Source organism: Musa acuminata, chromosome BXJ3-2 (genome assembly GCF_036884655.1).
Source record: "Musa acuminata AAA Group cultivar baxijiao chromosome BXJ3-2, Cavendish_Baxijiao_AAA, whole genome shotgun sequence".
Classification (NCBI taxonomy): Eukaryota; Viridiplantae; Streptophyta; class Magnoliopsida; order Zingiberales; family Musaceae; genus Musa; species Musa acuminata.
Window position 1 is genome coordinate 26,889,758 of NC_088350.1, and position 68,156 is coordinate 26,957,913.

Here is a 68,156-nt window from a genome sequence, read left to right on the forward strand (position 1 = left end):
GACTTAAGTATAATAAGTAAGGTCTTTTCCTTTATTTGAAGGATCCGTAGAAACCAACAAAGATCAACATAACTCGATGAACCCAATATCAAAGTCTGAGTCATTGTTGAGTTGATGCAGCATGATAGATTAAAGTTCAACTACTCAACAAGAATGATGAAGAGCAATTGGGAGCCAAGAGGTACATTACAACTAGGACAACAGATTGAAGATTCAACAAAGGCGAGGAGATACAACGTCTGCAAAGGCTTCGACGATGATGTCGAAGGAATAAATAAGGGAGAATGTCATAGATAAATTAATAAACATGACATTCAATATAATACTTACATGTGTTTGTTGTTTTTGGCTTTGTTTATACTTTGCACAACATGTAAAGGGTTTGTAGTAGGTTTGACAGCCCCATTTTAGTTGCCTTTTATGATCATTTCAGATTCGTAAATGTATGTTATGTACAGTCATCCCATAAAGATAAAACTATAAAAAATATGCTATCTAAACAGTCATTTTAGGGGGTTTTAAGCTCTACAAAATGGTGTAGAGTATAAGCCAACACAACATCCAAGAGTTACCCGAGTGACTCATGGTTGGATGGGCCTTCGGGATAGTGTCTAGGGTTGGTTCATTGTCTTATTCCGTAGCAGTATTATGTGGGGACTTTTGATTGTTGTAGACTACCTTGGACCCTTTATCGTGCGATCATTCACGGCTTGCAAAGTCTATGTTTGTAATTTACATTACCTATCAAGTTTTTGTTGAAATAATTACTTATGGAATCTCGAGTTAAATGCTTATTCTAACATATCTTCTCTTTTATATGTCCTTAAGGAACATAAAAGATTTTGGAGAGACTAAGTCTTTGCCAACGAACACATAAAAGGTGTCGCATGACTTAGACAAAACTAACTAAGTATATAATACTATGAATCGATCTATAAAAAAAGGAGAAAAATGATTAAAAATTTGATAAGTAGGTGAGAGTATTTAAGGCATTAGGGGAAAAAATTGTTTAGGACTTCTAAAAATAATAAAGGAAAAAATCTAATTTTTTTTAAGAATTCACTCTATTATATATATATATGAATTAATCATGTAATTATAAAATAAAAAAAGGAGAGTTTTTTCATCAAAATCAAAGGGTTATCTATATATATATATATATATATATATATAGGATTAATATCCATGTAATTATAAAAATAAAATAAATAAATAAAGGAGAGTGTTTGATGTCAATATTCCTCTCCGACATCCCAATATTGCAACAAACCGAAGCGTCCGAGGTCGAAGCGTCCCACATCTCACGTGTAATAATACAAGAGTAGGTGAGTGAGAGCCTTTCGCTTCAACCGACCACAGACTCCGCACCCTCTTCCATTTCTCCCCTTCCTCATCTCTCGAATCGGTCGGAAGAGGCAATCCGATCTCGAGAGCAACCTTCTTCCTTCGCCTTCTCTTCCTTCTCCTTCGCGTCTTTCTTTCATCACACACACCCTTTCCCAAGCCCCAGAAAGAAACAAGGGTGAGATATCGATCGCGACATGGCGAAGATCTTGCATGTCTTCTGCATTGGGACTGCCGATACCAAACTGGAGGAGCTCCGTTTCCTCGCGGACGTTCTGCGATCCCGTCTCGCCACCTTCTCCAACGATTCACCGACTTTCAAGGTACTCGGATACGTGGATCTTCCTGCTTTTGCGCCCGTTACCTTCTGATTCTTGATCGTTCTTGACCTCCTGGTTCAAGGTTCTCCGATCTGCGATGAGTGTGCGTTTTTCTGGTCTTCGGAGCGGGGAGTCGTCCGTATTTAGAATCTTGATCTCGCTCATCGATTTTGGTAGAATACCATCGTAGCAATGAGGTGATTCTAGTGGTTTACTTTCTTGCAAGAAAATCTTGCATATGGTAGCCTGGCACTCCTCTTTCTTGGGAAATTGTTCGGGGGTTTGAAGTGCTTGTCTTTGAAGCGGACAATCCTAATTGTGTTCTTGCTTATTGATTTTTTTCGTTACGGTCGTATCGAATGATGCGATTACAGTGGTTGACTTTCTTGAGAGAACATTGGGGATATGGTAGCTGGCGCTCCAATTTCTTGGAAGTTGTCCGATCGGGTACCTGGGTTTGACGAATAAGACATCTCTTCTCCTTAATTGAAGATCTGAATCTGATGGTTGATACCATTATCCACACGTTTCAGTCTTCTTGACGCGGGAAACTTTGTCCCATATGGTCAGTTGGACTCGAAGCTTCCATGTTGTTGAGTTAATTATACCTCAATGAGCTATGAGCATCAGTCTGAGATCTAGTACTTGCCGGACGACCCAAATGACTAGAAATTTTCTATGGGAAAGGAGACCTCTGCTTATGGGGATTCATTTTATTTGCTGGTATCATCTTCCGGTCCTATGGGAACTCAACTTCTTTGACTTGGTTGGTTTTAATATTCCTATATAAGTACGGTTCTATTGACCTAGGGACATCAAGATTAAACATATAAATGCACGGTTAAAATATGAGCAGTCTGAAGCTAAGAATGAAATGATTTGCCACTTAATAGTAGTTGTCCTTATAATCTTGATCAACCATGGGTATTTTGGTGCTAGCATTATATCATAACAGTGGGTCTCATATTGAATAGCGCATAACTGGTGAATGATGATTACCGGTTTTCATTCATTTTATTAGTTTAAAGCTCATAACCTGATTGTTGATATCAATATATGCCATTGTCATAGGTCTGAGATCTAGTACTTCATCTAGCACTTGCCAGACAACCCAAATGACTAGAAATTGTCTATGGGAAAGGAGACCTCTGCTTATGGGAATTCATTTTATTTGCTGGTATCATGTTCTGATCCTATGGGAACTCAACTTCTTTGACTTGCTTGGTTTTAATATTCCTATATAAGTATGGTTCCATTGGCCTTGGGACATCAAGGTTAAACATATAAATGCACGGTTAAAATATGAGCAGTCTGAAGCTAATAATGAAATGATTTGTCACTTAATAGTAGTTGTCGTTATAATCTTGATCGGCGATGGGTACTTTGGTGCTAGGAATGGAATTGATATGCCTCAAAGCAAGAAGCATATTTTTGTGAACATGGATGTTGTTGGCAGCGTCAGTAACATGACTGCTTTCATATGCACTAACAGCTCAAATGCTATGATATTAAACTGTTTTTTTTTATGATAATGTAGCTCATAAAATAGTTGTGATGCAAACCAATAATAGAGATAAAGATGAATGTAAATGATGAAAACACTGCATTTATAAGCCTGTCACTAGGAATATTCACCATTTGGCTCTTCTTAATAGGTATGTTTTTGTTGTACATATTTCTCTTGACTGTATGTGTGAAAGAGGCAATGATCCATTGTAGTCAATTTTCTTAGTGATTTACTATTCTACTAAATGTTCATTTTTGTTTCATGGAGTGGCAGATACAGGCTAGTCTGGTCGATGTTTCCACCAGTAATAAGAAAATAGAATGCTTGGAAGACATTCCTTTTATCTCTAGAGATGCTATCCTTTCTTGCTACATGGGTGTTGAAGAGCACCCATCCTATAAACTCCCTGATGACAGGGGTAAAGCAATTGCAGTTATGGGTAATGCTTTAGGATGTTTTCTTCAAAAAGCTTATGAAGATGGTGACCTTGTTGGAGCTATAGGCCTTGGAGGCAGTGGTGGAACTTCATTAATTGCTCCTGCATTGAGATCTCTCCCTCTAGGAGTGCCTAAGATCATAGTATCAACTGTGGCTAGTGGTCAAACAGATCCTTACATTGGAACATCCGATTTGATTTTATTTCCGTCTGTTGTTGACATATGTGGTATCAACAGTGTTAGCAGGCTTGTGTTATCTAATGCTGGGGCAGCTGCTGCTGGGATGATCATTGGAAAATTTTTGATCTCTGACATGTCCAGTCAAATGGCTAAGAAACCAACTATTGGCATGACTATGTTTGGAGTTACAACTCCATGTGTAAATTATGCGAAAGAAAGACTGGAGAAGGAAGGCTTTGAGACACTTGTATTTCATGCAACAGGCATTGGGGGCAAAGCTATGGAGGAACTTGTAAGAGCAGGTTTAATACAGGTACCTTGCCTTCAACACCAAATTTAGAAGTTAAGAGAAGAGTGTAGAAGATAATGCTTTCTAGGAACATTTACAATAAATTTTATATGATTATCAAATATCAGAGATTTCTTGTTTTCTACATAGTTCAGAACATTACATCACTTTTTTGCTATGCTACATACCCAATTCTTGGTATATATTTGCTAACTCTCAATCAACTTATATTTCAATTCAAAATATGCCCATGAGCTATATTTGCTTGTCAAAGTTGAAAGAAATTGGTCAATTTATCTTTTCTTTTTTTGAAAATTCTGGTTTGCTTAACTTTGTTTCTCTTGGATGGATGTAGGGTGTCTTGGACATCACAACAACAGAAGTTGCTGATTATATAGTTGGGGGAGTTATGGCCTGTGATAACACAAGATTTGATGCCATTATGGAGAAAAATGTTCCTTCAGTTCTCAGTGTGGGGGCCTTGGATATGGTTAACTTTGGAGCTAAACATACAGTACCTTCTTTATTTCAGCACAGAAATATTTATGTACATAACGACCAGGTTAGTTCTCAGTGATTAATCATCTTTATCACCTTAGCCACTCTTTGGTACCCAAGCTTCTTAACTGCTTGATTTGCACAAGTTTTATTCTTTAACATCTGTCAGTGCAGATGAAAAGAAACTTCAGGGGTAATTTTTTTGTTTTTTTAATCTGAAATTATCTGAGAAAGATATTTTTCTATGTCAATATTCTTTATAAGATGAATTGTCAAAATAACTGATCGTCTATTTTCCCTCTTCAAGCATTGCATGAGAGGAAAGGACAGATGAAGGCTTTCTTTTTCTTTCGTCGAGGAGCGTCTTATGATAACTGGTATTGTTTGTTTGTGTGTGAGATTTTATAAAAAATAAACAGAGAATAATATAACGAGTAAATTATGTTTGAAGTATTGAAAGGTTATCTTATTGTAAACATAAATTGTTTGAAATATTGAACATTTATCTTATTGAAACAAGTGTTTATTCTCTCTCCAGGCTTTTAATAAACAATGCTCATATAATAACAAACTAAACTGGTGTTAATGATGTATTATTTTTGTTAATTGTTTCATTTTTTTTTCCCTCTCTCCTTCCTGAACCTGAAGTCATGATGAATAGAGTAGAACAATTATGTTAAAAATTAAGTAACCTTGATGATTGTTGCTTGTGTTCGTTCTCATCATATTCTTTTTCTGTTATCAAAGATTTTAAATCATGAATTCTTATTTAGACGAGTGGTTGAAATGTCAACAACTTGCAGGTTTCAGTAATGCGAACAAATATGGATGAGAACAAGAAATTTGCTAAGTTTATAGCTGAGAAAATGAACAAGTCATCATCAAGCATCCGTATTTGCTTGCCACAGAAGGGAGTGTCTGCTCTAGATGCACTTGGGAAGCCATTTTATGATCCAGAGGCCACATCTGTTCTGATAAATGAATTAGATAAACTTATTGAGAAAAATGAAGATCGACAGGTACTACTGACTTGTAGAAAATTTTATAGTTCACTCACCCAATTATCACTTTTTGAATAACTTTTATGATAAATTATCAGAAATATAAAACTGCTTACTTTCTTCTAGGTGATGATATTCCCAAACCATATTAATGATCCTGAATTCGCAGAAGCATTGGTTGACTCATTTCTTGAGATATTTAAATTCTCTAGAAGTGGAACTCCTCAACAAACTGTTAGGACACCAGAAAGCCAAAGTTTGGTAAATGATATATTAAAAGGGAATTATTCAGATGGCACAGCCATTTGGCGGGCTCCAATTGATTTTCCTGATGCAAAACCAGGTTTCACGCTCTTTCTGTCAAATCAATAATACTGTCTGTTTTAGTACCTGATATTGCCATTTTGCCTCACAGTTTTGAACCTTGTAGCAAACCAGTTAGTATACTAGAGTATTTTGTTACACAGTTTTGAACCTCATTAACTGGGATCATCAATATACTTAAAGAAGTTTGCTCAATAATTAATCGCATCATTCTTATTATTGTTCATTGACTTCATTCAGTGATCTTCAAAATATTAGCGGATTATACAGATTGTGGTTTGCTGAAACCTTGAAAATGCTAATTGAGGTACTTCCATATAGCTTACGGAATAGATCAATTTATAACTTTTGCTTAAACAAATGCAGTTTTCCTTATTTCTTTGAGGACTAAAAATAATTTACAAGGAATAGTTTCAGAGTTTTCGTTCGAGCAAGAATTAGTGTCCACCTTATTCAATAGCAAGCATTAACACAGTTCCACAGCCTAAAAGATGCTTGGCTGCCGACTAGTGATCTTGTTCAACTTTTGTTGTCACGAACCCCAATCTGATGGGATATAACTGGTCTACTAACTTCATTAACCCTGAACCACTGGCATTTAAGTCGAAGTTAACAGTAGTAGATCCACAATCAATTTCAGTCTTCGTCCACTTCTGATGTTTGACTAAACTGGGGTATTACATTTGTTGTGATGATGATTACAGAAGTGTGATGATGTTACATGATTCTAATCAAGACTGATGCCTTTTGCTCCTGTATTCCTAGATATTTAGGGTGTTTTAGTTAGGGCTACACTACCCGAGCAAAGTATTTAGCTATATATAAATATATAACTGCAGACATACTCTAGGTATAGTTTGTGGAATATCAATAATTTCATCGTGTTTCTCTCTTTGATTGTGTAAAATACATGAATATTTAGAATAAAGTTTCATTAAAAATGGAAGTATACTATCTCCTATCTTTGTGGAATAAAATGATCTAGCTTAGATTTTTTTTATTGGTTGTGTTGATTATCATAAATGTTACACTTTGATTAGTCCCACATTAGAAGCAGGAGCATGACTGTGGTGGTATATAAAGCTAGATAGGCCTACTAATAATTTAGTAAGTAAAATATAATGCTCTCTATCAGGTAGCAAATACATATTTATTTAAGAAAACAAATAAGCTTGTGGAATCAAGAACATGCATTTGCATGGCTATTATTTGCTTGATGTAGTCATGCATTTGTGCTGCTTCAATTCTTAAATACAAAATCTGGATAGTTCTTCTAACCATGGTTTGCCGTACCGAACAGTACCGCCCGGTACGGGCGGTACGTACCGGTCTGACATACTTTCGGTACGCGGACCGCCTCTTACCGTTCCGGTACTGTACGCCGGTACGGTACGGTATGGCGAACCTTGCTTCTAACAGACATTGCCTGTGTATGTGACATAAGTTGTATATATCTCACTAAAACCAGAAATCTTTGTCACCAGATGAGAATGACAGGAGTCATTTAACATTAAGGAAAACATTTTGGTTATTGTCTTGCATATCTTGATTCATCTTACATATCAAGATGGTTTGCCATCTTGACCACCTTTGGATTGCATGTTGAAGTTGTGAAATGTCTTTGCATGTTCTGGTTTGCCTTAAATGCCTCAAAATATGGTTTCCTTCTGTAACATGCCTTTTGTGTATGTTAGCAATAATCTTTTTCTCATTAATATTACAGAAACGTTGCAAAGAACACGTAAAATACTGGACCATTTGAGGCAGCAGATAAATAAGGGTGTACCCATTATAGGGGCGGGTGCAGGGACAGGTATATCTGCAAAATTTGAAGAAGCTGGTGGCGTTGATTTAATAATCCTGTACAACTCGGGTCGATTTCGGATGGCAGGAAGGGGGTCATTGGCTGGATTGCTGCCATTTGCAGATGCAAATGCAGTTGTTCTTGACATGGCCAATGAAGTACTTCCAGTGAGTTATCTAGTACTTTGAGAAAGTTAATAACACAGATCACGGCTTCTGCTTGTTTAATGTATTTAGTGCATCTTTAGATCTGTTTAGTAGATTGTAATTTGGTCATGACTTGATAAGCAAAAAAAGGAAGAGTTCGGTTTTCTATGGAAAAGAAGTACTGTTGATTTTCATAGTTATCCTGTCATAATGTCATGACTGTTAGCATATGTAGGTGGTGAAAAGAGTACCAGTTCTTGCTGGAGTGTGTGCTACTGATCCATTTCGCAGAATGGATTATTTCATAAAGCAGGTGGAAGCAACTGGATTTTGTGGGGTTCAGAATTTTCCAACAGTTGGACTCTTTGATGGTAACTTCCGCCGAAACTTGGAAGAGACAGGAATGGGCTATGGGTATGTCTATAGATGCTTTGCAATTGGTTAACTTCTTCTATTCATGTTGTTTGACTAGTTTTAGTAGCCAGTCCTAGGAGATCACATGTCTCACCAATTCTGTCATGGAAGACATGATTTTGCCTATGATTAGCTTCTCCTGATCAGTTTTCAATTAATAATAGCAGATATATTGAAGACGGATCACATCTTTTTTCTTGTTTCCTTTGGTTATATAATATTTCTAATGGTATCACCCTATTGTTTCTCTAACATGAACCAACTTGTTGCTTTGCCAGGTTGGAGGTTGAGATGATTCATAAAGCTCATGAACTAGGATTATTAACGACTCCATATGCGTTCAATGAAGATGAAGCCATTGCTATGACTAAAGCTGGTGCCAGTATCATAGTGGCACATATGGGTCTAACAACATCAGGATCTATTGGTGCAAAGACAGCAGTAACTCTGGATGACAGTGTTGGCCGTGTTCAAGCGATTGCAGATGCAGCAGTTGGAATTAATCCTGAAGTTATCGTTCTCTGCCATGGAGGTACATTTGCATGAAATTAAAATAAAAAATCCATTATAGTAACATATCCCTGTTTACTCTTTGCAAATTATATGTTGTGGGAATTAGTTCTCTTCCAAAAATAGAAAAGAGGGTACATCATTCTAGTAAACCTTCCATCTTTACTCAAAACTTACTCAAAATCTCCCTTGAGAAACAAATTATGTTGCATTTGCTGACTTCCCATTTAGCAGCATCACAATGATGGATGGTAATTGGTGTTTGGTTTATTCTTAAGTGCATAGGCATCATAACATGTATATTGTTGGTATCATGAGCCTTAATTTTTGTAGAATTCCTATAAATTGTGTAGGAACTATCTTATATGGGACACTTTAAGCTGTTGTAGGAGACATATAATAGATATTTTTGCATAAACAATAAACATATAATAGATATTGGACAATGTCTTGGCCCTCGTGATCTTTGGCAAGCTAGTGTAGTGAGATCCGTAGATGAAGTATGTATTTATATATGTATATGTATATATATGTATATACACATGGGAGTATTGAGACCTCAACCTTTGTTTATTACAAGACAAGATGATTACAAAAAAATAAAAAGAAGTCGACTGTCAGAATACTAGATAGTTAAGAGAAGATAAATCTCGCACTGTACTCGGATGGTGTTGCAGTGATGACAATATCGAGAAGTTGCAGTGAGAGATAGGGGGACATCACCCTTCACAAATGCTCAAAGATGGAATAGGATTGGGTTCCACTGTTTGTTGCCGTTCTTGTAGGGTTGTTTTGTTATTGCAAGAAGTACACTACTAATACATTACACCGTTGTGTTAGGATTGTAAAAACTTTCTAAGAAAAAGTGTTTATGCAGGTCCTATTTCAGGTCCTCGAGAAACTGAGTACATTCTTAAGAGTACCAAGGGAGTTCATGGGTTTTATGGTGCATCGAGCTTGGAAAGGCTTCCAGTTGAACTGGCAATTACAAACACTGTAAAGGAATACAAAAGCATTTCCATAAAGAGAGATTAAAAATCCATCCCAAGCTTTCTTGAACGTGAATGTTGTAAATATCAGCTGAAAAACTTGCAAGAAGCATCCTATAACTATTTTTGTATTCGAGCAGAACATTTGTAAGTAGTTTTTATGTATTTGAAAATAGTTTAAGAAATTCTAAAATTAAAACTCATGAAGTTGTTTCAAATGGGAACCACCTCCAACACATGCCCTATGCATTTTAGATTTTCCACATGCTGCTGCAAAACAGAGGCAGCTTGGAATCAACAGCCGACAGATGAGCCAGCTTCATTTCAATTCCTGCTAACATATACCTAAGAACAACTAAGTTCTGCATACCTAAACTAATATGAACGAGGCATGAAGCAGAACAAGAAATCCACAGCTCCGACAATCCCGAAAATTAAATAAATAATAAAAGACGAGCATCACAGTAGTAGTACACCATCGACTTGTTGGTTTAAACATCCTTCTGTCTTCTTCCCCCTTTTTTTTTTACTTTCTAACTTACTACAGGCGACAAAGATATCTCACTACATTGCAAGAATTTCCAAATCTTCATGATAGAATGCTTAGTTGATTTTCTATGAACAAAAATGAACTCTCCTGGGATTCTCAGGTCCCTTGTCATATAGGACCATCACAACTTCCCAATAGAAGCTTATTGATACATCCGTCAATCCATTCTCAACTTGCATTGCCATTTCTATCACATTCATATTTTTGCTGGGTTTTCTATTGACTAAAACCTCAGATGGTAACGTTTTGGGGGCCTGATGTCATTTTTCTCTTACTTGATTCAAGAAGGTGGATGACATTTAGATAACATCCTCTGAGCACCTCTCACACAATCTTAGATTGCATCTAGAAATAACACGTGTCCATACCTATTCCAATAAGTACATAGCTCATTCAAGTTCTATAAATTTGCATCTCTTAATATCATCAGTGTTGACAAAATCATCATCCAATTGATTTCTGTTGCAAAGATTTTTAATATAATCTCTTCGTATAATACCTTATTCAAGTTCCATATATTTGCATCTCTTAATATCATCAGCATTAACAAAGTCACTGATCAAATGGTCACTTCCTTCCTATTGAACAATGCCCCTAATATATGTCCAACTCTATGCCAAATGTAAATAAAGATCTGAAATCATCAACTAAGATTTGAGATTAGCTTGAAGAAAAAGAATAGCTTGTATCCTGAAGTTCTCTCCCCATTGATTCGGTAGCATGTACTCTTTTCTGGCATTAAAATAAAGAAAATAGGATAAAGACAAGAAAAGTCTATAAAACAGTATAAATCTGAAAATAGATAATTTCCACTTTATCAGAAAATTTTGTTAGGTATCAACCATGCAGGCTTTGCTAACCTACATCAACACCCTGTTTGCCATCTGACCTAATATAAAAGTATATCTTTAACTTGTGCAGTTCACTGAAAACGTTAAACAGCTTGGCCTATTCATTTGTTCAGCTAAGAAAGATTTGTTCTTAAACCAGGTAATATAGTAGCAAAAGTTGAAATTATTTTGTATTTCCCCAACCCAAAAACTCCATTCCTTCTACTTCTAATGTATTTAATAAATTCAGAATGTTCATATCAATCGAGGCCCTATGTAATATTATTAACATGCAACTAGTACATGTTGCTTATACTTCAGCGCAAAACACATATGTGCATAAAATATAAGCATGATTTTTCACATATAATTTGTATGGAGTTGAGGATTTTGAGTACATACTTAGGCTAACAAGATAACATTACTAAACAGATGATCAAAAAAGATCTAACGACAAAAACAACAACAGCAACAGCAATAAGCCATAGATCTAACTATTTTCAGACAGGTACAAAATCCTTTCCTGCCTTGACCACTACTCTAATAGTCAAACTAAACAACATAAATCCTCTTTTACTGATATAGCATGCCATATGAACCTGTAATCTGCAGAGGAAAAGGGGGAGACAGACAGAAAAAGATAAAAAAAAGAAAAGCAGAGGAAAAGTATGTATCTTCAAGTTGGGATCGATTCTTATTTGATTGCCCCATGTGATTGATTCCCCCAGTTGAAGGCTTGATGTCATGAACTGGTGGACCATTCCAATTTTTTAAACTGATCTGATACGTTCTATATCGCTTCAAAGTTGTAATGACAGGTTTGTTAAGTCTAGAAATAAATAGACCAAAATTCAATATTTCTCATAGAAATAGATTGAGATTTAATAAGTTCAGACAGTTCACTCAAAAAGGAAGTAATTTCACTTGAAACCATACAAAACATCATGTGCACAAATCTCTGGATAACGCAAGCCATAGCTATCTTCATCTTATCTCTAATAAGAAATATTGTAAAATGTTCACAAATGCAAGCTTCTTTATTTTTTTTTCTTTTTTAGTAAACACATCGATTACAAAATTTCTTGTTTGAACAGCATTAACTTCTTCAATATATTGTTTCTTGGAGTTTCAATATTTAGATCCATAAAATATAGCACACTTTCCAACCATCTTATAAGAGTCATGGATTAAAATACCGCCCTTACCAATTGATCCTATCAATGCAGGCCACTATTTACCAGTTCGATTGCCAACCAGGACAAGGAACAAGCGATTTTGCACAGTTCAATCTAGTAGAGGAGGATGCACCACCTAGTAGCTGCCATAGCTATATTGTTTTTTTTACTTCTCTATTTCTCTCTTTCTATCTGCCTCTCCTCTTCCGCCTCTCCTCGTGGCGTCGCTGCCACCTATCCTTTCCTTCCCCCTCCCCCCAAACCCCATCCCCAATCTTCTCTCTCATGCGCCTCAGACTGACCAACAGCAAAAGTTAGTGTGTGATCCTGCACCAGTACTATACTGGTCCGGTTGCCGACCAGTATCAGTACATGATTGAGAATTTGCTTATTAATGAGAAAACCTTAATCTGGTTAAATCAGATGGTAGACGTAATGGACAATGGCAGAAGAATGATATCCTAAAGGAATCAGATTATTGGAAACAATATCAACAAACGTAATACTTAATGAACCATAATAAATAATGGGAATACAAAAAAAAAGAAACCCGTGTCAACATCTGGATTTAAGACTAACCCCGATCAGGAGATTCCATGTTGCTATGCTAAGAAACGTAAAGAACCATAAGATTGATGTAACACCAAGAACAATAAAATTTAGGTATGATGCGCCCTGGTATTTAGGATCAATGAAATTTCGGTGCCATTTCTGCGAAGCCAGAAATGGAAAGCGATCATGACGGAATTGCAAGAAAATTGCGTCTGGAAAGGAATTCTCTATGAATTAAAGATAAGGAAGGAAAGGAATGAAAGAATTCTTTTTCGAAAAAAAAAAAAGAAACCCGCCAAATCGTACATAAAATTAAAAGCAGAATCCCAGAATCACCCAGAATCTCGAAAAAAAAAGCAGAGCAAAAAAAAAATAAAAAAGGGAAACTGGATCAAGATTTTAATGACGCTAATCAAGACAGTTCGTTTCGTAGGATTAAACCCCAAAAAATCTGCAAAGACGTTCCAAATATCAATTAAGACAGGAAAAAGAATTTCGATTGATTGTTCTATTTTATTTTTGTTCTTGACAGATCCATCTAGTACAAACCTGAGATCCAGCGCAAGATGAGAGGCGGGAGACAACCCTTGGGGCGGGACTTGGGGATTCCGATCGCCATCCCACGACTAAGGCGCACGATCTCCTTTGCTTTGGCATCTACACCTTGTGGAAGAGATGAGAGGAGGAAGACAACCCTTGGGGCGGGGCTAGGGGATTCCGATCGCCATGCCACGACTGAGGCGAGAGAGAGAGAGAGAGAGATAGACGACCAAGGACGGCCAAGAATCGGGTAAGGAGAGACGGAGACCCATGCAACTACCTAAGCACCCCCTAGTCATGGCAGCACATAGCGTGCACGATGAGCTGGATTTCCCAATTTGGCGCCGCGTCCCTCGTGCAGGGCTTTTACATTTTAAGCGCGGCGGTATACAGGACAAATGTCGAATGAAAACACATACGTCAAGATCTCTCGGACGTGATTGGAGCCGGAATCGGCCTGTCACATGGGTCCCGCATGGGGCAGATCATTTTTTATTAGGCCTTCCTTCCCCATAGGAAATTAATCAAAAGAATTCTTATAAAAAAGGTGGTAGATATGTTCTTCGCTGGTTGGTTATCCCAATAGTCAAATCTGATAGGGCTCTGACACGAACGTGCCCTCCCTCCTTCCAGTGTTGGTCTGACGCATGCAATAATCTGTCCGTGGATCTGTCGAACCAATCACAACATCTAGTAATTGTTAAAGAGATAAAAAAAGCGATCTTACAATTTAGTAATGACCAGGAAACTGCCGGCATTGCATGAGGAGGAGGAGCACAAAATAGCTTGCAAAGATCAGGATAGCCGATAACAATAACTAGAAAGCTCATATAAAAATATCTCAAGGGCATTATTTATTCGCTTCTCAGACTGTCCATATTCATTCTCAAGTAAAGTCAACTTCGCTGTTTTTCTCAGCAGCTGGTATTATCGCGTCAATTCACATCAAGATCATGTTTCATCTTAGGAGCAGCAGAAAGAACAAGTTCGTTGTGGCAAGAGATTATGATAGCCAATAACCATACCTAGAAAGCTTACATAGAAAGGTCAAAGGTATTATTTACTTCTGGACTGTCCATCATCTTCGTTGTCAAATAAGTTATTTCACTGTCTTTGTCAGCAGCCGGTGCGTTTCCATCGATTGGCACCGAAATCATGCTTCATTGAGCAGCAAAAGCAACGAATTTGATGTTGTGAAAGCCATCTATGTGCCGTCTTGGTTCAAAAGCAAAATTTCTTTTTCTGCACAAGTGTAAAAGAGAAGTTTCGTCATCTGATCAAACAACATCATAATCAAAACTAAAGAAATAAATCATCTTAACTAACCCGCATCTTAGCCTCCTCTTGACGGTCGATATATGCAAGAAGTTCATCCTGCCTCATAAGAGCTTCATGCAAAGCCTACAACCAACATAAAAACCCATTTCATTGATGCATGAAAGGAGATGCATCACTAAACATAGATAAACTAAAAAATATTGCAGACGTGCAAAGATAAAGGTAAAGTATAGGCTAGCTAATTGCATGACTGCAAGTATTTTGGCAAAAAGAGCAGATACACTCACCAAGATATATTGGCAATGAGGACCTCTAATTTATGAATCGAAAGATTTACGACAGATTGAGAACAGTTTAATTTTATCAAAGAATCCATATGTTGACAAAACAATGTTTTCGCTTAACATAATAACTCCATTTAACTGCCGCTTCCTAAAGCATACTCATTTGAATTATAAAAAATTAAGATTTGTAGAATAGATAGATAGGACACAAAGCACACCTTTTTGGTAGCAATAAGCTCAGCCTCCAATGCATCCACACGGCAAACAGCTGCATTGAGCAATTCATCTTTCTCTGAAGGCATTTCAGATGGTTTTGCTTGAAGTATGTTCACCTTTTCTTCCAGCTCTCCCAACCTTATTAGAAGGCGTGAAAGAAGGTCAGCCTCGGTAAATGCAGGAGCAGGTGAAGGATGACAGTATTCCTCCTTGACCATGGGGTCCACAGAAAACATAGGATCATGTTGATCTCTTTCAGAGACTTCATTGTGTAGCCTCTTTGACACACAACTGCTGACTGAACAAACCAGCGTAAAGAGGTACACGATGATGGTCACAAGGAATTGGATTATTTGAGCCCGAACTCCTTGTGGAGATTTATGTGTCTCAGGGTTAGAGCATTGTCCTGCAATGAAGTTCAAATGATCCAAGTTTTATTAGACAACAATGATTTAATTTGTTAACAGGGTCAAAGACTCAAAAGTACATAACATCCCAAATGCAGCAAAAATACATGTTTCAAGGAATTAATGTCTTTCAATTGCTAAAATATTTTGCTTAAGAGGATCCAAAAATAGCCCAACATAATTGCTATCAGATAAGCCTACATATCTCCCAGGTACTTCTTCAATTAACAAATATAAGCGTAAATCTGAACTTTACCAAGTCAATGCAGATGGCATGAAATTGCAAGATTTTGGACTTTCATATTAGATGTTCAGAAGATCTCTAGAACATGGGAGAAAAACAAAAAAAGCTTGGTCCTCGGAGTTTGGTGATCAAACAAGTAACCTAACTCGAACTTGTTGAATGTGGTAGGTCTGTCTGTTCTGAACCAATTTCTTGGAACCATGATCGTGAATAGGGCATGCTTGCTGAGTGGCAATCAACACATGTTGGATAATAGAGCCATTTGAAAAATCATATTCCTAATAGCTCCAAACTATTGGTAATGCAAAAAGAGTTACTTAAAGAAAGCAAACATGCTAACAAAGAGTTGATCATTCATCAAATTATTCATTTCCCTTCCCTTTTATTTAGAAATTATAACTGGTAGAAAATGGAAATAAACTTGGCTTGCATAACTACTATTTCAAAAACATTAGACTCATCGACCTTTGGATGCATATAGCCTTTTATTAGAGATCTCTTTCTTCCATCCGCCATCCACAGCCTTGTCTACCATGGGAACATATTCATCATACTCTGGAAAACCAGAAGAAAAACTAGCTGCCTTAACCATTTTTGCCTGCAGGAAGACGAACGAGGATATGAAAAGATGTTAATATTGACTTTTTATAACCTCTATCAACATTCATATCTAACATGCATAGATATTAATATTCATAAAATACTATCACAATACGACAAACTTCAGAGGCAACCTCCATGTAATAAATTATAATTAAAATTCATATCATTTATGCTTATTGTGATAACTTGATATAGAAATCTGAGAGATCCTTTTTTTCAGAATTTCAGCCAGATGCATAAGGACCTCTTTTTCATTTTTGCGAAAACACAATAATTAAGACAAATGAAATTTCATTAAATTTCTTTTATGAAGTAGTAATCATAATGCCTTTAGATCAACAGATGCATATTGTTAGATTTGTTAGATATGATATATTAGTGTCATATTTTATGCATGAATCATTAGTTACTTAATTCGATTAGTTAGAAACCCGTACTTCAAAACAATGATGGCAATGCAAACTCCTAAAATGACTTAAATGCTGCAAGAGATAACATTGTCATTTCATTGAAAAGATAAATAATAAAACAGGTATACTTGAACAGTGAAAACCATATCTAAATTCTGGTTTGAGTTGTCTGTTTAGGAATCAGACAGTCAAAGGATGACAATGCATCAAAAGGGCGATCAACTTTCTATCCTAGGATGGTACAGAAGAAACAATTTTGGTTGAAGAAAAGACCAAATGAATTGTTCTTGATTAGTCATTAATTCTATATTTATATTAAAAGACCAATATGTGATCAAAATTTTCCATTTATCTTGGTCATTGGATATAGACTGACAATGGAAAAACTAAACCAGTGCTCTTCTTTTAGATTCTCTCTATCGTGGGTGATGATGATAAGTCCCGTCACCAAGATGATCAAACCAAAACTCATATTTGTTATTTTATACCAAGACATAAGCATATCAAATAAATGTGTCAAAAGATGAATTTTGATGTGATCTATTCTGAAGTCAAATATAAAAGAAAGGCATCTCTATTTATTTCCTTCCACAGAGTCTCGAGTGAAAAATAAGAGAATTTGAATTCCATAGAACAACAATTTATAAAAACCTGCAGATATAAAGAATTGCTTTTTGGTGATTAGGTACCACTAATGTAAAGGATTTGCATATATAATGACCTAAAATTGGCACCAGGAAACTAGGATCAATTATCAAAATGCCAAGTAACATATAATTTTCGAGGGATTGTCAGATACAAATAATGTGTGAGGAGGGTGGTACAGGAACTACAATAAGTATATCAAAAGATCCCTTGAGACCATATAAAAATCAAAAAGTTATTCTATATTTACTGCTATTGACAATGGATGTAAATGTTACAAAGACAAAGGTTAAGATCATAACTAAAATACGGCCAAAAGACCCCAACTAGAAGAAAAACAAAAAAAAGAATGAATTTTATCATAAAATAAAATACATTGAAAAATGAAGCAGGTTACAATACAAAGTGGGCCAAATGTAAGAGGATGAGCAGTGCCATAAAAGCATACTAGAGAAATTTGCAACAGCAAAACTTGAACTTCAACATAATTTTCAAAGAGACAGGAAATGAAAACCAATCATATACCTACAACACAACCAGAAGACACAAGCTTACCTCTTCATGTACTGGGGTCAAGCGAGGATGTGATATATGATTCCTCACTGCTCTAGGAGAAGTGATGTCTTCAGCTTCTGATCCAGACTCAGCAGTAGACGTATCACTACCCCTTATCTGTTTCAGCAATAGAGAACTCAGTACTCTACAAAGTGGATTTTAGTCTAAGAACTGAGATCAAATGAGAAGACTCAACTCAGTACTCTACAAAATGAATTTTACTCTAAGGACGGAGATCAAATGAGAAGACTCACTGTTGGGTACTGTGGCTTAGCATAAGCAATAATCTTTTTTTCACCATTTGAAACAGTGACAATCTGCCGGGCACATTGTGCTTCACCATTGAGGACCATCTGTTTGACAACAAGAACCATGATAAACACTACATAAGAAAATGAAAGAAAAAGGTTGAAAAAAGTGAGATATTAAACAGAAACCTTCAGTATATTTGGGTCCTTCCATGGACCTTTTTCAGATCTTAGGCAGCCTCCTTGTTCAGCACAGGTACAACAGCCACCAAGGAACTCTGGCAACTCACTGGAGATAATCCAAAGTGATATATTAGAATATTAAATACCTGTCTCTCTAGTAGTTAAACATCATATGAAATAAGTCAGATTCAAAAATTCTGTTTCCTTGGAGGTTAAATCTAATATAAAATAATAGCAAAGCACAAACCTGGGTTCAATTATTTCTAACAACTTATTCTGATACCTTGCTCCAAGAACCTGATAGCAGTTGGAAAAACAATTTTAGTATGCATCTTCTCATGTCAGGGTAAAGATCCATTTCAACAAAGTAGGAGAAGAAACACACATGAATTTTGGAAGTAGTCTTTGGATCAAGAAAGGATTTTACAGTGTTCCACAGCAACCTGAATCCCGGGCCAGCATTGACAATAAACATTCGGTGCAAGGTCTACAGTCATTATTTCACCAGATAGGAACATTGTAGTCAGAGGAATATTACTCCAAAAATACAAAAGACACTCGAAGTGAAGAAAAGGAGTATCTTGTCTACCTCAGGGTAGTTGTCATTGTCAATCTTCTGTAATCGCTGAATTAGTTCTCTGGCAGTCTTGCTGAAGTTTTTCAAACTCTACAAATCACACCAATCATGGCAAGAATAAGATTGATGTGTCAGATCATTAGATGTTCTAACCAATTAATAGTGATGGTTTTTCCATGATACTGAGTCTGTGACAACATACCACGCCTTGAACATCAAGGATAGTTGTACTTGAATCAATGTGCTTCTTTGCAGCAATTGAACAAGCTGGGAATTTAATTAAAAAGCTCCTCTCAAACTCCTTCACATGATACCTTAAATAACGCTCCATAGTTGTCACCTGCATTAGTTTGCTAGGATCAACTTTTCCAAGCCTTTCAATATAAACAGGTCTTCCCTCCTTGTCTACCCCATGATAACCATGAGGATAGTATTGCAGAACTTCATTTAACTCAGAATACTCAAAGTCCTGATGAAAGATCAAATCCAGTTAGAATTTTAAGGTAAACACAATGTGAATAAAAGATGATCTTATGATGTTTAAGATAAGGGGAAAAGGATGTCCAATATCTGCAAGTAGAATTCTGCAGTTCATAGTTTACAAGGAGGTTTCTTTCATGGTTTCAAATATTGATCTGGTATCAGTTGGTATTACTTTTTAACATTTCTCAGGGTGGGAGTAAGGGTTTCTATACCACACAATATATCAGATTATCAATACTGTAGCAGTCCAGCAGATTACCAATATGATATTGGACCAAATCTTTAATTTTTAATTTCTTTTCTATCCAGCATAAATCCCATAATCATTTAGAGGAATCACTCACATAAAAATTAAGATAATTGAAAGTTTAGCCACAGATATAGCAACCTACAGTATATTGAAAATAATACATAAAAGGTTTCCATGTTTCCATTGAATTATTAGCAATTTCTGCTAGGTCCCTTATGTTAGAGTTGGCAGTAATAGAAAAAAAAGTCTTGCATAATGAATCATGTTGGATATAATATTCATAGAATCGAAGAACACATCAAAACTTATATATAAGTCAGTTCTCAAAATATTAAAATTCAGTTAAGATGTGCCTAAAATCAGTGTTCATGCAATAGGTTCAACAGAAGTATTCTATTTGTACACTGAATAATTGCAATTTGGTTTCTGAGATTCAACAGTCAATAACCTCTATGATAGTGTCAGTGCCATAATCCTTTCTCCACTGAAGCATTTCAGCCCACATATGCTTTGCTTTCTCAACATCAAATTTCCTTGCCTTAAGAAACCTACAAGTAAATAAGTTTTCAAGATATTAAGCAGGAAAAGTTAGCTGCAAAGCAAAAAGTAAAAAATGAAATAAAGAAAAGTCACATTAGAATAAGCCACTGAGCAAGCGGCAGCAATTCAGGCAACTTACTAAAAAAAAAAAAAAACAAAAGCTTGGAACCTTTTTCATGCTAGAAGGGAAATTTTAATCCCTATAACTAAGAAACAGAAAGGCTAACTATGAATTACCGGAAGGATACATGGAGAAGCAAAACTTATAAAACATAGTTAAGCTAAAAATATCAAAGTACAGGTCAACCTCCAAACTCCAAAGTGCTAAGCAGTCAATAACAACAACAAGCCAAAAGATCCCAACTATTTAGGATCGACCACATGGATTTGATCCCACCATTGAGCTATATACAAGACAATGTCTCTATTCTCTAGTATATCTAAAAACAATCAAGCCTCTTTCTATTGTTTCTAGTGAAAAACCTTTTCACGTCTTCCTATACCTCTTTGTACTAATCGATCGAGGGCATATAACCACAGCATCTATAGTCTCCTTTGAGCATACATATCATCTTCGACAATTCTTAGTCATTATATCCTCTATTGAGGCTGCATCTAATTTTTCACAAATAAAAACAGATCTTTTTCTATCTTTACTAGTAATTCTGCACATCCATCACAATATTTTCATCTCAATTACACATTTTTTGGACATAAATGTTTTTTATTCTTCAAACTAGGATCCGTAAAGCATGACTAATCCCATAACTAACTTATAGAGCATAGTTGATTTAGGTCCTCCATTCTGGACTAACGATGTGCCAAATGAGGAACTAAATCAGCTAATCCTTTTAGTGCTAAAAGAATATAGCATCTCCAAGAAGGACAAACTAAAAAGGAAAATCACATAATAATATTTGGATCTTGAAAACAGACAAATTAAAGCACCAATTCTAGTTTATTTAAAATAAAGGGGCAAGAAAAGAAAGATAATTTGTGGGATACAAATAACAACACCATAGCCTATGTATCTAGCCTACCCTGGTTGATTGCAAGAATCAAGAGAAAGAAAAGGTGCCATCGACAAATGTAAAATGGATTAGAATATCTATTCAAAAATTATAATATAAATCCTCTAGATATTTTGCAAAAACATATATAAGTATATAAAGCCAAAATGCTAGTAGACAAGACATAGCTTACCTCAGCATCATATGATAATCATCATGCTTTGCAGGCAACAATTCATCTAAAATTAGAGATTGACGGAATGCATCAACAGCCTCCAACTCCTCAATATTTCTTATATCCTCAATTGAAACAGAAATGACTCGGCTATCACTCTTCCTCCTGTTCTTTTTCCTTAAAGAATGCCTAAATCTAGTAGATGCATTTATAGCTTTTTTCTTCAAGGATCCAATTCGTGTCCTTCTCTCATCTTCTGAATTTTCAATATCTGATCTCCGTTCCTTTCGTTCATCATGGCTTGAAAAACCCTCAAAACCTTTGACAAGTCAAAGAAGTTATATGTTATTCATTAATGAAGAAAGATATGTTATGGAGTATGCATAACACAAGAAAAAAGCTCCGTTGCCAAATGGATTAGTATGCCACTTAATAAAAGGAAATAAAATAAGTGAGAAAGATGTTAAAGCTTTCAGAGTAAAAAGATCTAAAATAGTCAGAAAGACCTTGCCAAATAAATGACTTACAAATTTCCACATTACTACTAAATTACTCTGAATCAAAATAAAAAAAATGCTAGTATCCAATAATCTGGGTTTTGAATACCGGACAAGAAAAAACTAAAGCCAGATAAGCCAATATTCAATTCAAAATTTTGGTTAAAGCCCTGATCCTGAGGAGGAAGAGACAAGTTTATGTCTGGTAAAATCTTTTGGTGGAATAAATTATCCCCAAAAATGTTTAATGGTGATGTGGTCTCTCAGATCTGATGTGTGAGATCCACACTCATCAATTCTGTAAGAGGAGCCACCTAGCAGCATCCCAATGTTTATTGGCCTGCCGCAACTTTGCAAAATGAAGAATAAGTTAAATGGATAACTTCAAATGCATGAACATATTTTATCAAACCTGGCTGCCTATCTTTGAACGTGGCGGTACCTTATGATTTACGAAGAGACTGCAATATTAATCATCGATTAGAAAGCAATGAAGTATTTAGCCTTCATTTAATTTCCTTGTTTGCTGCATTCTAGCTCGGATGTGAATAGAAGCTAGAAAGATATAGGTAAGAAAATCAGAAATATATTCAAATGGCTAGCCCCAAGTTGATTTAGTAGGAGAAAAGCGCATCGTGCTCTGCAAATCAATACCGCAAAAAAGGAAAAAGAAAAAACAAATGCAGAAAATTAATCGCTCAACTTTGTCTCGGTTGGAGAGACTGCAAAAATGGATCAGAGTATCAATACATTATCTGCACGGTCAACAATTAGAAATCTTGGATTGTATCGATAAGAAATCGACTGCAGAAAAGTAAAGAGTGTGCATTTTGAACTTCGACAATGATTAAGTTCCTATTCTTAACAATCCCCCATCAGGACTAGCTGGGAGTGAAAAATAGGTACAATTTTGCAAAGAAATGATGCTATTGCTGCAGGGAGACAAAACATAACACGATTGTGAGGAAGTAGAAATCCAACAACAAATTGAATCAGCAACTTTAACTTGTAACCAGTATAAAAAAATATTCAAGAATTCCTTTTGCTTAGATATTATGCAAAATGATTGCATATCAGACTGATTTGAAACGAAAAATCCAAAGACCACACTTCCAAACCAGCCATTGTGATCAGACACGACGAAGAGGAGAAGGCAACTCACAAGGCCTGGCGAACCGATCCAGTGGCCCCGACATATCAGACGGCAAACAAACCAGCGCGATGAAGATATCACTGTGAGGAGGAGGCAGCCAAGACCCTAATCACTCCTGCAAAGAAGATACACTAAAGGTCAGAAAACCACTGAAGACCCTAGAATGTCCGGATCTTCCCAAGAACCCAACCGGACCTGGATCGAAGTACCACGAAGCGATCGGGATCCTTGAGATGCATCCAGATACCGTCAGCGATCGACGGATTTAGGCGCGAGATCGATCCCGGAGGTGGAAGCGGAGGAGCCGACAGAGCTGAGGTCGAGCCAAGTGGGTATGAGCGAGGAGAAAAAGGAAGATGAAGACGGAGAAGATAGAGAAAGGAATCGCCGATTCCTCGGCGGAGAAATCGGGGCATTTGAGACAACAAGCAGAACGGCAAAGTGGAAGCAGTCCCCAGTTTGTGGGCCCGACTGCCATGAGAATGACACGTGGTGGGGTCCTCCGCGGAGAATACTTCTCTCGTAGAACGCGCCGGTGCAGAGACGTCAGACGCTGCGTTCTTCTTAGGTGGGATTATAATAATATTAATAATAATTATTATTATAATTACTATTAGAGCGATGCCATGCAAACGCCGACTTCTCACCGTCGCTCTTACGCGATAAATCTTGCGGCCAGCAACGAAGGCCGCGGATGCGCGTCCCCGTCGCGGACAGAAGAAGAATCCGATGTTTGAGGATGGGGCCCAAATTGGCGACCGTTTGTATAATGCCACACGGAAAATACAAAACGAAATACGAGCAGCCTTTGCTGAAGGGAGCTGCGACGAGTCCAGTCCTCCCGGTGGCATTGACCGTCACGCCTTCAATTAATCTGATTACTTGTAGATGCAAGTCAAACGCCATCGGCGAATGGGGGGACTTGACAAGAGACGGCAGCCTGGCAAAGTTCGGTTGTGAAACTTGGGAATCACAGATCATCGGATCATTATGCATGTCTCATGCAAAGGCACGTTTAGTACGTAAAAAACATTCTCCACCTTCTTTAGGAAACCTGCGCGTCGTAGTTCACGACGAGCCTCGAGTCATTCGGCCTCGACGTGTTCTTCGGGGCACGTAGGAAAAAAATCTGCAGTCTTTTAAGTCGCGCTTCCTTTGCTATATTATATGGCGGAGTCCGTCGACGGCGAAGACCTATCTTATCTTATCAGTAGGTATGTATGCCGGAACATGGGTCATGTATAAGGCTATTCCTGAAACCTATGCTGATGCATCTACTCGCAATGCTCGTCTTCTTCATTTTTCCCCTATCTTTAGCTCATTTTGGCCAAATGGCATGGGATTTGCTAAAGCAGGGTGGACCTTTACCTTTTGATCAGAAAACATATAAAGAAGCTGATTCCTGACAGCGAGCACCAGGAATAACAGCCCAAATCTGCGCTAGGAAAACCTGGAAACGATGCTCTTGTTAAATCGAGCCACAACGTACGGTCTCATTGCAAAAAGCATGAGCAGTCTTGGATTACTTTATTCTCCACTGCCGTGAAGAGATTGCCCTCGAGAACAGTGTTGCTCACATCTCGTTGTTAGAGTACTTTAATCATTCTTAAATTTGAAGATAACATCGGTTCTGTAGGATCAGAGTGCACTCTGCTCTTTTTTTTCCGTGGTTTTCAGCTTGTAAGAACTTCCCAGCCCGCTTTGTTAGGTGGGTCATGCTTGCTGGAATCCTTGTTCTTCAATTGTTAGTTTTGTCTTTCTTTTTTTGGTTTTTTGTCCAAGTTTTGATGTGCATATGTTTGGATGCTGTGTTGTTGGTACTAAAAAAGTAAGGGGTGACAGTCATATGATTCGAATTAGGAGAGAGTGAGAGCTGAAGTAGAGAACCAAGGATGCATAGTTTCTCTCCTCCAAGAAACTTTAGATTGAAAGGAGTAAAAAGTCTTGGGAAATAATATCGATAACTTTGATCAGATGAAAAACGCAGCCACTGGCAAAAATCTATTTCCTTTGCATCTGAAACTTTAGATTTAAAGGAGCATAAGAATCTTGGGAAACGAACAATTCCTTCAAACAGATGAAAAATGCTGCTAGTTGCACAACTCCATTTCCTTTGCAATTGTACGTACATAAGTTTCAGCAATTGTTTACTAGATCAGCTGGATCCAGTTGCAACTGAGATCGGATCTCAGATAAAGTTCTTCAATAAAATGAGGCAAATACGCTGACAAGCATTTGAGCGATTAACGATGTGTTGTCACAATTCACCTCTTAGGGCTCCTTGGGTACTGAGTCCCAAGATTCCAGTATGTTCCGCAACCCCAACCTGTACACTGGGTACAGAAGACTGACACCGAGTTCCTTCTTTAGTCGAGCATTCGACACACACTTCTCACATCCTGAAAGACTCTTATGGGGTTTCATATCATTGTTATCCAACTTGCACACTGTTCCTGCCCATCTTTCCTCAAGTAGACTCTGCGCAAAAGCAAATACTTCTTGTCGCGGTGCTGGATCATCATCTACGACATTATATATTCTCCTGAAGCAAATATTGATGTTGCTATTAGACACTGCACAACATGTTCAAATCAAGCAACGTGAGCGTATCTCATCCAAAATCAAGTGAAAAGTTTATCCAATAAAAAAAGGTACATGCAGGACATTTTGATTAATTCTTCCTGAACGAAATCCAGATATGTAAAAAACTAAAGTAGTATTTGATGTGCCACATGAATAGACTGTGCTGAATCAAGCCATAGATGCATTTTAATACATGTTCTTAGTCTTTAAATAGTTTGCTATATAGCAAATAAAGAATGAAGACAAAGAACATAATCAAACTGCTTCACCTATGTCCGTGGCTTATATAGCCGTCCAAGAAGCTGGATTACTAGTTTTCCCACAGACAAGGGCTTGATCTCCAAGTAAAGCAGATTGCGTGCATGTATTACTTGCGTAAGTGGGGGACAAATGTTACATTATTAGAGTCTAAAAGGCACATGAAAACACCGCTTGGATGTCATGATGCCACGTAAATAGCATATTCCAAGATGAAGGACTAAGTTATTTGGGCTCTCAACTGTAAATTATTTTTCTATTTTATAACCTCTCCATGCTACAATTCCTAGTCAGTCTGTTTATAATAGGCTATTCCCTAGATAAGGCAATCAAATTCACCAGAGAAAGAAAGGGGGGGATATAAAAGAACTGTGAAAAATCAATGGAAGTTACTTCTGTATCAGTCCCTCCCCATAACAATGAATGCCATAATCAACGATGAGATTGGAAACTGACAAGATAAAGTAATAGTTTTATGAATTATTTGCATAGATAGAAAAAGAAAAGCAAAATCCCAGCTGTTCACATAGAAGCACCAAAATATCCAAAGACACAAGCTCCAATATAATTGAAAGAGGAAAATAAAATTTTATCAAGTCGAAAAGTGGTACACACCCTGAAGAGAGAATTTCCATACTGGCCTTTATTGCTTGGTATACGTCAGCAACATGAACTCTTGCTGTAAAGAGCCTAGATTCCCTCTTCTTCTGTGCTTCTGACAAACTTTGTCCTTTAATGATGGTGTCCAAAGCACTGGAATAATCATGATTAGTGATAATATCATGGAACTAGAGTCCAAAAAAAAAAAAAAAATATACAAAAAAGAGATTATCTGACTATGCTAGGCACCCTGCAAGGAAACCACATCTCCGAATAATTAACATAAAAAGACCCATGAATACTTCAACCTGAGAGTCAAATTTCAAGTTCACCTAAAAGCCCTTGAAGTCTCTCACCTATGCCGATAGATGTAACAAGTGCAGAATTACACAAACTGAACGCAAACCTTCTTCCAGGGCCATATATCCCTCCTAATCGAAACACATTAACAGTCACCCCAAGCTCATGGCCCAGATCCAGCCATCCTTTCTCTGCTGCAAGCCTTGACTTAGCAGACTCTGTTTCAGGATCTGGAGGGTAGCTGCATTAAAAAATAACTTATTTAAGATAGTCTTTTGAACCTAATTTTCTAAAAGCAAGCCAAAACATCAATAAAAAATAGCTGCTCACTCTTCGTCAACCCAGGCACCTCCACAATCTCCATAAACACCTGCAACAACACACGAATTAACTACATACTGACAAAAGCTTGCTTGATGATAGCATAGCGAATTTTCATCCATATAAACAGAGAAAGGGCAAGTTACATTAAGTTCCAAAGGACGATCCCATGGAGATGAATGATGTTGATGACCCTACGTTGAAATATACTTGATTGACATCATTTAACCTGTTTACATACTGAATTGTACCCTAGATTTTCATTAAGTCCTTATTGAACGCTCATGATTATATGTTTGGAACAGTTGGATGCATCATTTTGTCCAGCTCCTCTGCAGGATTTTTATGTTCAAGAAGACAGATAATTTCAATGCATAAAAACCAGCTAGACAAAGTTTCCTTGTTAACTACCTGGGACTTGTTCTTAGCAATAGACTGGTGCTAACCAGTGTCATATATATCACCATATAATATAGTGATGTTTTACTTCAGGATGAACGTGAAATTAAAGGCCAATAAGAAATTTCATGCAAAATGCAGTCTTGAAGAAGATTTGGACTGAAAGAACGAGTGATCTGTGATTCTGCACGTAACAATAAGTAGACAAGTCTGGTGGTAAGAAAAAAAGCAAGAAATATTATCTGGCATCAAGGGTCCATCAGAACTGTCATTGCCTGTAAAACTTGGAAGAATCTTTAAGAATTATCTGTTTCCTGACATCATAAAGGATGCCAAATGGTTGGAAGGTGCTGGCTGCTGCTGCTTAGAACTAAATATGGGCACATGTAAAACACCTATACTTTCAGCAATTTATCCTGACATGCTGAGACCTGAAAAGCATCTTATCGAAAGACATTTAGTATTGCATCAAGTAACTTATTTACCATCATATGCTATGAAAGGTAATAAATCAGCACATGATAATTCCCCACTGCATGTTTCAAGAAGGATCAGAGACAGCAACCCCTTGACCCTGTAGTTCAGAGCTATGCCATTCAATTCATAGTCACTACTTGCGCTCATATTTGACCAATCAAAGCAACTCAAATTATTAATTTTTTTTTACTAAGTTTCTCTAAGTAGATTTTTTTTAAAGGATATTTTTTTTCCGAAAAGAAATATATTTTAAAAAATTCTTTATTTTTCCAAAAGATAAAAAAAGTTTGTTAAATTCACTGAACTAGCCCTTTCAAGCTTATATGTGTACCCTGATCTTCTACAAAGTAAGTGGTCTGATACCAACTAAACAATCGGGATAAGTTTTTTTGCTTTTTGTTTTCTTTTTCTTTTTAATTTGATCAGCAAAATTCTACAATCAATCGCTAGTCCTTACTGCAATGCAGATTAGCAAGACAAATAAATACTTTGTTTCCCATATGTGATGCATATACCATCCTCTCTAATAACATATTCAAATTATATTTGACACCCACCAAATATTTTGAAGATAATTACCTTAAGTTGCTTAAACAGCACAAACTGGACAGACTCTTCTGAATTCTATTATATATAAGGTATCCGGTGTATAGAGCCGATAAGGAAGGTCCGAAAGCCTTCTCATGCTGACAGCATTCCACTATCAAACTAGAGTTGTGCATATAGGGCAGATACTTGCTTAACCAATGTATTCCAGCCATGGCATAGAAATCTACAGTATATTTATGATCTTTCTTTCATGTGGTAGAATTAAACCATGATAGAAAAAAAAAAAGGTCACTTAACAACAATCATAAATCATACTGAATAAGAAAAAGAGCTTTAAAAATATCAAATCCAAAAAAAGAACATTAAGTTATAAATAATAAAACATACTTGTTGACGACAAGTACCCTAGCCACTGCAAATTTCCATCTCCTATTGCAGCTTGCAATTCCCCGTGAAGACACAACAACTGCATTTAAAATTATAGACATATATGCCTAGCTGGTAACCACTGAAATGTTAAAATTAGAAAACAACATAGTCGGCGGTGGGTACCAAAGAACAGATATCAACAAGATGATGATCAACTTACAGGATCACCGATGCCTACAATAGGAGGAATAGAGACCAGGAGATGGGTTGCACGTTGCAAGGTGTGGAGACTTCTCAGCCTATATTGTCAGATACAGCAATTGGACGTCAAGAACGTGGAAAAAATAAACAAGCTAGATATTTCTGCAGCAATTTTAAAGTGAGAAGGATACCATCTGATCTTAGTAATCATGGTAACGTGGTTAACGAAGAACATGCAACATACAACAATCTATTGAATGTGAATCCATAAACACACATATATAATCGGTCAGCCTGCTAATTCAAATACACTATCTACACATATATAATTGGTCAGCCTGCTAATTCAAGTAGACTATATTTGCATAAATTGCATTGTCATTCTATTTGAGGGAAAGAAATCTTTTCTCAAAGCTTAACTGCTCTGTTTGAAATAACCAGAACCTAACAATCAACAAATTCACTCAAATTGAAAATTAAAAATAAGATAAATAAAATGAGAACCAAGCAAAATAGAAAAATAGAGAACAAGAATGGACGGAGGTTATAAGTGTTGGAAAGAATAGAAGACAAGAAGAATTATTAAAGAAGCTTTATTGAAAAAGCTTGAATGCATTAACGGAACAGAGAGATTTCCTCATATAGTTAGGGAAATCTTATTTGCTATCATAACCCCTCAAGATGGTACTTTTGTCAAGGATACCAATCTTGAATCGATACAAAACAAACAGTAGAAACCTGGTCGATGCAGGAAACGCCGGTGAAGAAGAAGACCGTATGGAGGAGAAGAGGGAAGGAGCGGGTAGGGGTTAGAGAGGCAAGAGATGTGGTGAATGGAAAGCTTCGATAGCCGTGGAGCCTCGCTCATCTCACCTGCTCTGATACCAATAGAAGACAAGAAGAATTATTGAAGAAGCTTGAATGTATTAACATGTTCCTCTCCTCATATAATTGAGAAAATCTTAACTGCTATCAATAAGAACAGCATCCACTAATAATTTCGGGAGAGATATCCCAATGCTTCAATCGATCTAGCAAGATTTACAAATTCATGCTAATAATCTTGATCAAACACCCTTTTCTTTGTTGAATAGACCAGCAAAAGAGTAAACTGAGCACCATTATGATTGTGCTGAAATTGTTTCAACGTGACAAAACACGTACTGGTCGCTAACCGCATCAAAAACAAAGGCCTCCATTCCAATCTTCTCGAGCTCTGTCTTCATGGGAGCACTGGTGCAGGTGCCGGAGACATGCCTGAAATGATCCATCTGTGTCTCGTCAAATTACATATGGAAAACACCCTATCAAACAAAAGAACCAACTTGGTTGCTCGCGGCTACAAATTTCACATCGAAAGAAGGATAGTTGAGGCTAAAGGATAAAAAATAGCACTCCGATTCGAAGATCTAAATATGGGGAAGGCACTACCGAAAGGAGACAAACCCCAGCGGCCGCAGCTGAGTCCAACAATCGGAAGCAACAAATAGAAAAATCTAGACTCGAGAGATGAAAAAGATACGATTCGCAAGAAAGGAAATCGATCAAATCATACCAGCCTTGACTTATGAATCGATCGGACACGTATCGGCCGACGAATCCTGTTCCAAAGACGAACAATCGATTGCCTCCCCCACCAGATTCGGACCTCGCCACCGCCACGGTCATCGGCGCGGATAACTGGCGGTGCGACCTTTCCGGAGGAGAACGCACGACCACTGTCCCCGCCCGAGAAAGTCGGCAAGAGGCCCCAAACATCGCCGCCTCCATCCCGGTCCCGGAAACTCTTCGCCGACCTTACCTCAGTCCTCTGTTGTTGCCTCCCTTAGGGCTCCTTATTCTTTTGAAAAATGAAAAACACTATATTATTCCATCGGAACAGTTATTACATCACACCAAAAAAAAGTCAACCCGTTAGATCGAGTTTACATCGGCAAATCTCCGACGCATGAGTTTGCCATTTTTCGGGATGTAAGTCCAACGATAATATATATATATATAATTAATTAATTAATTATGTCAAAAATGTCTGAACCTCGACGCAACATAGAGAGCATCCTTTCCATCTTTCAGCAACATTTAAATGATGATTTTGAGGGTCTTGTCGATTTATGAAGATTGGTACCCTCAAATTGCCGATCATCGATGTTTCATTCGTCGAAGAATCAACATCACAAAGATAAAAATGCGAATTGATGAGTCAGCATCAAGATTACAAGCAGGACATGAAGAACGAAATTGGCCAGTGCACAGCTTCTTTGATCTGCAAAATAAGTGTAGAGTAGTACTCCGAGGATGACATGGGAAATTGGCCATCGAGTCATCATCACCAAACCGTCCCATCAAGAAGTGAGATCTCATTTTCCGTGGAGGATTCTGAGCACATGCTTAGTCCAATCTTTTCGTCGGACTCTTCCAAAGATGCTGCTGCAGATCTAAGGAGCTGCCGACCGATGGAGATGAGGTGGGCTCGATCAGCAGCTGATTCATTGGGGTAAGGGTCGATCTTTGACAGTTCATGTCAATAATAGAATCTTTCGGTGTGATCTTCAATGTTTATCTACGCTGCTATTATTAGAAACCAAGTACGTAATAGGAACCACATCAGTTGATCGATCTGATTACGAACTATTCAAGCGAACTAATCCAGAGACAGTCGTCGCCTGCTACAAGACGAAACGCCATGCGGAACTATAATAGATCATGAATCCGCTCCCTACCGCCATCGAATCTGTGGGTTGGGTTTGAGATCGTTTCTGTGGTGTTCCCCATGGCAAAGATTTTTAGAACGACTGTTAGGTAAAGTTGCATGATGATTGTCAAAGTATCTTTCTCCTTCTTTTAGCTTGCAAATGGACCATGCACTTCATGTTGTTCCAAGCCAAGCTCAGATGTAGTGCCGATAGACCAACAAGCTAACGCCACTGATATCGAACAGTGCCGGTCATTTTACTTTGTATACCATCCTGCGGTTGAAATCCTCGCCGGATACGAACTACTTTTCCCCACCTCGAGAAGATAGGGCGGGAAAGGAAGAGAGAGAGAGAGAGAGAGAGAGAGGAGGAAAAGAAAACCTTATCATAGGGTTCTTAACATCCTTGCCATGGCCTCTTCAGTCACATCCGACGCACGTACTTGTGAACTGTTGAAAGCTTCTGTGCCGCAGCTTTCTGTCCCATCCTCCAAAATTCCAAACTGGTGGGGGACTGCTCCCACTTCACTACCACCCCTACTTTTTGAAACCCTCATCCATGGCTGCTGTTCTGTTAAGCAACTAAAACTCCCAGCAGTCGTCAACTTCGTGAATCCACAAAGCTCGTTTGACCTTGAACACAACTTTGGACTTTGTAGGATAATTACTACCAGAGTTTCTTCTTCTTCTTCTTTTCTTCTAATTCATCTAATGATATCTTATTTTTATGTTTATCATTTTTGCCTCAGGAGCTACCTGCCCAATCGAACATGTCCATGGTGTCAGAGGCCTTGTGCCCCCTCTCCTCGTCTGGTTTTGCGTCCATGTATCCTTTGGAGAAGATGAGGCTCATCGGGTCAGTCTCCAGCTCCGCCAAGTCGGCGAAGAAGTCGTCGGGCTGGTCCGCTTCCGGGATCATCGGCTTGTAGCTTCGGTGCATATTCTGGTTGAAGTCGTCGTCTTCAGTTGGCTTATCCATCTCTTCTTCTTCTTGTTCCTGTTCTAGATCTAGATGAGCGTTCGAGGTTGTTGCCTCCCTCCGCTCTTCCATGGGAGCCGTGGGCGACTTCAGAACATCGTCGCCGGGGATCTTTAAGGCGTTCTTGAATGGATGAGATCTCGTGGATCCTGCAAGGGCATTGCGTTGCGTAGGCCACGGATGGTTGTGCTCCGACGTGTATGTGATGACCAACATATTAGGATCGGTTCGGCTGCGCTCCACTTGCTTCCTCGCCGAGCATCCCTTGGAACTGCTACATCTGTAATAGCCCCTGATGTCCATGAAATCTCCATCAGCTTTTGGAAACCAAACATACAGGAAAATCTTGAGCCGAGAAAGAAGCCATGGCACGGATGATTGCAAGAAGAGAATGTACCATGAACGAAAACACGACCTTTTCTTTTCCCGGGAGACAAAAAAGCTTGTTCGATATGATCCAAACAAACAATAGAAAATAAGAAAACAGAGGAGGCGGCATAAAATTTCACTCACACAAGCTGGAAATAGAGATAAAGAAGAAAAATCTACACTCGATGTGCCCTGACAAGTCAAACGATGCTCACAGTTAAAGCTAACAAGGATGTCAAGAGTTGAAATTATCATTTAATGTAGGTCCAGATCTTGAAGAAGCAATATGACCTTCTAATATTGATCACCACTATTTTATTAGGTTTACGCATCATCCATGAAAGGAGTGATAGAGGCACGCACTTCATGTTCCTCATGCGAAATTGTGAGAGCAAGACCAAAGAAAAACTGATACACAAGGAGTGGTTCCTTGTTCTCTTCTTTTTTATTATATGATTTGATCTTTGCATTGGCAACTGATGTGCATCCACTAATCAAGAAAAGAAAGGAAGAAGAGAAAAGTAGATATGATTCCCTGAAGACGAGGAATCGGAAAACTGATGATGGGGGAAATTTACCTTGGATACGGAGAACCCTTGATCGGCTTCTGGCCATACTTCCTCCAAGCCCATAGATCAGATGGAACAACCTCACCGGTCGGTCTGCTGGTGGCCGCCGCTGGAGCCGGTATGCATACCACCTTCTTTGCCTGGCTTTTTCTGTGTCAAAAGTCCACTTAGAACTTTGAGATATTTCAACCCCATAGATAGGCAAAAAAAAATTACTGAGAGAGAAGAAGAACAAAAGAATTCCCAATATTCTAGAAGTCTTGGTTGATTCAAGCGGAGGCTTGTGGTTGCCACTACCAATCATAAACTCGGTTCTGGGAGTCCGTGGGTCTGTCTTTTTGAGCTCTTTTTAGCTAAGGCCTGTACTAGTCGAAGAACCAATTCTATGGCTGCCTGGTTTCACCAAGGAGAAAAAGATGCTTCCACTTTTGATGGCTCGAATCCTTAAAGAGTTCCATCAGTTCCTCCTGATGCATTCCCATCAAAAGCAACTGCCTTCTACGGGACACTTAACTTCCGCCTAGATTCGGTATCATTAAAACTATTCTAGCTAGATCGTCTCGATGGATCGTCCCAAGACAACTCACAGTAGGAAAAGCTCAGGGGGGAAACAAGAAAAAGGAATCTCTTTAGATGCTAGGAAGACTAGGGATTTTTCACAAGATGATCGAGATAATCTAATAGATTAGGTACTAAGATTCTTTCGACAAATGATCCGTCGATCTCGAACCTTCGTTTGACCCCTGGAGTCTGAGGGCACAAGATCTGCACTCCACCACCATGATCCACCGGTCCGGCTGCGGAGCTGCTGCTCACATTCATCAGCTTCGCCATCATCATCTCCCTGGCCACTGCAGGCGACGGCTTCATCAGCCTCGGTGAGAGCGGGAAAGGCCTGCGGCTACCACCGGGCGAGATCTGAAGAACCCTCGAGAAGTTATTACAAGGCCTGTCGTTCTCCTGCTCGCCTGATTGTAACTCGGGAGATACGAGAGGCCTCCTTCCCCCGCCATGGTCGCTGCTGCTATCTGTGTCGGTCTTGGCCGGTGCCACCATCGCTTCCGCGCCATAGAAGAACTCCACGCCTGTGTACTGATCCGGCAGAGGGTCACGGAGGTTAAGGAGATACTCACCCGAGTTGTTGGTAGGGGCTTCGGTTCTCTCAGGAAAGACCACAGGCTGTGAAGGAAGGTGACACCGAGAGACCACAGGATCAAAGTTGGCGTGTGGTGGTCCGCTACGGCTGCCTGCAGCTCGGACTATGTCGGCGAGGTCCCCTCGGTCATTCTCCATCCTTTGCGAGAAATAGTCACACACATCCCTTGCTCGTTAGCAGCAGACACATCTGGATAGAGGAAATCAGAGGTACTTGGGCCTGATGGTGTTGCACCAGCTGCCTGGTCTCGTCTTCTTGCTTCTGCCGAAGCATGGGAGAGAGATCAGTGGGGAGGAGGACTAAAAAACGAGCCTTCACCAAGAGAAAGAGAAAGAAACTGAAAGCTCTTCTTTAAACTTAAGAAAAGGCGTAGGAGACAATGAGAGGGAGACGGAGAGATAATCATATATATTATATGCAGAAGAAGCTGACTTTTTCATGGCAAGGGCTTCTCTACACGCAACAAGAGAGCCACACAGAGAGAGAGAGAGAGAAAGAGGGGGGAGAATATATTGGAAGAAGATGGTGGGTTAATCATGCTTCTGATTTTGGGTTCTTAAAATCTATTCAATGGGTGGATTTTGATTTTTGATTTTCTTGGGAGGAGGGAGTGTTGATGCAGGACGAGTAGCAGCTGTGAATTTCTTATGATGATAGATAAATCAAAAGAAAAAAAAACAATAAATAAATATAATATATTTGGGTTGATGTTGAAAGCAATTCAATTCATTGATTCATCTTATTATTTATAGAATAAAAATTAAAATTAAAAATACTGTAATTATATCAAATAAAATATATAATATGGTTTAATAATTCTGATTCAATTTGAAAATAATATTTATATTCTTGATTGATTGAAGAATTTATTATATATATATATATATAATATTTGTAAACGATAACAAAAATTATTATTTACACAATGTTTTGATTTTGATTTTTCTTTTTTTCCTGGAGGGGAGGTGAGAGGGCATCTTCATGCATTTCTCCACCAGTAAGCTTATGTTTTTTTTATGACAGAGACCTGCACTGTTGAACCAATTAATGAGGTGGAAAGGGAGAGGTGGCAAGCAGCCGCAGTTTCCGGCTTTGATAAGCTCCCCTCTCGTCATGTTTCTGACACTGCCTCTGCCATGAGATCTTGCTGCGATGGCCAGTTAAAGACTCCTAAAGCTCGCTCGCTGCATGCAGTCACTTCTTGTAGTCATGGTTAATTATTGACGCAAAGCAACCGAGGCTCGTTTTCTCGATGTGGAAGAAGACCTTTGATGAATTCCAAAGCTACAGTGCAAATCCTCTTCATGGTTTGACCCTCCAAAAAATAATAATAATAATTGGATGATCTCTTTGCTCGAAAACCTTTGCCTGGGGAAGAACTCATTTGACGCTGAAACTCTAACATCACACGTGCAAGTCGGACAAAGAATGAGTAAGATCGACATGCAGTAGAAAACATATCTTAACCAAACAAATAATGAACTCACATAATACATTATCTTAAATGATTCAACGATCGAAGAAGAGGCAACCAGAAAGGAGAAAAAGCTCGAACAACTTCTTTTATACTATTTAACATGGATTTTTAGGCATTATAGTTTAGAGAATGATTTGTTTGCGAGTGTGTGTTTTGTTAAAACAATGTCTACTTCGGATGAGTATGAGAAGAGAATTTGACCTTCAAGAAACCTCCTCGGGTGTGGCTTTCCATGTCGGAACTGTCACACAGTAAGATCCTTTGTCCTATTCGACATTGGTAGGGTTTCGGTGGGATTGGTAAAGTAGCAAGACGAAGCCGGTACTGTTTCATGATCCACATATCCTAAAGTCTAATAGTGCAGATTCTAATCATGCACAGACTTTTATTCTCGACTCTAACATTTGCTATCAAGAAAGTTATTATTAGATACAAAATGACAAATTGAGATCAATGTTAAGAGTTTCCAACTCTAATCAATTTCTATTATTTCAACTTTGATTTTTAATTTTAGAATAGTAGTTTTTAATTATAAAATAATTTTTAAAAATATGAATAGTTGATTCGAATCCCTCAATTTTGGTTCCCAAAAAAATAAAAATCATATTCAAATCGAGATCTGATTTTTTATTTGATTTAAAATGAATAAAGATTCGATTTTGATTTAGTTTCGATTGGATTAGAACTGTGATGAAGACTAATGGTAAGACATAATCAAGAAGAAGCCATGAAGAATCTACTTGTACATTTCATTTAATGATGAAACCCTTATGCCAACTCATGCCATTAATGGTCAAAAGCATATATAGAGCCCACGTTGTTGCACGAATTGAATACTCTCACTGGGATTCGCTGGAATCATCAGAGGCATCTCACCATGTGATCCGAAACCTTATTCAATTAACCTATTACATTAATGCTTATCCGAGGAGCCATACGCCTACGTGTGTATTCTATGAGGCATAGACGTATATACCTATATACATCTATGACGACATGCATCGGAAGCTTAAACTACACTGAGATGACCCAGAATGGCTAAACCCTTAACCGTGCACGTTGATCGACACATACGTGACCTGCAAAGTCACGTCTCATCATAACATCAGCAGTACAAAGTAAGATGAGGATCTTCCTGTGATTCCCATACCAAAAAGTATTGGAATTCAGATATCCCATTTTGCTCAACATTGATGGCAACCATGCATTGTGTTTCTACTCCTAGCTTTTGCGAGAGAAGGAACATGACGACAATAGTTCAGAAATGTTCACTCAAACTTTGGTTGCTTTAGCAGCAGCAGAAGCTGCCGTCTCACCAACAATCTGCTCGTAGAGATCTCTTATATTCAACCCAGCGATCGCCCGGAAGAGACCAGTTCTGCATGCTTCACCATCGGTTGTGACACCTCCCCATAGAACTTGGTGGACAGGTTGCTTGGATGCCTCTCCACATATATCAGCTCGTCCAATCGATCGAATTCCCCATCCGTCTCCGACACTGATACCTAGCAAACAACGTTCACACGAAACAAAAAGTCAAGCAGTGTTCCAGCGATTGCAGATCGAAGACCCGGTGATCATCATCACCTCAATGGAGTAGCAAGTGTCCGGGGCATAAAAGAACTCGATGCCAGGGTACGAGCATGCCAGCTTCCTTCCGCATGGTATCCACGAAATGGTGGATTCTTCGTCGAACAGGGAAACTGGACTGAAGTACTTCAACCCTTCCTTCATGATCAATCTGACGCACAAAAATTTACCTTCACTGTCATCAGCAATCAATTGCGTCGGCAGAACTTGGATGGCAGCACCAGCATGTTGCTTCTGCGGATCTGCCGACCGCAATAAACATGGCATGAACTAAAATTTTCCTTTGCTGATTCCTGTATAGTTTCTACTGCAAAATTAAGTACCAATGCAAGCATCAGAGTCGGGCTTTCGAGCTGCAATGCTAGCTTCGATGCTCTCGAGGCTGTGCCCACCTTCCGCCATATCTCTCTGCGATCCACAAGTAAATGGAAATGGAATCAGAGGGCAATGTACTGACATTTACTGCATTACGGAATTAGGTGAGTTATAGACACTGACCTGGATTTTCCATGCAAACTTGACCTTACTGTTGTTAATATCCAAGTAGATGCTGAAGTCCAAGAGGCCCCTCGCACGGGGATCATACATACCTAAGGGATGGTCAACCAATTCTCATCAGATCGTTTGCTATGTTACGGATGTAGAATATGAATCCTAGACTTGGTATGTTGCTCATGACCAAAACTGTTTGCTCACAATGAAGAGAATCATCAAAATGAACCAAGCGCTCTCCTTTCTAACAATGTCTCCAAAGGAAATACAATGGAAGCTCACATTGGGTGCAGTCCCTCTAAGACCAGGAGCTTGGGTGGTTGGCTTAGCTCGGGGGGTTCCGGCAAACCAGTAAGATGGTTGTAGATGGGCTTCTCCATGGCCACTCCTTCATCGAGAGCCTTCACTTGCTCATACATGAGGTCGAAGTTGTTGTCCCTTGGGTCCAATGCCGTGACTCCCTTCTGCTTCCTTCCACTTCTATCCAACGAGTGGTAGTCATCCAGACATATGACGGTGGTGGTGTCACCGGTCAACGTGTTGGAGTCTGGGTTGCCACCCTTGGGTGGCGCTGCTGCACCTGCAGAGGTTGCCATTTCTTCTTTCCTCCAAGCTTTTGAAAGAGAACACCAGGGAGGAAGCATACAGATGAAGCGAAGATGCGGTTCCAGTCTTCCCTTTTTTTCGATGATTTCAAGGGGCAGCCTTGGATTCCTTCTAATTTTTATTATTTGTGACAACAATTCAAGAAAAATGCATCGCCTGAGGTTCTTTGATCTGATGAAACTTCTCATGTGTCTCGCGTTTTGGAACTCGGCCGATGGCCATAGTTCTGGACAGAAACGAGGTAAACTTGTAGCTTCGATCGGGTTTCCAACAATGTTTTGCGGGTTGTCTTGTAGCTTCATTCGGCTAAACAAGGGAAAGCACCTTTAGCCTATAACTCACTGTGTCAATGCTACGTGCGTGCATGCAGTCCGTTCTTTGGTCACTATATGATGATTTTGATGGTTACCTTAATGCACGTAATATTTCCATAAAGTTACCTCCCAAAATTGTACCGCCTATCCATACTTGCATCTCCTTGGCTTCTTTTTCTTGCCGTGTCAGTAGTGCCTGTCAAGGTTGTATATGAAATTATTTTATTTTTTGAGGAGAATAATAATAATATCTTGCAGAAGTACATGTTAAGACTAATAATGGAGATGGGTTTGGGTGTATAGGAAGAATCGCTTGTGGTGGGGGCAATTGCCAGGTGGCGCGGATGATGGTGCCTTATACGGCAAGAATACGGTCACATGTCCCAATTCAAAAGGCACGGCAGCGGGTCCCATTCAAGCGTCTCAACATACGTGTCAGTTCCTTTTTCGCTCAAAGAGTTGTGGTGTGCTGGTTCCCCAACAGCTACAATTAGCCTCACCTTCCTCTGTACCCGTACGGCTGGACCCATTAAGGGTCCAGATTTATCTGGAATCGTAGCGATGGCGATAAATCACGATCGATCCCGAATCTCAAGGCTTACAACACCGCCCTCGTTTTCCTCTCGTGTCCTCGGCATCTCGGAGGGTTGGAAAATAAAGCCGGAAAAAAAAAGCGGAGAAAAAGAACGAAGCGATCAGGGTGGAGTTAGGGCTTCGCGATTTCTTCCGGGGTCGCATCGATTTCTCCCTGCGGAAGAGGTCCACCGATCCATCAATGGCAGGGGCGCTACAGTACCTGGAATCCCAGCAGAACGCGCAGCCCGAGCTGGCGGACTGGTACGGCGCCTTGGCGGATCTGTACCAACGGAAGCTGTGGCACCAGCTCACCATCAAGCTCGAGCAGTTCGTTGCCCTGGCCGTATTCCGGGTAGATTTCTTCTCCATTTCCTCTGCCCTTCCTCGTTTGCTGCTAGGGTTTAAAGTCATCAGTTTGACAATTGGTCTAGTCTTCTGTTTGGTATGTCCTGGTTACTGGATCTTCACAGGAATTTGCGCTTTTCCTTCTTTTCTTTCTTTTCTCTTTTGACACGCGTGTTTGGATCTTTGGCGGAATCGATATTTAGATGCGTGAAGATAACAGATCTTGAAGGTAGAATTCTTGGTTCAGTGTTCCTTCTTCTTTCTGAGCCGGAAGATACACACAACAGCAATGAATCTTACAGAATATGGTTCTCTAGGAGCACTGATGCACGGAAGATAAATTTTTTAAAGTCGATTGCTTCTTCTACCTTCATGGGAAAACCTCAATAAACGATACCTTTGAGGTGGCAAAGCCACAACAAATTTGCTTAGTTAGTTTTGTTCTGTTTTTTTGTGCTTGCCTCTCTGTTCTTCCTTGGATGGTTCACAGAAACTATTGGTGCCTCAGATTAAATATCTTTACGTTAGCAGAATGTTCAAGTTCCATCAGTGACCTTATAATTTGCAATTCCAGATATTTAGTTGAAGAAATCGTCTACTAAAGTTATTCTTAGTATATACATATGAGTGTGTATACATATATGTGTATAAACACATTTATAATATATTTTTTACAAGAACAACAATGAAAAAATCTTCTACTTTTATTCTGCAGTTGTTCAAGCGTTATTTTAGACCTCTATCTTTTTGGCTATCAAGCGAAACTCTTTTTGCATTCTTCTTGATCCTGCATAGGTTTGGTCCAGCTAGGTTTCTTATTGCACTAAAGTTCCAGTTTTGAAGGTTGAGGCACTTTCTGATAACAAAAAGAAGGTAGGTAGTTTAGTTACTTTAGTAACATTTAAAGAATAATTTCTGTTAAACATGCCAGTTTACTCATGTTTGCACTTTAGATTTTTCTAGCCAGGATCCATACGGCAGTGTTATGAAGGTAAAACAGAACAGTGATTCTACTTTGATATTATTTGGATTCTTGATTTTGGTTATCTAGTGATGTTTTATTCATTAATTGGTTTGCACAATCACCTAAGAATATTGGTGATCATTTCAGCTAAAAGAAATTATTTGACGTATTTCATGATTCTATTTGTTGACAGCATTATAAAGTTTAATGTGGCATTATTTGTGTCAGGTATATAAGCAAGAAAGTTTTCTTAGTTTCATCCTGTTTAATTCCCTGCATTTTTCATGGCAAATGAATTATATTCAGAAAGCAATGTAGGTAAGCTCCAGTGGATCTAGTTTGTTTGTTATGATAAGTTCTCTATATTTGTATCCTCATTCTCCTTGTTATGCATGTTAACTCTTGTGACATGTAACTGAGAATGCATGCTTCTTTTTGATTCTCACCTTTCTGCTACTCTTTGTAGGCGGGCGACACTCTTATACAACTGTATCATAACTTCATTACAGACTTTGAGACAAAAATCAATCTCTTGAAGCTTGCTCACTTTGCTACAGTAATTTCACGACAGTATTCAGAAAAAGAAGCTGCAATTAGCTATCTTGAAGGAATAATTGAAAAACTGAATGCTACTAGAGAGTTGCGGATTGAGGAGCCTATCCTATATGCGAAGATGCAAATAGCTGCATTTTATCTAGAAAAAGGCAATCAAAAGGAGTGCAAAAAGCTTCTTGAAGAGGGAGAGAGAACGCTAAGTAGCATGACTGATGTTGATCCTTCTGTTCATGCTAGTTATTATTGGATTACCTCTCAGTATCATAAATCACGACAAGAATTTGCAGAGTTCTACAAGAGTGCCCTACTTTATTTGGCTTATACTTCAGTAGAATCTCTTTCAGCTTCATTCAAGTTGGTAAATGATTTACTTATTACATATGTATATCATATTTGATGAAGGATTTGTTTTCAATCTTGCCAAATTTTCTAATAATCATTATTGTTTTTAATACCATTACAGTTTGAGGTTTTGAAATTACAATCAAGGGTAATAATTTGATCACGTTGATGACATGATTGGGCTTTGAGATTTTTGCCTTCTTCTGTTGTTGGAGATTCATTGAGGTCTCTTGTCGTAAGTTATTGTATCTTAAAAGGATGTTTGACCTTATTACTAATTCGAGATGAAGTTGGTGAGAATCTTGAATACAGATGCATAAGTGCTCAGATACTGAATGCAATTTTCCCTTTCCCTTAAATCTTTTTACATTGCTTACAATTCGATGATTTACATTTTTTAACTGAAAAGTCCTTCATGGAAGGTCCTACTGTACTAGGATTATTATGTGACTTCTATGCATGAGAGATGATTTGTGACTATTATGTCTTCCAGGGCAAGTTTCTGTTTTTTTCACACAGTTGCATTTCAAAGTCTCTTATGGGTTATCTGGTAAAATATGTTCCATATGGGTTGTATATATAGTAGTTCTTTAATTTTCATCCTCTAGTTATTCATAGTGGATGGAAGACATTGCACAAACACTTCTATTAGTCCTTCAGAATCTCTTCTAAGTTTTGGGTTTTGCTGGTGGTGGCAAAAGATCTGTGGAGCTGACCCCAAATAGTTGTGATTTCACAATCATTGTTGTTGTACTGTTAATGTAGTAGTTTCTCTTATTATATTTTGTGGTACTTCATTCACTCAGTCTGACCTATATCTTGTTTCCAGGATTTGGCCTTTGACCTTTCCCTTTCGGCACTTCTAGGGGATAACATATACAACTTTGGGGAATTGCTTGCGCATCCAATTGTAAGAAAAAGTTCTAGACAAAATTCTATGATATACTTTCTTTTTCCTGATAGAACTAATTACATTTTGTATTATTAAGTCAAAGAATTGTGATCTTCATTTTCTAATGTGTTGATGATTTGTAAAAATATCGATTTGTTGATATACCTCTTCTATCTTGGTGTGTTATTTAATTGCTGACATGCTTCATCACTCCTTAACTGTTTGTTTCCTTTCTCACATCTTTTTCTTCCATTTGTGGACAATTATCATCATGATATGTGTCCACAGAGCATAAAGTTGGAGCAATCTGACTGCCATGTTGGTTATCTCATGATTTTCTTTCTATCCAAGTTCTACTTTCATTTAAATATAGCAACTCTCGTTACATATTGAACTCTCAGAATGTTTTGCAGATCAATAGTCTCACGGGAACAAAGATGGAGTGGCTATACCATATTCTTCAAGCATTTAACGTTGGACACCTGATTCGCTATCAAGAACTATGTCGGATTCATAATGCTGCTTTGAATGCACAACCTGCATTAGTGGAAAATGAGAAGAAGTTACTTGAAAAAATTAATATTCTGTGCTTGATGGAAATAATTTTCAGGTAAGATTTTCAAGTGTCAATTAATTTCCAGATTAACGTTAAGTACATATTTCTGCTCTTTCATTTTTAGTGTGATTGAGACTTTTAACCATTTCCAAACTGATTCATTCAATTCCTTGCAGTCGGCCATCTGAGGATCGAACCATTCCATTGAATATTATAGCTGAGCGAACTAAACTTTCTATTCAAGATGTGGAATATCTTCTTATGAAAGCTCTTTCTGTAAGTCTAACCTTGCATTTTTTACCCATAGTTCTGATTCTGCTGAAGGGATACATAAAATGTCAATAACTTGGGAATTAATTTAATCACTGAATGTTACTCCAGCCTTTGTTGTGTTTTGCCCGCTTCCCTTTCATGCCTTTTTTGTCATGTAATATTTACAATACTTTAAGCGATGTAATTGTTACTTTTTACGTTTACCCTTGGTACCTTAGCTTTTCATTTGACTCCCCTAGCTTCTTAGTTGTTATTGGTATTCTTTCATTCTGGATTATCTGGATTTGTATAGAAATTTAAGTTATGCTCGATGATTTGACACTTTTCATTTTCCTCTTAATTAGTAATATAGGCGGATATGTTTCACACTTTCGCTTATAATATTCTCTGCTTGTTAGCCTTCCACAGTGTATGCATCTTACATATATAGTTTTGTGAGCATTGCTTTTATTTTGTGACATGTAGTTGTAAATAGTGCTATGCATCACTGGGCATGTTTGTCAACAAAATGTAGTTCCAGCAAGATGACTTGAACCTTATTGTTGCAGATCCTTCTGTGCGTATGTAAGTATGGATTCCTTGTAAAAATGTATCCAACTATTAGGGAAAAAGAAAATCATTTGCTTATTGCAGGGCATGTAGGCCTTCCTGTTAGGACTTGTTTGTATCCTGGAACTTTCTTGCCTACATGGCACAAAATACAAACACACTGCTGGTAATGCCGTAAACTCATTTTTTATGATTTTTCTCTATATGTTGGGATCTGTGCACCGGAAATGAATCTATTTCAAGTAGTTGTGAAAATCTGACAATCAGTTGTAACTACAATGAAATATGCTTTAATTTCTTAGGTATGTTCTAATATTCTCAGTTGAATTGTTGAAGAAAGCTGGGAATTGAATCGGAGCTAAAGCCCCAGTGTCTTAAACAGATGGAGGCAGACCAATCTCCACCCTCTGCCTAGATAGCTGAGACTAGTGTTTTTTGTTGTACTATAGGTCTTAGGCATCCTAATATGCCGCTGAAAAGTTGCATCTTTTTTTAAAACATTCAGTTGGAATGCTGAACTTTTTTTTTCTAGCCATATTATTTCCTGCATCAAATTACATATAGCCTTAAAGAGTAAATTCTTGGTGGCTGCAATGACTTGCAGGTTCATCTTATTGAAGGCATAATAGATCAGGTTGAGGGTACAGTACATGTCTCGTGGGTGCAACCAAGAGTTCTGGGAATTCCACAGATCAAATCATTGCGTGATCATCTTGATTCCTGGGTGGGCAAAGTGCGGACAGCCTTATCGACGGTTGAAGCAGAAACCCCCGATCTGATTGCTACATGATCTGCGTTTGACACCTTTTCATTTTCCATTCCTCTGTTAACAGTTCCCCGCACAGGAGAATTCAGAAAACCAAACATTGGGAATGCTCTTTAATTGAGGTTCTTCGACCCCTTTACAAGATTTTGCATTGAGGCGTGGTGGGCGAATGCTGAGCATGTATTTTTTTTCTTGATTTTTTGTTTTCAGAAATGAATTTTAAGCATGCATTGCAATCATAAACATCATAGTTTCTCCTAACTATTTTAGTGGTTTCAAATTCAAAAGTTATCCAGAAAACGGTGATTCATGAATTCTCATGCTGTCTTATTTTACTGAATGTTTTTGTATTTCTGGATGGAAAGATAGAAAGTAAAATGTCACTTGATATTATTTAAAAAGGTATATGGATGATTCAAGCGTATTTAGGTCAAACATGCCACATTGTTGGTGTTAATCATATGCATGGTATGATGCACAGCGTTGTTCAATATAAGCACACAAAATTATTGTAGTACAAAGGGGCTGCGAGAAAAAGGAAAATTTTGATCGGACTTTCATGATCATCATCTTACTGTCTTAAGAGCTCAACACTCTTTTCCGTGTTTAGTTGTGCATCTTGCGATTCATTTTACTTCATTTTACATTGTTAGTATTGCTTATAAAAAATAATCTACTTCAAACTCTCTAACTCTTCATTATGTGGTGTGATAAGATGGCAAACTCTCTAACTCGGGTTTGAGAGTAGGTCGATGGCATTGTCTTCGATGTCTCTAATCATTGGTTTACTACGAATAGTAATAGATCGAGGGTTCGATGTCTCTAATCATTGGTTTACTACGATGTCTCTAATCATTGGTTTACTATGAATAGTAGGTCGAGGGCAGGGCGTTGCATCTTCGATGTCTCTAATCATTGGTTTACTACCGAGGAATGGATTATATATAAATTATCTAGTTTTTAAAATTTTGTTCATAAAAAAATAAGGTGAATAAAAAAGTATTTTCTTCTCGAGTTTTAACGAATTTACTTCTTCTTAGAAAAAGAAATGGAGAACCTCTCCGGAGTTACTGTGTTCTCAGTTCCTGTGCAATGGAAGCTTAGTACTACTGCAGTGGCTGTCGGACTTGCTCTCCGAAGTCACGGAGGTTTGGGCTTGAACCCTAAAGCCACCATTCTTAAACCCCTTATTGTTCTATGTTCATTCCTTTGAATCCTCTCTTAAATGCTTGTTTTCGATCTCCGTCGTCGAAAATTTTGGCTCAAAATTCTCTCTTTTCCCCCTCTCCCTCCCTCCCTTCTCGATTGCAGAGAAGGGCTGGCTCAATTTCTTGCCCGAGACCCTAAATGATACTGAGGGCGAGAGGGTTGTGCCGCCTGACCCCCCACCGAGCGTTCGAGTCCCCAAGAGCCTTCAGCATACAGTCGCCTGACAGCTCCAGGCTCCAGCTTTGCCCTGAGATCGTGGAGTCTACCGTCTCCTCATGCCCGTCGGATACGATCGCATTGAGCTTCTTCCTCTGGTGCGCCCGCCAGCCGAATTACTTCCACGATTCATGTTCTTTTGACCGAATGATCCCTGTGGTCTTACGGCTCACCGACCGATTTGGGTCTGTTAGGGAGATTGTCAGGGAACAGCAGGCTGTTGGGTGCTCCGTAAAGGCGCAAACTTTCATGGTTTTGATCAGAGTTTATTGGCGAGGGAACTTCTATGGACGTGCATTAGAGGCGTTTGATGAAATGATTAAGCAAAATTACGTTCCCAACACCTACGCCAGGAACATGGTCCTTGATATCTTATTCAAGGTGCATTATTTTGACATGGCATTGAAGTTCTTCAGGGACACCAGGTTTCCAAACTTCATTAGTTACAATATAGTGCTATCCAATCTTTGCAAGTCAAGTGATTGGCTGGGAGCCAGAGATGTTATAAGAGAGATGGTAAAGAAGGGATTCCACCTTAACACTGGCAGTTTTTCTGTGGTCTTGGACTGTTTTTGCAAGGCTGGGAGGCTCATGGAATTGCTACAGTTACTAGCGCTCATGATTGTATCCGGTAAACAGCTAACGGTAGCAATCTGGACGATTTTGATTGAGAGTCTCTGTCAAGCTGGTCAAGTGGATAGAGCAAGTACATTGTTGGGAAAGATGGTAGAGCATGGGTGTTCACCCACTGTGATGACGTACACTTCTCTAATTAGAGGTCTCTTTCAAGCTCAGAAGTTTAATGAGGTCTCCATGCTCTTAGAAACCATGATATCTAATAAGTGCAGTCCTGATCTGGTTTTTTATAATGTCCTGATTGATTGCTTTTCAAAAGCGAGAAGGTTTGATGATGCAATTGATGTTTTCCTTTGTCTAGGGGACAGTAGATTACATCCTGACGCTTATACTATGTCTTCTTTAATATGCACACTATGTTCATCCGGGAAATTGAGATTGCTTCCTAAATTAATAGCAGGATCGGATGTTACTGCTGATCTGGTTGCCTGTAACTCATTAATAAATGCTCTCTGCAAGGCCGGTTTTCCATTTCAAGCAGTAGAGGCTTTCGTCAATATGGTCAATAGGGGTTTTTCTCCAGACGATTATAGTTATGCTGGGTTGTTAAATGGATTATGCATGTCTGGAAGCATTGAGAATGCAGTCAATGTTTATAATGCCATTGTTGTGAATAATCCCAATGTTGATGCATATGTGCATACAGTCATCCTCAATGGGCTTGTAAAAAGAAGAAAATATCATATGGCAATTAGACTCTTCAGGAAAGCTGCCCTTCAAAATTACTGCCTTGATGTTGTGTCCTATACAATTGCTATTAATGGGCTTTTTAGAGGTCATAGGTTTGACGAGGCTTGGCATTTGTTTGAACAGATGAAGCATTTTGATATTGTTCCCAATCTTTACACATACAATGTGATGCTTTCTGGCTCTTGTTTGGCTAGAAACATGAGTGCGGTTAAGCAATTGCTAAAAGAAATGGAGATTGCCGGAGTTGACATGGACCATACCTCATTCAATGTCATAATTTGTCTTCTGATTAAGTTGCATCGTTATAATTCAGCACTCCTTTTATGTAGGAGAATGTGTGATCTGGGAATGGTACCTAATAGGATCACTTGCTCGTTACTTTTGGATGGTCTTGTTAATATCTCTGTTGAAGAATTATATGATCTTTACCCAAAACTGGCATATGACTTTAAGAATCCTTATTTTATGGACAATTCCCCATCTGATTTGCAAAGTGACCTTCTTGTATGCTCTGCAAATTAGATCATTTTTTGGATGTCCAGCGGGAAAACATGAACACAGGCATTTCCATATGTGCATGGGTGAAGCAACTTGGACTTCTGAATAGAATCATGAGAAAATGGATAAAGTTGCTACTGCTATGACTTATGAGCTTGGTACTCCATTAGCTTCTGAAGTGCCCTCTGATGCTTCATTTCTCAAGAAACTTGTTGGCATCACTCTGGGTACTATAGATGTCGTCTGTAATTGTCCTACGTAAGGACAGAAAGCATGTGCAGAAAGGAAGCTTTTGATGATTACTTAATTTTTTTGGAGGAATGGCACAGATCTCATGTACAGTGGCAGAGAATTAGATGTAAAGCAAGCATGAAATATACAACAGATCATGGGGATTTAATATGAGCACAATGTATTCTTCACTGGTGCATGGCGTTGGCATCACTTCTACTTAAAACTCATTATAATTGCTAGATCAGTGGTGGGCGCTTGACAACTTCACTGAACAGTGTCCTTTCGGACAGGTATAGTTATTTTCTTCTTAGTTGTTAGGACTTAGTGTAGCTAATGACTATTGCAAAATTGGAAATGGACTTTAAAGATCCTTGGGCTGTTTTGGTTGGTAACATGTGTTTCAACTTTTAATTGCTCGTCAGTGTTATTTTTTCTGGTCGAAATATGGGAGTTAGCCAGTGGTGGAATTAAAAACAAAATGCTTGCTGTGTGGTTATATAGAGAAAAAAGACATGTTATGAATTGTGGTAGTTCTAAGTTTAGAACATGTTATGAATTCTTGGTAGCATCCAAGAGGAGAAAAGACGTGCGATAATAATTCTTGGTATTTCTAAAGTTTCCATGACCGTCCCCATCATGCAGTTTTTTCTTCTCCTTCTTGTGTTTGTTGCCTTTGTCTATGGCATTTTGAAAGTTTTGGTGACTCTGTCATTATGTGGAATTAATTTCTCGCTCCTTTCTGTGTTCCTTTCAAGATGATCATCTTCTTCTGCATTTTTTCTGACAGGGTGCTGACAACTGAGTCTTGAAAAGAGAAATGGAGTCCGGTTATGATCCTGGGTCTTCTCTGCAACTGAATTGCAGAAATGTTGATCACTTCTTTCACCATTTATGGTTAGACTTTAATACCATATGAATCAACTTTTTTCATGATCAGAGGGTGAGTCCGAGTCCCCTCCAAAGAAATTGTTGCTCCATCAGAACAGTAGCATCATTTGAGCTCTTTATTTGCTCATCTGGAAGGTGTTGCTGCAGAATCCTTTAGGAAAAAGAAAACTACTGGCACCAGAGTTGTTCATTGCTGTGAAGCCGACGGATCGGCTTGCTGTATGATTGTGATAGCGTGTAACAAAATAGCACATTATGAAATACATGTACATATACATGGTTATCATTATTACAAAAGCTATAGGCTACATGAAAATGGAGACATGTAAAAGGCATTTTTGGAGGAAGCATCGCAGCATGCAATCACGGTTGTTTCTTCGTGACCAAAGCTTTCTTGCTTCTTTTACTGAGATTACTACTCGAGTCCTGAAGATAAATTGTTCCAACAGATCAAAAAGGATCGATTTCATGGATAACTTCTTGATCTCTCGTGCGTATGTCCCCTCCAACACTCTTAAACTCTAAATATTAGAATTGCCTTTATTATTTTCAAATTCTCTACTATGCATCTATGCAAAATTTTAGATCGCAAAGATAATTAATTAATTTTGCAACTTTGAAAGAGAAGTTTTAAGAGGGACATACAAAGCCGAAAGAGAAAACACACCGAGTCCCAAACATCGATCATCTTTAGCACCTAAATATGATACTGGAGAACCAAACGTGTATCATATAACCTCAAACTTTAATCGCTTATCCCGAATAAAAACTCCATATCAAAGAGATCAATTTTGATAATGCTTACAGGTTCAAGCTTCCATATGGATGAAAGGAAATGATTGTTGTGTTGACTCTTGTTCAAGACGATGATGCTAAAAAACATCAGAATAACAGAATCCGTAAGTAACAAAAGTCTGAGCTTAATAAGAAGAAATTGGATTGCAGCACCTCGATACAAGCAGCAAAAATTGCGGAGTATGATGCATGGGCAAATACAGAGTACATTTGTACAAAAGGAGCTTGACCACGATGGATTTAGTAATATGTGTCAGGTATTTGAATTGTTGTAATAGTTCATGCCTTTGAAGTTCCGAATCTCCTGACGTCTGAAACAAGAGGCATGTCTCTGCTGTAATTGTTTTCTTACAGAATAGGTTAGTGCCGAGGATAGGGTTGTTGGGAAGAAAGCGAAGCAAGGCACCAGCTAGACTTATAATGTCTTTTGTTGCTGGAGCTACCAAAAGGAGACGGCACCTCCTCTGCAGGTAACCTGACTACAATATGCATCCAAGTCTGATCCGGCAGTTTGATGTAAATTGCAATCTAATAGGGAAAAGAAAAATGACCCCTTGCTCCTCGTCAATGCATCACAGCTTATTTGCCTATAGATGTAGTCCCCTTGAGTTGTTTGTGAAAGCAAGTTCATCATGAGTTAACTTGAGAACAACAAAGCCCTTACCTTTACTGCAATAGGAAAATTTGTGCTCCCATCCAAAAAGCTGTAGATGTCTGAAGCAGCTCAGTATTTATGCTATCCAATAGCTTAAAAAGAAGAGATCCATCAGCAGAATTTATGCAAAAATAAAGGAGACAAACAAACGGCAAATTAACCAAAAGTGAGAAGTATAAATTAGTCCCAAACTATTGCAGACAATGAAATCAAAATGAGTTTCTAGACAAATAGGCATGTCATAATAAAGACTATAAACTTAATGGAAGTTAAAAAATCAGATGCTAATTATACATGGAAGGAATAACCCTGAGGTCAATCAGAAATTTGTCACTACTTCCTGAAACTCACATCATGATTCCTTTCAGTCACATACTAGATGTAAGTTTTTGTCAAAAGAAGCTAGCTAGCAATCGGGGTCTTGTATGGGGTTTGTGATGTGGCAAGACTGTGCCAGCACATGCGGCAATGTGATTAACTTGTACCAGTCATCACAATGCCCATCTTACCATACCAACCAGCACGTATTGGTCCACCCAAGGGCTGGCATGATGCTTTTATATGAAATGTGACCCATACTATGAAAACTGATAATTAAGGAGGATAAACTTTTAACAATTTATGAAGCAGAAAGTTGTGTATCATTAACTTATGTATGAAAACTAGGATGATCAAATTGGATTCCAACATGCTCACATGATTATATATCCTCTTTTCATTCATCATGCAAGCCTCTTGCAAATTCCAATTAAAGCCTGAATGTGAAAACTCCATGTATTCTTAGGATGGAAAGAACATGTAAAAATAATAGCTAACTAAGGATTCTAATAAAATAATCAAGGCTGATAGGATGGAAAGAACATGTAAAAATAATAGCTAACTAAGGATTCTAATAAAAATAATCAAGGCAGATAAAAAGGTTCAGTTTCTTGAAAAACATGAACTTTGAAATTTTTTAGCAATTAAAGCAAAGAAAAGAATGATTCAATAATGAGACAACCTCCAAACAATAGATTCATGACCACGGCAGTGAAAGTGAGATGATGGAGTTTGATGCATTAAGACCTTGAAATCCATATATAGCAGACTCAAGCACATTGTATTGTTCAATTACAGAACCATACAATGCCCAAACAAAAGCCTTCTTAGCCTGCAAAACAAATCTTTAAACATGGAATCCAACATAAAAAATAAAGATCAATAGATTGCTTATTTTCGATTGAGAAATTGCATTCATACAAAGGACTATTACTTTATTCTTCTTTAAAGAGATATTAGTGTTCACAGATGATAACAAGTATCTCGAATAGAAAGGATCATATACATTCTTTTAGCATGTATACATGAGAATATTGCTATATGAGAATAGATGGGATGATGCAAAAAACTCTCAGGAGGACAAGAAACTTGGGCACAGCATTAAATGTATATTTGACTACCATGAAAATCTTCATATGCACTAAAAACTACTTGGGAATTAATTTATAGATCCTATTCTGCCATCCAGCTAAATCAAGTATGAACCCTTCCTTCATCAGAAGGCAAAGATCTTTATTGAATTTGTATCTTCTTTGGTCTTACTCCTCTTTTATGATGTTTTATCTTCCGCTCAACCTCAAGAAACTTGTATTGGACTAACTTCTTTCCACATGCCACAAATACCTCAAAAGTGGCCAGTCTGGAAACATCATTATAACCATGAATTTAAATAAGAGTCAATACCAATCATATTAAACCAGTCCAAAGCAAAACCACTAAGAGGTGTGCTGACAGCACTGCCATAAAGAGAAACTTCAAATTCTTTTTTTCTGCAGCAGAATATATTAAATTATACCATGTCAGATGGATAATCCTTTTAAGAGCCAGCATCAGTAACCTTAATTCAGACAATATAGCCTCATCTCCCAAGTATTCAGAAATTATTTCTAGAATCCTTTTCTTGCCTTATAGTTCTATAAAGTATGAAACTATAGAGTCAATCGCAACAGCTCCTTTATCATGCTTGGAATCTTCTATGATCTTCCTCGCACCCACAGGAAACAGGATTATCTTGAATAAACTTCTTTCCAAAAGTCAAAATCAGTACCACCTTAAATGTGATCTCCATATGCCTGGAATTCTATTTTTTAACCCCAGAGAGGTCCAATAGAAGGAAATGAGCACAAAAGACCATGGGAGTTGGATAAATTGTGCAGTAGAAAGAAATACGCACAGAAGTATGAGAGTTGGATTAATTGCGCCAATAGATTAATTTCCGAAAAGGAATCACAAATTTGTACCAGCGAAGACTTGGTATGATGTGCAAATTCTTTTTTAGGATATCCTATGTTTGCAAGATATCGCTACTAGCATGTGTTGTATTATCTTATCAGAATGCGTTTCTCTCCTGTGGTAAGCCATCTTTAGAAACTTCAACTAATTCTAGTAAGTTTCATATAGAATTTTAATTGTCTGAAGTAAATTATAACACTCCACACCATCTGAAGTCCAGAAAAACCCAGATTCTATTCCTCTGTGATGCCTCTTTTGTGAAAGCAGGAAGATACAGGTACCTGAGTTCAAATCTTCTCAACTTTCATTACAACATGGTGTACCCAACTCTCCTCTTCTCAACTACTGTGTTCAACTTGAAAATTGCATCCTTAATATATGAGGCAGGATATGGCCAATGTGTATCCACCATCTTGCTTGTCACATGGTCTTTACTAACAGATAAGGCAAAAAGCCTGACAAGTCCGGCTGACAGTAGAATTTATCTACTTGTAAAATTAACAAAATAACAATGATACAATCCCAAGCACCTACACATACTTCTTTATGACCATTTGAGTTACCACCTATTGTAGTAATTTCTTCAGATACACTTTATATTAGTTAGTTCACCTTCTTCAAGACTTTCTCTTGATCCACCTCAAAGCAAATTGTCGCACATGAAGAATAATTATGTCCATACTTGCTTCCAAGAATCATGGGCTTAGTTTTATTGTTTTACACCCGAGAGCCTTTTTCCTGGACAAATCTAAATAAGGCAATCACCAATTGTAAAAGAGAAATCTAGCTTTGTGATTCGCTTCTACAAATTAATATATTTCTCACCAAATATTATCATTAAGGGCATCAATGATTTAATCAGACACAAGCATATCAACACAGATAATAAAAAATATAAAATTACATAACATGTGTCTCTTAAAATGTGGATGGTTAAATTAAATCTCAATAACTGACCTCTTCAGCGTTCTCACAACCACTAGCAATGTCATCAAAGTTAATTTCTGGAGCCACAGATAACCCAATTCCATGAAAAGAAATTTTTCTTCTCTCACCAATTTGCTTTTCTACCTTTGGAAAATATTCATATAAAAACATAATACAATGTACCAAGCCTAGACTGCGACAATTAGGTAAAGCATACCTCTGGTGGTGGAGGCATGACCTCATAACACAGCAATGCTAGGGGATACATATGCCCCATTACACCAGAATGGTCCACAAGCCTCCTCATATTGTTCACTGAAGATTCATCAAATGATGCCTGTACTCCTTACTGTCAGCACAAATAGTGTAATGATAATGAAGTGAAAAAACAATCGGTTGTCAAGGAGAATGGTCCTCCAAAGTATCTCATAAATTGAGAATCATTTTAAATCTCTGGTATAGACCAAAAGAAAATGCTAAAACAAAAAATGCTTTGGTTAACCCATGATTTAAAGTTTCTGGTATACCAATCTGTACGGACTGGTATTCACTGGTCCAACAGCCAACCAATGCACACACCAGGCAATTTCATCCGGTCCGGTCCAAACCGAGTTTATCATTTGATAAGCTCACCATGCTGGAGTTACTGGGTAGCAGGTTGACCAGTACTAATGTGACCAGTAAATCTCTGTTTATTGTTTTCTCCTATTTTCATAAGCTGTTGACAGCTACATTATCTGTTTTTTATGTTTTTCTCCTTTTTTTTCTCTCTTCTCCACTGCCACCTCTCTGTAACTCTGACTCTGCTTGTCCAGTTGGTACCAATTAATACCGTCCATAACAACAATTGGTAAACTATATGGTCCTATCATAGAACCAATCAATCTCCGATCATTCAGTAGTAGACTGAGATTTTAATCCTTGGATTAATCCTTTTCGGAAGTCATAAATCTTTTTTTTTGTTACAAGAATCCCTTTTCACTTTGATCATGCACTCTATGAGGATTTACAATATTCAAACTTCTTTCAAGTAACTTTTCAGTCAAATTCACCAAATATAACACAATTTCCACCAGACACTTGACCCAAGATCTGATTGCAACATAGCAGGCTGGCACAGGGACATATATCTTGGAACTCTATGTTGTTATTAAAATCCAATTGAAACAAAATGTTCCAGCAGAAATGTCTGCAATTAAAATCTTCAGCTACCATAAATTAAAAAAAGCTGCATTGAAGACCTTGTAGAAGATTTAGAAAGATTTAAACACGTCACTCATTAACTAAATGTCTCAGGTTTAGGCATTAATCATGACAAAAAAAAAGTGGAGAATTATAAAGAAAATCTTCTACCCAGTTTTATTTCCAATCAATAAAGTCCAAGCACATAAAAAACAAAGGAAAAGAGCATGTGGCACTTCCTGCTCGTTCATAAGTAGCAGGATACAGCAGAGCAGCAAAAGTTCTATTGACATAAGCATGGGAGTGAAACAACTGTCGATAGAAGCAAGGATTTAAATACTGGTAACCTAACAAACATTATGTAACAAGAACAGGGTGGTATACTGACTGTTACCACCCAACATTATTGACTACAATAGAGAGAAAAACAAAAAGAATAATATGTACCAGTAACAAGCTATAGGTATTGAGACCAATACTTGGTCAGACCGCTATTTACAACCTTGGTTAGAAGGATGGATTTAAAGGACCTGGCAGAAACAAAGTAGAAGTTGACAGAAAACATAGGAACAAAGACTCAGAGGACCTGGCAGATCCACTCTTAAAATTTCACATAAAGCCCCTTCCTTTATTTTCCCTACCAAGCTTAAAATTTGCGATAAATAAGACTGTTGATAGACAAATAAAGTAATTAATAAGTTTGGATTAGCTATTTCATACACAAAGCCTCCATAAAGCAGAAAAAGTAAATGAAATATAAACAACTGATGGCAAAAATGATCATAGATATAGAAATGTTTGGCACATGTTGGATATCATGATTTTCACCCAAAATTGACCCTTCAAGACCACCACCTCACACCACCAGCATCACATAACATTCCTACCACCAACACGACCTGCTTCAGACCCCATCTTGCCTGCGGCTCTGCACCACCATTTGCCCCGACCATGGGTGCCACTTCTCACCACATAGCCAATGCTCACATCACCAGCAGTCCTCCATTACATCACAACACACTCCTGCTCTCTGTCCAATGTCACACCATCTGTATCCACAGTGCCCCTCTCTTCCAGTCTCCTGGATTGGCATCAAGGCCAACCTCAGTAGGTCAGCCATAGATATAGTTGCCAGCACATACTTACCCATCCGAATCATTCCCAACCCCACCTTATAGTGTACTAAGTGTTAGCTATTTCCTTGTGCTGCTATTTGTAGGTAAATGAAACTTCTCGAATTTGATAAGGCCTCAACAAAGCTAGTCCCAGGAGGTACCAGATGGTCTACACCTTGATGTCCTCTCTCTATCTCCTGCAATAGAAGATGCAGCAAGAATGCAGCCATAACTTTCAAAGAAAATGAAGATAATGTATCCATCAGATTTTCAATATAGTGTCTCCTCACATCACAGGATAGATGAATATATATCAAGAGCCACAATTGAATGGAGGTCAAAATGGTGGCATCAATAACAAAAATCTGTTTTTAAGGAAAACCAATTTAAAGTGTAGTTTAACTCTCAAGAGAGGCCTAAAATTACATCAAAGCTGATATAAATAGGCTGAACAAGGAAAATAAAAAAAAATGCTTTTTTTATTATGAAAAGGAAGAAATACTGTGCAACCCATTAAATGCTTAAAAATTATGAAATGCATAACAGAAGAATTAGATTGAAGAAATAAAGAAAAATTGTGTTCAAGGGTATGTACTGGATGCCATTTCCCCGTTAGTGGATCTGGCCGGTCCCTACCACCACTTGGCGCAATCCATATTATCTGTGATCCACCCCTATATTTGATAATTTTGAGTCAACATACAGCAAGTAGAAAATCATAAAACAGTCGATTGAATTTTAAAAGATAGACATATAGAGATAGGTATGAAATGTATCTAGAAAATTTTGTCTCTTAAATAAACTAGAAGATGCTTCATGATTGAAAATTATGACTCATCTTTAGAGAAAAACTGCTTATGCTGAGCTGTCAAGAAACCATCAAACACTTACAAGAATTCAAGAACTCTAGAGATTGCAGATATAGCCACTGTGCAAATGCACATACAAATTCAAATACTTTTTATGGAAAATTGGTCAACAAGTAACTAAAAAAGAAAAGGAAAGAAGCATCAATATAATGGTCAAGCTAGCTTTTCGACTAGGGTCATCAGTAATGCAATAATGCATCTTCAAAGTAAGTAGCATTTACTAAAACAAACAGTTATAAGCATCAGCATCTGTAGAGTGAATGATAACTCATTGTCAATCTTGGCTTTCGAATAGAGTGCAGCTCCTTTAGCAAGGATTGTCAAAATATGCAAGTAGGCACTGTTGATGTGGTTCAGTGGTAACTATGCTTTTTTTCAATGTTACAAATTGATCGATTAGAATGCATGGTTACCATGTAGAGCTAAGACAAATCAACCACACCTACTTTGCATGATTTTCATCTTTTATGGACTTTTCTTTTTAATATGCTCTCACTGGCTCCTTAATTATTCAATGTTATCATGAATTACCTGGAAACATTACTTGCTTCATTAATATGGATTAAATAGTTCATGGCTTTGTGGGCTATTTTCTTTACATGACAAGCAGCCATGACTCTAGCGTTTGGACCAAACCTACATGCTCTGCTGTGGTAGGTGCATACACAAGTATGTTCAAGTAAATTATTTCATGTTAGCTTCCTGGTAGCTTGATACCTTTCATTAGCTTCTTGATATTTTGATGTCATATGATTGTTCTTTAATTCATTCTATTGGAATATGGTTTTGATGTAAATTAATTTTCTATTTTGGTGCTCACAAGAAATTGGATGACTTATGCATTTCTTCTAGGAACATGCGTCAAAGCCATTACTTCACATTTGGAAAGAGATATGGCATTTCCCGTGGCCATAATATTGTAATTTATTATCATCTTAAAAGGAAAAAAGAATTTTCTTTTTACACTTCCATCCACCCTTACTAATGAGTAATGAGCAGACAAAGCTTGCTTAATATACAGCAAACAACTAAATTAGCTTTATCGGAACCAACTATACATGGATCAGGTAGAAGCACTGCCAAAGAATCTGTATGTATACTTTTCAAAATCAGCTTATTTCCATATGAATCGGCAATTCCAAATCCAAGCCACTGGCCGAATCGGTCAAAACCAGACAGAAATTGGTCAAAATAGGATGAAAAACATCATTTATAAAATCAGCCAAATTTGACAATCTGATGCCAATACCTGCTAATTCTACCTTGGAATGTAAACCTTGTGTCAGATTTCGACCAAGATGTTAAGATGGGAAAAGAGAGGAGGAAAGATAGAAGAGGTGGAAGAATGAGAAGAAACGAGGAGGAGGACTGATGTAAGAATTTCAGTAACACTTTGTGATCGGATGTAAGTAACTCTTTTGGAGCTAATACTTAGCCGTGGAAGAAAAATGCCCAATAAACCAACAAGTTCAAATTTTGAAAAATAAAAATAATATGTGAAATCTGAAAGCGTTTGTTACCTGAGACATAAAGTTATACACCACTTTTTTTAAAGAGTATAAGAATGTGGGCACACCTTAAAAGCAAAGCCATCTCCTTGAGGCTTCGAGCATTTGCTCTCCTTTTCATTTCAACGAGCTCAGGAACATCATGCATGTGCTTCTTTGAGTACACACAAATAAGATTTCTGGCAGACGAGTGCATTTCAATAATTACAAGAACCTCAAGTTAGCTGAAATATTTTATTACAATTATTTAGTGTGTTGGACTAAAAGAAATGACAAGAACCTTCCCATGCTGAAGGGCTTGGAAAGTGGGTCGGTAATAACCCTGTCTCCTGCCACAAAAACCTGAGGTATAAAACATAACACTTAAATACCACTAAAATGCTTACAGCAGAAAATGAGACTACTACTAGGCTGACCAGTTTTTCAGCAAGATATGGATTTGTTCTTTCAAGCAATAATGCGATCAACGGTGGATCTGCTTCTGTCTGATGGTTGGAGAACAAAACAATGTTATGGCCCTACATAAGAAAACAATGTTATAAGTTATAACAAAATATCAAGATATATATCAAAATTAGAAGTAAAAGCATGAATAGCTCAAGGATGTGACACAGAAATACCACTCATATTTTAACTAGGAGAACAATAAAAAAAATTTAAATAAGCTCTTCATTGTCGTCTTTGAGATCAGAGTCAATGGGTACTATCCAGACCAGTCATTCAATCCTAGCCACACTGTTGGAACATGGGCATGGTGGAGGATACTTATTGTTAAGATTGCTAGGAATATATGACATTCAACAGTATACTGAAAAAGATAATGTATTCTTAGGGCAATTATCTCCTAACCTTACTGAAAAACTGATAGAAACATAGATATTATGGATGTTGGTTCTAACAGAGCTAATTGCCAGCAAAAGACATACAAATTGATCTCAATTAATGGTTGTTACAGGATAAAATTAACAAAAGATAGTGACATGCCAATTTTAATAGACTTAATTGTTGACCTTAATATAAAAAAACACAGCATCAATTTCACCAGTTTACTGCAGCTCCGATGAATGATATGGTAATATGATTGAGCACGTACTTAACATAGAAAATCTCGATACAACCTTTGCTGTAAATGCCAAGTAACCAAACCTATTTCCATGTTAATTTGCAAGCATATCTTATACGAAAAGGAATAATCCAAATTCCTAAGCTACAGCAAGTAGAAGAAAGATAACCTCCTAACAAATATAGGTTCAATGAAGTGACAAACGGCCGGAGCCCTTCTAATTCATCTTTTTTTTTTAGTGCAAATATTAACTGATAACCAAAGCTTACATGATTTTGTCATTGCATATAATAAAACAAATAAAATCAAAATATTTATTCTACTAAATACACAATCAGCTTCAGCTATTAAACAACAAAACTTGATTATTAACAGTAATAAATCATCAATGGTACTGAGGCACCTTCTTAAGCTTCTTTTCCATGTCAAAGAAAAGGGAGAGGTTGCCAATATATGATGTCCTGAGGATAAACGAAAAAACTTCATTAGTATATTGAAGAAAATACATTTTCACAACCAGAATTTGATCCACAATTTGAATGCTTGTTTTGTGCAATTCTCATGTCTCCTATGATGTATGCCATATATGTTGTGACAAAACAACTATCATATTTGGAACTTAAAGCTGTATAACTGGCAATCTCATCAGTTTCATTCAAATTGTTCAAAATGAATGGCAACAGAAAGAATATGATAATCGTATGGTCAAACATCAAATGCTATCTTAATCTCTGAAGTCTGAACAATATTTGGAAACATAATGAAACAAAAAGGAGTATTTCTTATTTTATTTGAAATCATTAGTTTGGCACTGCAATTGCCTAGCACAAGTGTCCTTGCCAAGTCAGTTTCAGGCAAGAAATGGAACTGCTGATAGAAGTAGAAGACCAATGTCAATGAGGAGATTCAACCATGTTGGTTGCTCAGTTTAGGGACATGCAATTAAGCAAGAAAAAAAACCTCAATGAATGTCACTGGGTAAAAAATAGCAAACTGTCATACTTGTTCAAGTTGCAGCAGAGACATTGCACTTGTCATCACCGTTAGAATAAAAAAACTATCAGATCAAGAACCACACACTTGTCCTTAAACATTGTTCTATGCTGCTTCAGAAATGGAAACAGCTTAAATCACATAGGGCATTCTCACGCTGAGGAGATAAGATTGTTACTTTTGGCATTCGAGGGGCAAGCCTTGACACAATAATAATTTCTCTTCTGAAACCTGAGACCAGAATTGAAGTCCCAAAAACAACCTCCTCACTTACAAAAGGCAGTGCTCATAATCTCATACATTAACCATCTTTAGATCCTGCATTGTCGAAAGCCTCATGCACAAAGGCCATTTTTTTCTTTTGGCATTGATGTACTTAAAAAGCCTTAACACTTAAGACAGTTGCATCCTTTACTCCCCACAAGAAAAATAAGATTTCAATCTTCATTTTCTTAACTAAGGTCAAGTTAACTTTCATGGAAAAAGCAAGCTAATACAAATATGTGCATCTTGCACTCCACTTGACTCATTACAGAATTGGCTAAAGAATCAAGATGACAGTAGTGGAATATCATGAATGAGAACATAAAAAAACTGAAAGCAAAATTGATCACCGTGAAGTATTGATGCCACAATATACTAAAAATAAAGACTAATAAAACTTATCTAGAATATGTGCACAGTGATTTAGATGCTAAAATTAACATTTAGCAACCATATCCAACCACATATACAATCATGATAGACAAACAATTAGTGTAATCAATCAATTACAACTTAGTGAACTAAAAGGCAGCTGCTGATCCCAATCAGGATGTAACACATCAAATGAGAAATGGATAGGCCAAAGGAACCACGAATATTGAACTACCTGAAATCTACCAACGGATGGAAGTAATTTTGACCAAACATATAGTAGTCAAAAGGCTCTCGTACTGCCTTATGATAAGGTGAAAAGTTAAAGCGATTCTGCAAGAGATACAAAGAGTCATTATTACCAAAATCTTCATTTAGAACAGTGACAACGTACACCAGGTTAAACAATTTGATATTGCTAAAGTTGAATGTGAAAACCTCAACATCCAAGAGAATACGATCAAATGCAACAGCCATATTTGACAGTATGATCTCGCTTGCACTAGAATCTCCGCTTTGCATGACCTGACAAGTTTCAAAGATAAATATTTTCATTCAATTACCTTTTGGAACAAAAAGGATGTGAATGCACCAATGAAGAAGATGGAAAATAGAACAAATTCTTCCAGTACACAGCAAAGGAATTGAGAAAAACAGTCATCCACTCATCTAAATAAGTTACTTCAAAATGATTCCATATTAATATTAAAAACCATCTCATATCATACATTTGATAACAAATTTGACCACAAAAATAGGGCAGGCAAATCTTTTTTCTGTGAGAACTAAAATACTGAAAAGCCCAAATACAAACATAGGCCTAACTAGTTGAGCTTATTTTGGGGAGAATCTACAATAGGAGAAAGAAACAAATGCTGCCTAGAACCAGAAACTGCTAGGATAGTTATTATCATAAGAAGCAAAGTGACCTCCAAAAAGGATTAGTGGCAGTCGAAGATTGGAAAGAAAGGAACGGTAGAAAGATCAAAAGGATATTCTGACAACATGCCTTATCAAGTAGTTGATAAGCTCAACTGCAGTATATCTCCTCCTGAATCAGGCTAGTCTACAGTCTAGTTCTCCATTATCCTGATATTTACCATACGATCCAAACCAATCCAGGCAAATTTTCAAACCCTGGTATCGATTATCAGTTGGTACTAACTGTTCAATCAGGTATCGGTATCAAAACATATAGCTTGATTATAGTACATTAAGTGCATTTTTATTTTTATATTTTATTCAAAGATATCAACCAATACATATCGGTATACCACTCAACATGATTCCAAAAAAGAAAGATGCCTCCCTTGATAGGGATTGGACTAAAAAAAATCAAGGTTTTGTAATTTCACTTTGAATGTGACATAACCAGAACATTCATCTTTTGCATCAACCAAAATATAATACAATAAAATAAAATATAGTTGCCTGTAATGACTAATGAATGAGCCTTATAGTGCAACTAACAGCTGAAATGATAGAACACAAGAAAATGTCAAGAGTTTAAGAAAGCAACTTACTCATTGTGCCACCTAACTAAACATAAAATGATAATTATATGAAATCCATGCATGAGGAGTATCTGCATTTTGGGCTGGACTTACAGCATTGCAGTAGTTGTAAAATAGTTCCTCGAGTCTGGTAGCAATATCTGAAGAAAGTTTTCCAGCTTCAACTTTCTTCCTTATGCAAGAAAGCAGCTCTAAGGATAAAAAGATGAATGGAATAAATAGTTTTACAAAAATCACGTGGTCCTTTTCAGTGGACTATAACTATTTCCAAGAGGCTTAAGTCCAAAAGATTTTCAACATGCCTGTAATTTATAAAAATAATTGAAGACTTCTACTAGGCAGGGACAACTATTAGCTGAATTTGAACAGCTTTGCAAATATTTTCAACATGTCAATGATTTACAAAACAATGTCGCAAACAATTTATGTGACATTATGACAGCTTAGTGATAATAGTTAAACCAGAAATATTTTAGTTGATGAGAAATTTGACAGTATCCAAGAACGTAAATTTATGATGCTATGAATCACGTTCCACAGACTGCTCATCGCCTAAAGCACACTGGAGAGGTAAAGAGGTGCTTAACTTACTCTGGCTTTGGAAGTTTATGCTGTCATGCAGACCAACCATCATGAAAGCATAGTATGGATGACGCAACATGCCAACTTGTGCAAACCAATTCAAGGGCCGGATGTAATTTCAGCATTTGAAATAGCACACAGAGTAACAATTGTCTTCGCATAAACAACACACATTTCAAAATTATAGCATTCCAAAATACCACCAAAAATTTCAAAGCTTCTCAAACGCAATAGAATTCGAACAAAAATTTAGTAACAGGACCGCACCTTCTTCATTCCGCACCCTAAGAAAACACCTGGAATGCCCGACCTCCACCTCCGCCCCCATATCCGAGGCAAGAACCGCTCTCCTCGTCACGCTCCTCCAACCCCTCCCAACGGGCTCCACCACCGCCCGAGCCTTCGAACCGCAGACCCAGCGCGGGCGCCGCCCCAGCATCCACCGAATCAAACAATTTAACGAAATGCCGCCACCTAAACTCGAAGCCCCACGAGTCGTTGGAACCCTACGCGCTCCAGCGAACGAGCCAGAAGTCCGAGGAGGGGCAGCAAGCGTCATCGGGGTCGGCGACCAAGAAGTCAAAGAAGCGACCGAAGAACTCATCGACGGCCCAGAAGATAGAATCCCGCCGCAAGAAATGTCTCGAGAGAGCCCTAGAATGGCTTCGGGACCTCCCTCGAGCTCCGAGCCGATCTCTCCTCTCTTTGTGTTGGCGAGGTGGGATGCAGCCGGGGGCGGCGCGTGGGAGAGCATGTATATGGCGCGGCTATCGAGTGTTCATTGGTCGAAGAAGGGGTTCGATTCCCTAGCGGATATTTAAAATAAAATAAATTCGAAAAAAAGAGGAAGAAGAAGAAGAAGAAAATATACATTATATATAATATTCTTTTTATTTGTGAAAGGAAGGAACGAGACGCAGCCGATGAGGCGAGGAAAATACTTTTGCGGTTTATCAGTTGCAAGTGCACGCGCTTGGTGTGGATGCCACGCGGGCTAACGGACGTGGATCACTGGTAGATATAGATTACTCTGGTTACAGGCGCACGTGGCACGTGAGAGCTGAAGCAGTACACGAAAGTTGTTGCAGCACAGCATCCAACGACGTGGGGAAATAGGAGGGGTCCCATCTGGCGTGACACGTGGTGGCCAAAACAGCCACCGACACAGGGTCGATAACCTCGAGGAATTCGATGCTCTCGATCGTCTGATGAGGATCTTTGCTGATTCATGTTGACGGTAGAAGAGAAGTTTCCGAGTTGATGTAGCACGTGAGTGCTGAGTTCGTCTCGAGTCCTCGTGTCGAAATATAGTGTTTGCATGCCAAATTAAAGATCAGATCATAGGTGGAATTGAGCGTGATCCCAAGAGCTGGCTGGTCCTGCTACTCGAGGGAATCAAACCAGCAGCAGAAAGAGTACAAACCGATAGCTCCATCAACTCCTTCACCAAAAGAAAACCAATTTTCTTGGACCGAGCAACTGTGCCTTACCTTAAGCTGATTAAGAAAAAGAAAGCCGCTAGCTACAGCCAGACCGACCGGGAGAAAGAAGGTTTTCTCGAGTCATCAAACAACAACTCGGGACCCCTTCGGTATCGTATGCATTCGACAAGCTAGCTTGCTACAGCTCGGACTGCATCCTCCATGTACGTCGTATCCAAGCTTGTGTGTCATGCCGAATTGGAGGCTTCCCCGCTGCTTTGCATGCGGACAGCTCCTCTCGAGCTACCATTCTTTACGGCCACCTGTATATGTAATTTTTTCTGAGTTCCAATAATAATAATGATGGCAATTACGATAACAAATACGGAGATGTGTCGACGTCGATTCCATCCACGTGGATCTCCATTCCTATCGGTGCAAGACAAGTGTCATATGCCACTTTGGTCAACTCTTCTTATTTGAGGAAAGAGAGGGACGTGGAATCTCCGGTGACACAGGTCGGTGGCGCGTCACCATCCCGGCATGCAGCTTCTTCGTCGCCCGCTTACGCTTCTGCTTATCTCCGAAGAAAACAATAATAATAATTTATATTATATATATGAGGGCAAGCACGAAAGGAAAAGTTAATTTGCATCAAGCATATGAAATTAGATATTCTGGCGTTATCTCATGACGACTGAATAGAACAGAATAAGTTGCTGTAGCCATGAGAACGATGAGCTACTGAACGGATGGTAGGACATTATGTTGGCGTAGTCGGAGAAACAAACTTCTATTTCTTCATCGACAAGGTCCCTTAATAATTTTCACACCTTCGTCCGTATCATTGATCAAGTTGGCGTGATAAAATGGTTGACCCAAAAAGATGATCATGCATACGTATATATATGTATATAAATATATGAGGATTACTTTTTGATAAATATATACCACGATGGAGTAGGTCGAAGTCTTTTTCCTCACGAGTAAAGACTGTGACTAGCCAACAAAGTCGCACCAAAAGTTCCCACACCTTTCTGGTGAATTCATTTTCTAGATGCATAAAGAAGAGGTCCAACCAACCCAACTGCGTCCCACCACGTCATGAGAAGACTAGCCTATTCAAACCCAATCTCGTTCTTCAGCTTTCTTCGATGATGGCTTAATGCAGATTTGAACTGAACCAAATTAAAATCACTGTAGTCCTTACGAGGGAGAGCGTTGGAGTCGATTGTACGCAGTCGTTGGGTGACTTGAACTGATGTATGCTTGCTAACTGGCAATGCGGTCATTTAGTGAGAGAAGAAACGCAAAATATTTGGACAATTACAAATATTTGGTGGCCAAGAATCTGGTCCCCATCTTCCATTCAGTAATTTAACTATCCAATCAAAGCTAATGATCATATAAAAACCTTGTCTCCCTCCTTTATAAGTGATGAAGAGGAAGCACAAAAAGGGGTGAGAGAGAAGAAGAGAACAAAAGGATCGTAGGAAACTAGAGGAGATATACCGTCATGGCGGCAACTCCGAGGAGTATGCCGACGGCGTTCATCTTCCTCCTGTGTATCACCACTGCGGCGGTGGGCTTCGACGTGCCATCCTTAACCTTCAGCGAGGGCTTCTCCCATCTCTTCGGCAACGACAACCTCATCCGCTCCGCCGACGGCCGGAGTGCCCGTCTCAGCCTCAACCGCTACTCCGGTAACCCTCAGCCCCGTCACCCTCTCGCCTCGCTGTGGCCTTCATCCTTGTCTTTCTGCGTTGAGCGTATCTGCATATGCATACATGTGTCAGCCAGGCTCGGGCTTTATCTCTTCGGACCTGTATGATCACGGATTTTTCAGCGCGTCCATTAAGTTGCCATCGGATTACACCGCCGGCGTCGTCGTCGCCTTCTATGTGAGTCAACGGCATTGAATTCTTCTGTTTGCTTCAGCTTTGTCTTGCTGTCGTTTTTTATCACCGTAGCATATCGCACGCTTCTCTTCCGAAACTCTTCCTATTCATGTAATGTAATGAAGCGCTGCATCTAGTCAAATGTGATGGCTTGAACGTTTGGCAATTGGAATGGGTCTCCTGCATGGTGAGTGTTGGTAAGCTCTGTGGCTCCCGATTGATGTTGCAGACTTCGAATGGAGATATTCATCCCTGGACGCATGATGAGCTGGACTTCGAGTTCTTGGGCAACGTAAGAGAGAAAGACTGGAGGATCCAGACCAATGTGTTTGGGAATGGGAGCAACACCCGAGGCCGGGAGGAGCGCTACCTCGTCCCCTTCGATCCCACCCAGGAAGCGCACCGCTACTCCATCTTGTGGACCCCTGACACCATCATGTATGTAATTTACTTCCCTGCCTCCCTCCTGTATAACTGCATTTCAGCTTTGAATAATATATGGAGTGCATGCTCTTATCCATCTACTGGTTGATCAATTCGGACCATCAAACCACTATATTCCTTCGCGATGATTCCAGTCCTCGCTGTTATCTGATGACATCCGAATTATAAGTTAATCTATATCTTTTTGGCTGCTTCATTCTTGAGCTCTCGGTTCTTGCGAGGATGAATGCGTTTGACCATGCAACTCTTACGTCTACGCTTAGTCAATCGGCATGCATGCAATTGAAGTGATCGTCGCTTCCTCCCTGCTTCGTGCAGATTCTACATCGACGACATCCCCATCAGGGAAGTTGTCCGGACCGACGACATGGGTGGCGAGTTCCCGGCGAAGCCCATGTCGGTGTACGCCACCATCTGGGACGGCTCCGCCTGGGCCACCTCCTACGGCAGGATCAAGATCGACTACAAGTACGAGCCATACGTCGCCCACTTTTCCGATCTCGCCCTCGTCGGCTGCCGCGTCGACCCCATCCAACAGGTGGACTCCGCCGACCGGTGCGCGGAGGCCGTCGAGGAGCTCATGTCCGCCGACTACGCCATCCTCACCCCCATGAAGCGGGCCGCC

At 38.4% G+C, this 68,156-nt stretch overlaps 8 protein-coding genes, 1 long non-coding RNA gene and 1 pseudogene across 20 annotated transcripts in view; 4 read left to right on the top strand and 6 right to left on the bottom strand.

The window, feature by feature from the left end:
* Positions 1 to 1,282: 1,282 nt before the first annotated feature.
* Positions 1,283 to 9,966, top strand: LOC135631857 (toMV susceptible protein tm-1(GCR26)-like). 2 transcript variants are annotated; one of them, XM_065139876.1, is made up of 9 exons: positions 1,283 to 1,667; positions 3,439 to 4,101; positions 4,433 to 4,639; positions 5,379 to 5,594; positions 5,703 to 5,919; positions 7,624 to 7,871; positions 8,086 to 8,264; positions 8,543 to 8,796; positions 9,652 to 9,966. In XM_065139876.1, the coding sequence occupies exons 1-9, from the start codon at positions 1,542 to 1,544 to the stop codon at positions 9,807 to 9,809; spliced, it is 2,268 nt and encodes a 755-aa protein (XP_064995948.1). In that variant the 5' UTR covers positions 1,283 to 1,541; the 3' UTR covers positions 9,810 to 9,966. The 2 variants fall into 2 exon arrangements, with proteins under 2 accessions (XP_064995948.1, XP_064995949.1); XM_065139877.1 differs by having other exon boundaries at positions 1,284 to 1,667; positions 3,445 to 4,101.
* A 1,511-nt stretch (positions 9,967 to 11,477) lies between these two features.
* LOC108952208 (uncharacterized) lies at positions 11,478 to 13,783 on the bottom strand. 2 transcript variants are annotated; one of them, XR_010494534.1, is made up of 2 exons: positions 13,420 to 13,783; positions 11,478 to 11,972 (listed from the first exon to the last, which is right to left on the bottom strand). It is a non-coding gene; the product is annotated as an uncharacterized LOC108952208 (long non-coding RNA). The 2 variants fall into 2 exon arrangements; XR_010494533.1 differs by having other exon boundaries at positions 11,478 to 13,321.
* A 456-nt stretch (positions 13,784 to 14,239) lies between these two features.
* On the bottom strand, positions 14,240 to 23,503 carry LOC135632010 (phosphatidylinositol/phosphatidylcholine transfer protein SFH8-like). The gene is made up of 15 exons (XM_065140264.1): positions 23,364 to 23,503; positions 23,178 to 23,283; positions 21,537 to 21,837; positions 20,242 to 20,341; positions 19,263 to 19,529; positions 19,073 to 19,150; positions 18,869 to 18,970; positions 18,731 to 18,780; positions 18,490 to 18,589; positions 18,307 to 18,405; positions 18,053 to 18,169; positions 16,305 to 16,437; positions 15,191 to 15,594; positions 14,737 to 14,811; positions 14,240 to 14,652 (listed from the first exon to the last, which is right to left on the bottom strand). The coding sequence occupies exons 2-15, from the start codon at positions 23,209 to 23,211 to the stop codon at positions 14,632 to 14,634; spliced, it is 1,881 nt and encodes a 626-aa protein (XP_064996336.1). The 5' UTR covers positions 23,212 to 23,283; positions 23,364 to 23,503; the 3' UTR covers positions 14,240 to 14,631.
* A 1,743-nt stretch (positions 23,504 to 25,246) lies between these two features.
* LOC135631730 (uncharacterized) lies at positions 25,247 to 31,071 on the bottom strand. 2 transcript variants are annotated; one of them, XM_065139539.1, is made up of 8 exons: positions 30,781 to 31,071; positions 30,390 to 30,482; positions 29,245 to 29,323; positions 29,043 to 29,121; positions 27,240 to 27,279; positions 27,016 to 27,150; positions 26,625 to 26,762; positions 25,247 to 25,710 (listed from the first exon to the last, which is right to left on the bottom strand). In XM_065139539.1, exons 1-8 carry the CDS (start codon positions 30,993 to 30,995, stop codon positions 25,440 to 25,442), a joined length of 1,050 nt encoding a protein of 349 aa, XP_064995611.1. In that variant the 5' UTR covers positions 30,996 to 31,071; the 3' UTR covers positions 25,247 to 25,439. The 2 variants fall into 2 exon arrangements, with proteins under 2 accessions (XP_064995611.1, XP_064995612.1); XM_065139540.1 differs by having other exon boundaries at positions 30,390 to 30,496; positions 30,781 to 30,915.
* A 1,217-nt stretch (positions 31,072 to 32,288) lies between these two features.
* Positions 32,289 to 35,356, bottom strand: LOC135631729 (probable WRKY transcription factor 14). Its single transcript, XM_065139538.1, has 3 exons — positions 34,565 to 35,356; positions 33,844 to 33,984; positions 32,289 to 33,188 (listed from the first exon to the last, which is right to left on the bottom strand). Exons 1-3 carry the CDS (start codon positions 35,125 to 35,127, stop codon positions 32,663 to 32,665), a joined length of 1,230 nt encoding a protein of 409 aa, XP_064995610.1. The 5' UTR covers positions 35,128 to 35,356; the 3' UTR covers positions 32,289 to 32,662.
* A 2,383-nt stretch (positions 35,357 to 37,739) lies between these two features.
* On the bottom strand, positions 37,740 to 39,145 carry LOC103976355 (phosphoribulokinase, chloroplastic-like; annotated as a pseudogene).
* Positions 39,146 to 40,088: 943 nt separating this feature from the next.
* On the top strand, positions 40,089 to 45,601 carry LOC135632008 (26S proteasome non-ATPase regulatory subunit 13 homolog B-like). Its single transcript, XM_065140251.1, has 6 exons — positions 40,089 to 40,397; positions 41,821 to 42,267; positions 43,081 to 43,161; positions 43,557 to 43,753; positions 43,876 to 43,975; positions 45,126 to 45,601. Exons 1-6 carry the CDS (start codon positions 40,245 to 40,247, stop codon positions 45,309 to 45,311), a joined length of 1,164 nt encoding a protein of 387 aa, XP_064996323.1. The 5' UTR covers positions 40,089 to 40,244; the 3' UTR covers positions 45,312 to 45,601.
* Positions 45,602 to 46,365: 764 nt separating this feature from the next.
* LOC103975923 (putative pentatricopeptide repeat-containing protein At1g16830) lies at positions 46,366 to 49,947 on the top strand. Its single transcript, XM_065139080.1, has 2 exons — positions 46,366 to 49,060; positions 49,558 to 49,947. The coding sequence occupies exon 1, from the start codon at positions 46,635 to 46,637 to the stop codon at positions 48,558 to 48,560; it is 1,926 nt and encodes a 641-aa protein (XP_064995152.1). The 5' UTR covers positions 46,366 to 46,634; the 3' UTR covers positions 48,561 to 49,060; positions 49,558 to 49,947.
* Positions 49,948 to 50,573: 626 nt separating this feature from the next.
* LOC103975921 (glycerol-3-phosphate acyltransferase, chloroplastic) lies at positions 50,574 to 64,633 on the bottom strand. 9 transcript variants are annotated; one of them, XM_065139602.1, is made up of 14 exons: positions 64,036 to 64,633; positions 63,280 to 63,377; positions 62,111 to 62,197; positions 61,908 to 62,005; positions 60,447 to 60,504; positions 59,397 to 59,498; positions 59,261 to 59,322; positions 59,049 to 59,159; positions 57,199 to 57,277; positions 54,524 to 54,643; positions 54,337 to 54,446; positions 52,109 to 52,258; positions 51,118 to 51,189; positions 50,574 to 51,040 (listed from the first exon to the last, which is right to left on the bottom strand). In XM_065139602.1, exons 1-12 carry the CDS (start codon positions 64,520 to 64,522, stop codon positions 52,219 to 52,221), a joined length of 1,452 nt encoding a protein of 483 aa, XP_064995674.1. In that variant the 5' UTR covers positions 64,523 to 64,633; the 3' UTR covers positions 50,574 to 51,040; positions 51,118 to 51,189; positions 52,109 to 52,218. The 9 variants fall into 9 exon arrangements, with proteins under 9 accessions (XP_064995674.1, XP_064995672.1, XP_064995670.1 ...); XM_065139600.1 differs by having other exon boundaries at positions 51,118 to 51,200; XM_065139598.1 differs by having other exon boundaries at positions 54,337 to 54,450.
* Positions 64,634 to 66,618: 1,985 nt separating this feature from the next.
* The window catches only part of LOC135631756 (probable xyloglucan endotransglucosylase/hydrolase protein 30), a 1,885-nt gene continuing 347 nt past the window's right edge, over positions 66,619 to 68,156 (top strand). Inside the window, exons 1-4 of the mRNA XM_065139609.1 lie at positions 66,619 to 66,892; positions 66,990 to 67,090; positions 67,317 to 67,525; positions 67,850 to 68,156. The exon at positions 67,850 to 68,156 is cut by the window's right edge and continues 347 nt beyond it. Of these exons, the coding sequence (XP_064995681.1) occupies positions 66,706 to 66,892; positions 66,990 to 67,090; positions 67,317 to 67,525; positions 67,850 to 68,156 (804 nt within the window). The 5' untranslated portion in view covers positions 66,619 to 66,705. The remainder of the gene's footprint in view (positions 66,893 to 66,989; positions 67,091 to 67,316; positions 67,526 to 67,849) is intronic.

What these genes read in the sequence shown, in the direction of transcription:
- LOC103975923 (XM_065139080.1), top strand. Translation starts at nt 46,635, where the DNA reads ATGATACTGAGGGCGAGAGGGTTGTGCCGCCTGACCCCCCACCGAGCG.
- LOC135631857 (XM_065139876.1), top strand. Translation starts at nt 1,542, where the DNA reads ATGGCGAAGATCTTGCATGTCTTCTGCATTGGGACTGCCGATACCAAA. An exon ending in ACGATTCACCGACTTTCAAG is followed by an intron (nt 1,668 to 3,438) that starts GTACTCGGATAC and finishes TGTTTCATGGAG; the next exon opens with TGGCAGATACAGGCTAGTCT. An exon ending in TATCGTTCTCTGCCATGGAG is followed by an intron (nt 8,797 to 9,651) that starts GTACATTTGCAT and finishes GTGTTTATGCAG; the next exon opens with GTCCTATTTCAGGTCCTCGA.
- LOC135631729 (XM_065139538.1), bottom strand. Translation starts at nt 35,127, where the DNA reads ATGGAGAATGACCGAGGGGACCTCGCCGACATAGTCCGAGCTGCAGGC. An exon ending in ACTCCAGGGGTCAAACGAAG is followed by an intron (nt 33,985 to 34,564) that starts GTTCGAGATCGA and finishes CTTTTGACACAG; the next exon opens with AAAAAGCCAGGCAAAGAAGG. An exon ending in AAGGGTTCTCCGTATCCAAG is followed by an intron (nt 33,189 to 33,843) that starts GTAAATTTCCCC and finishes CATGGACATCAG; the next exon opens with GGGCTATTACAGATGTAGCA.
- LOC135631730 (XM_065139539.1), bottom strand. Translation starts at nt 30,995, where the DNA reads ATGGAGGCGGCGATGTTTGGGGCCTCTTGCCGACTTTCTCGGGCGGGG. An exon ending in TTTGATGCGGTTAGCGACCA is followed by an intron (nt 29,324 to 30,389) that starts GTACGTGTTTTG and finishes CTGACAATATAG; the next exon opens with GCTGAGAAGTCTCCACACCT. An exon ending in GGTGCCTGGGTTGACGAAGA is followed by an intron (nt 27,151 to 27,239) that starts GTGAGCAGCTAT and finishes TTTTTAATGCAG; the next exon opens with CTACCCTCCAGATCCTGAAA.
- LOC135632010 (XM_065140264.1), bottom strand. Translation starts at nt 23,211, where the DNA reads ATGTCGGGGCCACTGGATCGGTTCGCCAGGCCTT. An exon ending in GGATCGGTTCGCCAGGCCTT is followed by an intron (nt 21,838 to 23,177) that starts GTGAGTTGCCTT and finishes GACTTGTCAAAG; the next exon opens with GTTTTGAGGGTTTTTCAAGC. An exon ending in CTAAGCCACAGTACCCAACA is followed by an intron (nt 18,170 to 18,306) that starts GTGAGTCTTCTC and finishes TTGCTGAAACAG; the next exon opens with ATAAGGGGTAGTGATACGTC.
- LOC135632008 (XM_065140251.1), top strand. Translation starts at nt 40,245, where the DNA reads ATGGCAGGGGCGCTACAGTACCTGGAATCCCAGCAGAACGCGCAGCCC. An exon ending in TTGATGGAAATAATTTTCAG is followed by an intron (nt 43,754 to 43,875) that starts GTAAGATTTTCA and finishes AATTCCTTGCAG; the next exon opens with TCGGCCATCTGAGGATCGAA. An exon ending in TTCTTATGAAAGCTCTTTCT is followed by an intron (nt 43,976 to 45,125) that starts GTAAGTCTAACC and finishes AATGACTTGCAG; the next exon opens with GTTCATCTTATTGAAGGCAT.
- LOC103975921 (XM_065139598.1), bottom strand. Translation starts at nt 64,522, where the DNA reads ATGCTCTCCCACGCGCCGCCCCCGGCTGCATCCCACCTCGCCAACACA. An exon ending in TCATGCCTCCACCACCAGAG is followed by an intron (nt 54,451 to 54,523) that starts GTATGCTTTACC and finishes TATTTTCCAAAG; the next exon opens with GTAGAAAAGCAAATTGGTGA. An exon ending in GTTGTGAGAACGCTGAAGAG is followed by an intron (nt 52,259 to 54,336) that starts GTCAGTTATTGA and finishes TTTGTTTTGCAG; the next exon opens with GCTAAGAAGGCTTTTGTTTG.